This window comes from Mytilus edulis, chromosome 8 (genome assembly GCF_963676685.1).
Source record: "Mytilus edulis chromosome 8, xbMytEdul2.2, whole genome shotgun sequence".
NCBI lineage: Eukaryota > Metazoa > Mollusca > Bivalvia > Mytilida > Mytilidae > Mytilus > Mytilus edulis.
In genome coordinates this window covers 87,469-159,557 of record NC_092351.1, presented here as the reverse complement: position 1 = coordinate 159,557, position 72,089 = coordinate 87,469, and the positions used below count along the sequence as shown (strand labels likewise).

Genomic DNA, 72,089 nt, shown 5'->3' with positions numbered 1-72,089 from the left:
TTATTCTAAAAGGTTATCAATTCAACACTGTAATAAGATCATTGGATATTGTTTTTATTTGTATTAATATTGATTTTATTATCAGTCAATTAAAAACAAACTAAATATTACTATTATGTTACATAAATATACACATTCATGGATCAACAATCTGTAGATACCTGTAACTTGGCATTGCATAAGGTCATGTTTTTCTCTTGACTGTTTATGACTCTTAAATATATTGGATGTTGGATGTGTACGGATTGATAGCTAAGTCTTAGATGCATGCTTTTTTTTATTAGTTGTTATTGGGATCCCGCTAACACGTTTAACCCCGCCACATTATTTATGTATGTGCCTGACCCAAGTCAGGAGCCTGTTAATCAGTTGTTGTCGTTTGTTTATGTGTTACATATTTGTTTTTCGTTTATTTTCTCATATAAATAAGGCCTTTAGTTTTCTCGTTTGAATTGTTTTACATTGTCACATCGGGGCCTTTTATAGCTGACTATGCGGTATAGGCTTTGCTCATTGACGAAGGCCGCACTGAACCATAAAAATGAGGTCAAGGTCAGATGACACCTGCAAGCTAGACATGTTCACCTTTCAGTCATTCCATACACAAAATATAGTAGACCTATTGCTTATAGTATCTGAGATATGGACTTGACCACCAAAACTTAACCTTGTTCACTGATCCTTGAAATGAGGTCGAGGTCAAGTGAAAACTGTCTGTCGCATGAGGACCTTGCAAGGTGCGCACATACCAAATATAGTTATCCTATTACTTATAATAAGAGAGAAATTAACATTACAAAAAATCTGAACTTTTTATACAAGTAGTCACTGAATCATAAAAATGAAGCCAAGGACATTGGACATGTGACTGACGGAAACTTCGTAATATGAGGCATCCATATATACAAAGTATGAAGCATCCAGGTCTTCCACCTTCTTAAATATAAAGCTTTTAAGAAGTTAGCTAACGACGCCGCCGCCGCCGGATCACAATCCTTATGGCTCAACAAAAAGCAGGTTTTATGTATGAAAATCATATTGAAAATCCAAGTAAGAGTAACCCCGCCCACAGTTTTGAAATATTGTTTATTCATTTTATTTATAAAAAAAATCAGAAGAAATTTGTTTATTTTCTTGACTGTTTTTCTGAACACGTAAACAAACAACTTTAAAAGAAACAACAATAAATCATAAATAACTAGAGCTCACCTTGGTCTATGTGCATATTTAAGAAAGGACACAGATCAATTCATGACAAACTTGTGTTTTGGTGATGGTGATGTGTTTGTAGATCTAACTTTACTGAACATGCTTGCTGATTACAATTATCTCTATCTATTATGAACTTGGCCCAGTAGTCACAGGGGAAAATATTTTGTAAAAATTTACAAAATTTATGAAAATTGTTTAAAAATGACTATATAGGGCAATAACTCCTTAAGGGATCAATTGATCATTTTGGTCATGTTGACTTATTTGTAGGTCTTACTTTGCTGTACATTATTGCTGATTACAGTTTATTTTTATCTATAAGATTATCAAAGATAATTACCAAAAGCTGCACAATTTTCTTAAAATTACCGATTAAGGGGTAGCAAATAGTTACCCAACAACAGGTTGCCAGATTGGTCTTAAAATTTCAAGGCAGATAGATCTTGACCTATTAAATTAACAATTTTATCCTCGATCATTTTCTCTAAATGCTTTGGTTTCAGAGATATGAGCCAAAAACTGCATTTTACCCTATGTACTATTTTTAGCCATGTCCGTATCTTGGTTCGCGGGCGGGGTCATCAAACCCTAATGATGACTGTGGACAAGTTTGGTTAAATTTGTCTCAGTAGAAGATTTTTGTAAAAGATTACAAAAATTAATTTTTTTTTTTAGTCATGTTGACTTATTCGTAGATCCTACACAGGCAAAATTAGCTCACATGAATTTCACATCAATCTCACGTGAAATTCACATGAATTTCACGTGAGATTCACCTCAATCGAGCTTATACATGAAACTCATGTGAAAATTTTCATGTGAATTTCACGTGAATTGAGATTCACATGATTCTGATGTGAAATTTTTCACATGAATTTCACGTGAAATTTACAAAAAAAAAATTGATATTTTTCATGATTTTAATTAAATTTGAAAATTTATATGTTATTTGAATTACTCTATTTTAAAAATTCATGTGAATTTCACATGAAAAATTTTACGTGATTTTCATGTGAAATTCACATGAGTTTCACATGAGAATCACGTGAAACTCACAAAAATTGTTTTCACGTGAGTTTCACGTATAAGCTCGTTTGAGGTGAAATTGATGTGAATTTCACGTGAGATTCACATGAATTTAAATTCACGTGAAATTGATGTGAGTGAAATTTGCCTGTATACTTTGCTGAACATTATTACTGTTCACAGTTTATCTCTATCTATAATAATATTCAAGATAATAGCCAAAAACGGCAAAATTTCCTTAAAATTAATGCTTTGGTTTCAGAGATATAAGCCGAAATCTATATTCCCCCTTATGTTCTATTTTTAGCCATGGCAACCATTTTGGTTATTTTTGCGGGTTTAAAAAAAATCGACCAACTCTAATTCATTTATATTTCTTTTAATATTGATTTAAATCACTGAAATGAAAAATTGTAAAGAAACGCTTTTTTTCCAGTATTAGCAACTAGAATGTTCTTCTTCTTTCTATCAACGAAAATGGCAGACGGAGAAGAGAGACCTTCGTGTTTGGTGAGAAGTTCCCTGTAACTGTTTCCATCACTTGATATGGCTATAACGTTATCTGTCATTTCACCAACTACAAACACATTGCCGTCATCCACTGCTATTCCCCGCGGGTTCTGAAGAACAGAGACATCTTTAAAGGTCCAAATACGTAATCCCTCACGATCACAACAAATCACACAATCTTCGTTATTGTCAGTATAGTATATTTTGTCGGAATATACAGCTATATGGGAAGATGATGTAATGTCGCACCTTATTATTCTTGTAGTTTTGAAATCTGTCAAATTTATTTCATAAATACCCTGATTTTGAACACAGGTAAATAATGATTGGCCTTCTTTTGTTACGCCGTATGTACGACCTGGAAGTTCTATAAAAGTTTTCTTTTTCTGTAGTTGAAGGTTTAAAATGGCAAGGCCAGGTTTGAAACAATGAATCCCTGATGAAATAACCACCGTGTGTGCATCAACACATACTATTCCGTATCCCAAAGTAGGCTCAATTAACCAAGTATTCCTCAAAGCACACACTTCATTAAGCTGATATACACAACACTTAAAGCGATCTGTGAACAAAAATTGACCATTTGGAGATATGCAACAACCTCTGATACAGGTGCTATTACTTTGACTTATTGAGATCTCCTTCCGCAGACTTAATTTAATATTGTCAATTCTCTCAAACTTGAGGAATAACTTGTTTGTTATAGTGCTTGGTTCTTGTGAGACAAATCGTTTATGTGTCTTAATATCAAACGTCCCTATTGTCTTTAAATCATGTACAATATTCATGATATTAAGCAGCCCTGTATCTACAACTACTTCAACGTTGTCGATTCCCGTTTGGAGGTATTGTTCTTTTTCTGTTATTATTTCTTCAATATCTTTTAATATTACAAAAGTCTGCAAGTTAGTGCCATTTTGTTTTATATCATCGACAATGGTCCTACATTTTACTGTTTCCGTTTCTCTTTTATTCAGTTTCGATGTAATCTTTTTGATTTTCTCTCGACATTCATTTTTCTTTTCATCAATATCTTTTTCTAGCTTATCGAAAAGTTTGTTTATTTCTTTTCTTACAGTTTTTACTTCTGCTTTATGTTTCTCGATGGTGGACATATTGGACTCTCTTTCTTCCTTAATGCTTTCAATGTTTTTTAGAATGTTTCCCATACGTAATTCTAAATCGATAATTTTTGCAAAATTATCGACGTCATCGAGGGGGATAACACCACATTGTCCATGGTCCTTAATACATTTATAACATACAGTTGAGTCATGTATACTGCAATACAATTGGTATATCTCGTTATGATAGACACATAATTGGTGAATGTCGGTTATAAAGGAAGGCAGAGACTCGTATTTCGAGATGGGTATTGGTTTGTGTTTCCGGGTTATTTTCCGTTTTTTGTGATGCTCAATACAATAGCTGCATAAAGCTTCCTCACATTCCAAACACCAGTGTGTTACAGTTGATGTCTGCCGACATACATCACAAACGTTATTGTTAGTGGCCATAATTCATCTGAAAAATTCAAGAATTCATTTAAAGGTACACACTAAATCGTTAATAGTAATAGACCATCTGATGTTAAGTTATCAGTAATAAAAATGCTTAAGCAAGAATAAGGATGGACGAATTTCTATTGTTTGAAAAAAGAAAGAGATGTGCTATGATTTTCAATAAGACGACATTCCACCAAAGTTCAAATGATGTCGATGTAAGCAATTATAGGCAACCGTACGGCCTTCAACAATGAGAAAAACCCACGCAGTATGGTCAGCCACAAAGGGATCTCAACATTATCTTCATCGTCCTGAACATGCATGAAATATTGGCCACTGGACATTAAGTATTTAATAATCAATCAGTTATTTATCATACAATGATGTTTTAAATTGCTTGACTAAAGGTAATTATTCTTCGTCGCTTTATGCTGGACACAAAAATAATTTATCACCAAAATGTTGAATGATATTAAATTCAACTTTAAGTTATAAAAATAAGATGTGCCTATGAGACAACTCACCAGAGACCAAATGCATTATAGTTAACAACCATATGCCTTCAACGATGAGCAAACCCATAAAGCATAGTCGACTTTAAAAGGCCCTGAAATGACAAATTAAGAAATAATTGATGCAAGCTATACTTTATTGTAGTTTTACCATGGGTATGTATCATATTCGTGAATATCTTCGCCCGTGCGATAGTGAGGGCTAAAATAACACGAATATAATGCCTATCCATGTAAAAACTACAATAAAATATAACTTGCATCAATTATTCGATTCTGATTAGGACAATTAAGGTAATTTCTATGTCCGATGTGTATAAGGGTAAGGCGATTGTGTAGACTCTTCCATGAACCTCTCTTTTTTGTTTGTAAAGAAGCAAACAGCTGGCACTGTGTTTTTTCAGAGGGAGGAGTTTTTGAAAAGCCAGCATGAACGGTCGTCGTATCGAGGTCAAATATGTCAATTTCGGAATGCAACACATTACAGTCATAATAAATGTATAAGTCATAATAAATATATAAGTAACAACGTGTGCATCATTTAAGAGTTTGGAAGTGTTTTAAGTTAATGAAATATATATTAAATGCATACCAATTTGATAGAATCATTAATCTGCGGTAGTTAATGTACGCATGTGCAAAAATAAATATTGGATTTAGAGCATCGAGGCCTCAGAACACATTTATTCTTCCCCTTTGCTACAATGCATTTTTTAGTTAAAGTCAAATTGAATTAAAAAATTTGCTCCGCTACAAACATGAAATAAATTTAACTGCTTTATATGAACTATGTCCAGTGCACGATGTTTTGTCGATATTGTCAACATCGCAATGTCAACTTTATAGTGTCGTTATTGTGTTTACATTGTATCCTATCAATATGTTCTATACCTTTCTGTTTACATCGTTCACATCGTATACATCGGGATGTTGACAATATCGTGTCGACATCGTGTTTATATTGTATATATATAGAGTCTATAGCTTTCTGTTTACATCGTTCACATCGTATGCATCGCGATGTTGACAATAACGTGTCAACATCGTGTTTATATTGTATATATAGAGTCTATACCTTTCTGTTTACATCGTTCACATCGTATACATCGCGATGTTGACAATCGTGTTTATATTGTATTTATATATATAAAGTCTATACCTTTCTGTTTACATCGTTCACATAGTATACATCGTGATGTTGACATATTGTCAACATCGTGTTTTTATTGTATATATAGTGTCTACACCTTTCTGTTTACATCGTATACATCGTAATGTTAACAATATAGTGTCATCATCTTGTTGTTGTTGTATATACATTTTTTTCGTTCTTTTTTTTTTAAATAAGTTAACATGGTTAAGCAGTTAGTTACATAGTTAAAATTGTTTCCATTTTTCATGTCGGCGTCTTTTATTGTTAACTATGCCATATAAACATTGCTCAATGTTAAAGGCCATACGGTTATCTATAGATGTGCCAGTTAGTATGTATGTACTGGAAATTTTACTTATTTGCAATCATACCACTTCTTTTTTTATATATACCTTTCTGTGTAAATTATTCACATAACAATGCTAACAATATTGTGTCAAAATCGTGTTTATATTTTATATTGAGTCTATGGTACGTATATAAACGTTAAACTAACTGCATTTGTTTGCACCTGTCCTTAGTCAGGAATCTGTCGTTCAGTAGTTGTCGTTTGTTGAATTGTTCATACGTGTTTCTGGTTTCATGTTTTTTTACATTAGACCTTTATTTTTCCTGTTCAAATAGTTTTACACTAGTGTTTTTTGTGCCTTTCATAGCTTGCTACTCGATAAAAACCAAAACTCCGTATTAATGACAAACCTATAGGGTTTACTTATAAAAGATGTAACTTAAATAAAAAGTTGTCTCATTTGAACTTATACCGCATCTTCTTATATGTATACATCGCTATGTTAACGATGTCAACGATGTAAACAATATATAAGAGTTCAAACAATGTTATCGAAGTTGACTAGATATCGGTTTAATATTGTGTACATCGCGATGTTAACGATGTCAACGATGTAAACAATATATAAGAGTTCAAACAATGTAAACGATGTTGACACGACATCGTGTTAACATTGTAAACATCGCGATGTTAACGATGTAAACAATATATAAGGGTTCAAACAATGTAAACGATGTTGACACGACATCGTGTTAACATTGTAAACATCGCGATGTTAACGATGTCAACGATGTAAACAATATATAAGAGTTCAAACAATGTCAACGATGTTGAAACGACATCGTGTTTACATTGTATACATCGCAATGTTAACGATGTCAACGATGTAAACAATATATAAGGGTTCAAACAATGTAAACGATGTTGACACGACATCGTTTTAACATTGTATACATCGCGATGTCAACGATGTATACATAATATAAGGGTTCAAACATGTAAACAATGTTGACACTATATCGTGTTAACATTGTAGATATCGCGATGTCGACAATATTGAATAAACATCCTTCACTGGACATGATTGGAACTCTTTATATAGACCATTATTATTCTGATAAAATATGCTTGTCCCAGGACAATCCATCAGTGCTTTTTCTTTTGAGGGCTCTATTAGCATGCCAATGGTAGGATTTGAATCTTGAATAAATGACGAAGGCTAATTTCTACCCTACTTTCATTTTGGCCAAATCACTACTTTCACTTCCAACAATAATTTTTTTCCACATGTTTTACTTATTTCAATATATATGCAACTGATAGAACCACTTTAATAGTAAACATTTCAAAGAAAAAAGTAGACAGATTACTTGGGAAGAAATACCCTATATATAATAATTGGGAACTATATTCCTAGACCACGAACAAAGGGAATTAATTTGGATCTGAGGCCTACAGCTACATCAAGTGAAATTTTGGAAAGAAGTACAAATGTACAAACCTACAAATGTAAGATAAAAAAACATATTGATAAATTTAGTAAAGGTCCTCATGCTGTCTGTATCCGATGACGCTTGTTGTTAGTCCAAATAATTATGAGGTATTGAAAGGCTTTTATATTTTTTTTTGCTTTGAAGCCTTTCAGCAATGTATCACAAACTTTGTGTGACCCTCACAATGTCAGACAATAAATCATTTGGTCATACAAACCCTAAAACAGTGGGGCACATATTAATGCTTTCAGCACGGCCACCAGAAATTTCCACATTTTTCCTTCATAAGACCCTCAAAAATTATTTTACTAAATTTGTATCTATTTTAAATGTGCATGTACCAGACTCAGACATTGGGCTTGTGACTCAAGGCAGACTTTTGCAAAGCAAAATATGTATACCTTTAGAACATGTACATTGTTTGTAATTGTTTACATTTTTCTGTCAGTTAAATTTTTGGCCTTTTTAATTCAATGTAATTTATCTTTGTAAAAACAACATGTGGTATGACAGCTAGTGAGACAGATCTCATTAAAGGGTACAATCTTAGGCGGTACTGTTGGGCCAGCCCCCCCCCCTTTTTGTGAGAAAAATTTGGTTGATTATATAGGGAATCACTGAAGCATGACTGGAGTGGGCACCCCCTTTAGTTCAGTCAGTGGGCCCTCCATTATGAAAAGTTCTGGATCCGCCAGCCCACTGACAATAATACATGTATATATACAGAAATAGACCTCAACTTTCACATTAATATGATTTAAAACATAGAAAATATCATGCATTTAAAGCTTGTCAAAAGCAGAGACGGAGTTGGAGGGTTTTTCAGGTAGCCGGGCCATTCCTTATTTCCTTATGCTTGGAAAAATATAGGGAATCACTAAAGCATGACTTGAACAGCCCCTCTTGGGCAGTCGGTGCCCCCCCCTTTCCTCTTTCCTGAATTTTTTTGGAAATGCCACTGAAAATTATATAAAACAAACACTGAAACAGTATTTGGAAAAATTGTCAGTGTCTGTTTACATGTAGATGTGCACATTGGTTTTCAACCCTAAAAATTAGTTGAAAAGGCTCAACTCATCAGATGATCATCATGTATGTTTCAGTAATATTCATACATCATGTACATTGTACTTGCAAACTTTTCAAAATTTTGTGAGCTTGCATATGTAAAGTGTATCAAGAAAATTTCATCTTTTCACTGCTTGACTTGTCATGTAAAAAAAAAATCTGTAGTGAGAATCCTGATAATGGTCATCCTCCTCTAACAATGTATATTGTCACAAGTGTTTTAATCTAACAGTACTAACTATATTGTTTAAGCTTAAACATCCTTTTAAATCATTTGAATATCTGTTTTAAATATCATTGTTTATATAATAGAGTATGAAAATTCAGGTCAACAAATCTCATGAGGGAATTTGAAAGAAAGCAGGTCTTGAAATTTGTTTATATTCTATAGATCTAAAACTTGTTTTGATTAAAACATGTAAAAGACTATTTATTGACCTCACGTTGAATTTGTGTTATCCGAAATTTTGAAATCAATGTTTATAGTTGAATTGTCTTTCAGAAATGGTCTACCAGTATTTGACACGAGAGGGCCTAGGTACAGTAGCACTAGCTTTCTTGCATGTATGTCAGAGGGATGACCCTAGTAAAAAGGTCTGACATTTCATACCTGATAATGAAAGAAAACACCAGAAACTATTTACTGAGGTGATTTTAAATAAACTAAATGGGATTTCATATATGAACAGAATTAGTCCCTGATTCATAAAAATTGTACAGTATATTTAAAGTACATTTACAATAAAATTAAATCACTTAGTCTAGTGTTTTATTTATACTACTAGTACTTTTAAAATTGGTGATTATTATTAAAGAAAGACAACTCTTACTTCCCACATTTCTGGACAAAATGTGACTTGAATCAGTGATTTAAGATCACCCATTTCAGTCTAACTGATATATACAAGTATGTACAAGTATTTATATACATGTATAAACTTGTAAGGTTAAAAAAATAAGCTAGTTTTCGATTTTACCTGTATAAGAATGATTTTTTTGTGGATCGAATCAGTCAATCTAATGATTTACCTTTATTTCACTTTCAATGTTGTCATTCTTTTCTAATAACTGATTAATAGCCTAACACACATCAACCATGCATAATCCATTTCTAGCTAAGGGTTTAATTGAAGATCACATGCATAGGGATTCAGTGAGGTTGAATTATTCACTTGCAAGTATCTTAACTCATCATCAGTGTTTATTAGCTTAATCACAAGTCAGAAATATGAAATTTTAACTCTGCCAAATGATAAATCACAAGTCAGCATTTTTTTTTAATTGCTGCATTATAAATATCAGAAAATACCATGACATATAACAAGAAGATATATATATATATATACAAAATGTATAAAAACTAGAATGGGATTTTTTCCATGCCACATAAATGGACATGATGTATGCATAATTTTTTGTTTTACATACATTGTACAACAACATGTATATATATATGTACAATAATATTTACTTTTTTCTTTCAGGAACAATGATAAACAAGTGAACTGATGGTTTAAAACTACCAAGATGTGAAGTAATGAACTAAAGAGTAACGTGAAGTCAGACAATACAACTTGAGGTGTCAGAATTTGTGCAAAATTTTTTTTATTTGCAGATATATGGATGGATTTTGTCAAAATATGAACTGAAACACTGGGATAAAATTATGGGGTTTTTTTCGTATAAAAGATCCGGTTGTGTTCCATAAATGTATTTCTAATAATGAATTTAAGAATTAAAATCTATATTAATTTACTGAGTTTATTGCTGCCCAAAAAGAGGTTATTGTCTCTACTTTTCTACAACTTATTATTTCATAAATTGATTGTACATCTTCCATAATGTTTATGTGACAGTAAATATTGATTAATAGTGCCCTGTTGTTGACATTAGTCCAATATAGTAGTCTCTTGTTTGTTTGGGCAAACATAGAATGTATTTGAAGAATTAAGCAATTTATACAAAGGGTATTGTTTCAATGGGGTTTAATTCAAAGTCTTGAAATTGTGGGGTCCTTTTCTATGCTATTTTGGATTTTGGGTCCCGTTTTTACATTGGTCAACATTGAGGTCTTAAGCATGTTAAGGGTCCAAAATAAAAAATGTTTGAATTCATTAAAAAAAATATTATTTAGTCTCTTTGATTAGCCAAAACTAACAGTGTACACACTATTTCTAATTTGTATGCCCCACCTCCGATAGTAGCATTATGTTTTCTGGTCTGTGCGTTTGTTCGTTTGTTCGTCTGTCCAGTTTCAGGTTAAAGTTTTTGGTCAAGGTAGTTTTTGATGAAGTTGGAAGTCCAATCAACCTGAAACTTAGTATATATGTTCCATATGATATGATCTTTCTAATTTTAATGTCAAATTAGAGTTCTGATCCCAATTTCACGGTCCACTGAACATGGAAAATGATAGTGCGAGTGGAGCATCCATGTACTGGGGACACATTCTTGTTTAGTCCTTTTTGAATTTGGTCCATATTGGGCTAATTTTAATTTTATTTGATTACAACAAATATTGAATTTGTTTGTTTGGTTGATATGCTGGATATAACTGTGTGTTCCGAATTTTCATTTTGTGTCTTAATTTTTGAAATTGGTCCATATTAAGGTTCAAAAGGTCCAAAATGAAACTTTTTGAGTCCTTTTGGAATTTCGTCCACATTGAATGTAAAAAAGATGATGTGGTATAAATGCCGATGAAACAACTTTCCACAAGAGAAATCACAGAAATCAACAACTGTTGGTTACTGTACAGCCTTCAACAATGAATAATGCCCATACTGCATTGTCAGTTATAAAAGGCCCCGAAATGACAAAAGTCTTTTTAGGTCCAAAATATAGTTTTGTTTGGTTTCAACATAAATTGAATTTTGTTAGTTTCTTTGATATGCTGGATCTAACAGTGTACTTGGAATTTTGATTTTTGGTCTGTCATGGTTTTCAAATTGGCTCATATTAAGGTCCGTAGGGTCAAAAATAAGTTAAAAATATATATGTTTTGTTGGTGGTTTAAAATGCTAAATCTACCCAAACATTTAGATTTTGGATACTGGACCCTAATGCAAATGTAGGTATATGTCTAATTTTATTTTTTTACATGCATAGACCACATTCGTTCGGTTTCGGAAACCTTTTCTGTGTCAAATTTTAATCACAATCGAAATACAAAGCTGAATCAAGCTTGAACGTTTTATCAAATATTGTTCAGCCTTCAGGGTTCAACATCTGCACTCGTCAGGGGCGGATCCAGCCATTTTAAAAAGGGGGGGTTCCTAACCCAGGACAAAGGTGGGGGGGTCCAATTACATGTCCCCATTCAAATGCATTGATCGTCCAAAAAAAAGGGGGGGGTTTCAACCCCCGGAACCTCCCCTCTGGATCCGCGCCTGCTCGTATCAAGATATGACGTCTGGCTCATTTCAATTTTTGTTGTGTGAATTTCCATGAATATGAGTAATATGTTAACTATTTGGTATATTGGTTCCTTGCAATTTCTACATGCCTATCATATAGTATTTTATTTCCTGTATTAAGATATAGCTTCACCTTAAGTTTATATCTTTTCAACTAGTTAAGATGGCAACAGAAAAGACATTTTTTGATTGAGTTAAGTCTGCCAATTGATATTTTATCGTATGTTTTTCTTTGTTGTGATGTTATGCTATTGTTTCAGAAAAAGGGAGAAGGTTTGGATCCATTAAAACGTTTAATCCCGCTGCAAATGTTTGCACCTGTCCTAAGTCAGGAATCTGATGTACAGTAGTTGTCGTTTGTTTATGTAATATATACGTGTTTCTCGTTTCTCGTTTTGTTTATATAGATTAGACCGTTGGTTTTCCCGTTTGAATGGTTTTACACTAGTAATTTTGGGGCCCTTTATAGCTTGTTGTTCGGTGTGAGCCAAGGCTCCGTGTTGAAGGCCGTACTTTAACCTATAATGGTTTACTTTTTAAATTGTTATTTGTATGGAGAGTTGTCTCATTGGCACTCACACCACATCTTCCTATATCTATTAAGAATCAAGATAATTTATTTATGCCCGTTTACGGAACATATTGTGGTATACAGTTGCCTGTCTGTCCGTCCGTCAACATGTTGGACAGTAACTTTAAAACCCATTTACCAATTTGCATAAAACTTTGTTTATTTCTATTGACGCGAGCTCCATTTTGTTTTATTTGATAAAGATTTTACGTTTCCGAGTTGAGTTTTTTTTTCATTAAAAAGAATGCTTTCACCAACATGCAAAATTTGGGTGAATTGTTTATATCTATTGACAAGAGCTCCCTTTTGATTTTTATAAATTTTAGATTTCACGTTTCTGAGTTACGGAGTCATACATTTGTCAGAAAAAGGAATTTCTCTAGATTCTGAGAAAAACTAAAAAATGCTTTCAGCCGTTCTCGTGAATCTTTGTAGTCCGAGATTACTCTGCAAGACGCGATCCCACAACCCAAGCTTGTCTGGCAAAACAGCTGTTGGATGTCACAGTAATCTCGGACTAGAAACTTTAGTGAAACGTTTATATCTGTTGATGTTTATAATTTTATAAATTTTACATTTTACATTCTGAGTTATGGGGTTTTATTAAATTAAAAAAAGGTGGGATTTTCCAAATATTATGAAATTTTGGTGAATTGTTTATATCTATTAATGTAATCTCCTGTTTGATTTTCATAAATTTCAAATATGACATTGAGAAGTAATTTATTCTGTGAAAATGTGACGGGCTTTATCATGCGCTCGTGTCATTATTGTAAGTGTTTGTTGATTTATATTTATAGCATACAAAAAAAAATAAAGCACTTTAAAAAAATTTGGAAGTTGAAAGAATTGCATGTACTTTATAATTGTCCAGGTGGGATGCTTCAAAACAAGAATAGGCTTCATAATGAAAATTTTTTTGGAAAAAAAACCTTCAATTTTATTATACACCAGTTAAAAGGGGGACATAGATTTTTCACTTATCTTATTACTATAGGAACAGACATGGATCTATTTTGACATTTCACTTCTGTAAAAATATGAATAAAAAAAATAATCCCTAAAAGGCCATGGTCAGGGCATAATTATAGCAAAGCTGTTTTTATGTTTACCGGACAGGGATAGATAAAAGTGGGGATGTGGGATTTAAAAAAATGGAAATGGAAGGGGGGGCTTGGAATGTGTCGTTGCTTAAAGGGAGAGAGTTTTAAAATAACAGCGATTTAGCCCCCCACTCATGTATACATATCAAACAACAGCCTTATGGTGTACCACCAATAAAGTTTTTATTCATCATTTATGAGATTTATGAGGAAGGGATAGGAGGCCTTATCGATCGTATTTTTTAACCTCAGGATTTCGGGATCCCCGGGGATTTCTTTCTCCGAATTTCGGGATGTCGGAATTTTAATTTATTTAAATTCGGGACCTCGGGATTTCGTGTTTTTAAACCCGGGTTTCGGGATCAGGACCCTTTTAAGTTAACCCCCCTCATTTGTTGACCTATAGATTATATCGTCGCTCTATCGGCTATCTATGATAAGCTCGTACATTTCACGAAAATTATTGAATGAGGAAAGCAGTCGACATGTAATCTATATTTCTTTGTTGTAAAATAAAAGGCAGTTACTATATATATATTGCCGGCACTGTGTGAAATATCTTAATTCAAACTGGCAAAACAGCCTATTTCTATAGAAATGGATATTTTACCGGCGCTGGAAAAATAGAATATAAGTTAGCAGATGAACATTTTATGTATACATGATAATAATAAAATTAATTAAAAATAATAGAGACAAGTCCCGTTAGAATAGCAAGTCCCTGGTAAGCGGAAGCCAAGTTGAAACTTATTTTATTTAAGATATGGTATGCAATTCAAATAACTAACTATTATTTCAAAAGAAATCAAGTTTTTTTTAGCTATGCGATCGTCTATGTCATATTGTGTATATATATCTTTTTTAAATTTATGATGATGCAATAGATTTCTATAGAAATAGCTGAATTGTATTAATCAGAGCTGATCAAATATCATATTTGCTATTTTGCCGATGCCCGATTAAAAGCCTTTGCTTTCATGATCTTTAATATAATTATGTTTCCCCTATTATAAAATCAAGAATGAATGAGTTTGGGATGTTTCCACGAAATGATCAAGAAATTATTTCAGTCTGACGTTTAACGCCATTTCAACTGATACCGTATGTGGACGTCGTCAAACCGGGAACCGAAACGTTCAAGTTCAAGGCCATCATTAGCTCATACCGACCGTTAATATTTGTATATTCCGAAGGCATACTGAATGTTTTACGGAGGGGACCAACCTAGGAAGCATCGCACTTTAGCGTAGACCATCGCACTTTAGCGTGACCATCGTATTTAAGCGTCCCCATCGCACTTTAGAGTCCTAGGATTCTAAAGTGCGATGGTACTCTAAAGTGCAATGGTCACGCTAAAGTGCGATGGTATACGCTAAAGTACGATGGTGTCTCACGCTAAAGTGCGATGGTTGTTTGTTCGCTAAAGTGCGATGGTGTATCACGCTAAAGTGCGAGGCTGGACCAAAACGGTAAGATTCGAGGGATTAAAACATCCAGGTTAAAAAATAGTCTTTTTACAAAAAGATATTACCGTTCACACAGTCTATCACTAATGGGAACACATCCTCATACAGTCGTTATTGTAAATTACAAATACAAAATTAGATTATTGTCGGAATATGTAACATTTTTTTAAGCTTTAATCTAAACGAGAGAGAGAGGCGATGTTTGCTGACTTTCCTTCTTTTTCATAATGACCACACAAAAATGCTATATTTTCCTTCAATGTTTTAACCGACTAAATCAAATTATAATTTACGCATGCAAACAAGTACTTTTATTTTACCAACGTTACTTTCCAATAAAATCGACAACATTTTAACGGGAACTGCAAAGTAAACTGCAGCATAAACAATGATTCAAATGTATCTGTTCGCATCCAACAAAAGCAGGATACATGATATTCATGCGAATACTATTTTGTATCTATATGCTAGTAGTAAAATGGTCGACTGCAGGATACAAGTTCTTCCAGCTACAGAAAAAAAAAATTGTAAGGGTTCCGCGGAACCCAGTGTCTCGCCTTCTTTTGCTGTAAATTGCAGGATCAACAAAAATGAGGGGAAAAATCAATAAAAATATTCCGCTTGATACCATGTTTGGATTATAGGAAACTTCTGTCCAAGTTTGATAAAAAAAAATCCTGGATAGTTTATGAATCTAATAAATGTTTTAAAAACTTTAACTGCAGACTGGATGTAATGTCAACTGGAAGAAAAACTAAGTCCATTTATAAGTAAAATACAGATACACAGGTACAAAATATTAACAAAATTTCCTTCTAGATACTAGCTTTTGGTCATAAACAAGCTTCTGTCTTAGTTTGGATACAAATAAAAAAAAAGTATAAAAAAGTTATCAAAATTTTTAAAAATTTAACCACAGAGTGAATGTGTTGTTTCCTGGCAGAAAAAAAGTCCATTTAAAGTAAAATATGGAAAAAATGGATTAGTCATTTACAAAATTCACTTCTGGATAATATCTTATGATCATAAACAAGCTTCTGTCCAAGTTTGATACAAACCAAGGATAGTTTAAGAAAGTTATTAAAATTTTAAAAACTACAACCACAGAGTGATGTAATTTTTTCCCGCAGAAAAACTTAAGTGCATTTATAAGTAAAATACGGAAAAAATGGAATTTTATTTTCACAAAATTTACTTCTGGATACTATCTTATGATCATAAATAAGCTTCTGTCTAAGTTTGGTAGAAATCCAGTATGGTTTAAGAAAGTTATTAAAATTTCAAAAACTTTAACCACAGAGTGAATATTTGTGGACGCCGCCGACGACGACACCGACGACGACGGAAAGTAGGATCGCTTAGTCTCGCTTTTTCGACTAAAGTCGAAGGCTCGACAAAAACATTTGCCTCAGCCGATAAAGCACGGTCAGGTTTAAATCATTTCAGTCATTGACATTTGGTTTTAATTAAATGTGTTAATAAAATATTTGTAATTTATCTTCTAGTGTGTTCAACTTTTAGTTTGTATCGTACTCTAGCGTAGACCCTCGAATACTGCTTTAGTTTGTATAAACGACTAAACGTCATAATCAAACTACGTTTTTACGTCTATATTTTCCCGGGCCATCGCACTTTAGCGTATGGAACCATTGTACTTTAGCGTAGACTAGACCATCGCACTTTAGCGTGACCATCGTACTTTAGCGTCCCCATCGCACTTTAGAGTCCTGCATATATATTTAAGCTAAAGGTGACATAAAAATTTTTTAGCACTTCGAAATAATTTGTATAAACCCTTAGCTACATCCGATATACCGATTAAGTGAGGGACGAGCTTCCAAATGGACACGGATAAAACAGTGTGCCCGCGACATTTTGTCGACCAAAATATATAATAATATAATATATGATTACAAAGTATTTGGTGATAACATTTATTTTTGAATAAGCAGATCATAGTGAAATATAATTGAGAAATCTCAATTGTACATCATGTCCAACTGAACAACAAAACACACCCATCCCTGTACACCCAAGTGTAAATTACCTTGAACCAAAATGATGTTTAAACGTAATTTTTTTCAGTTTTTTTCTGCATTTGAAGAAAGATAGGTAAACAGACATATCTCTTTAATTGTTTATTTTTTTGTGTTCGTAGCGCTTTTCTGGATAAACCTTCATCAAAGCACCGATTATTCATTTATTGTTGGCTACTGGGTTTTATTTAATGAATCGTGTGATTGTAAATTTCAAGAAATAATTGGTTTGAATTCTCTAATTTTATTTCGTCCAAACGGGTGTGCATTAAGTGTTGGCATCCCAAAATGGCAAGCCTTTTCCTCATTCGGATGTTGCCGTCCTGTTTAAACTGCGCATATACGATTACAGTATTGGCAATCTATTTTTACAAGCTTCCGGAACCATAATTTCTGTACAGTCCAATAGTATTCCAAAACTGGTTACACTTGGAACATAAAGGGAAAGTTGTGCTTCAAAATAACCAAGTTCAAGGACAATTTTATTATTCTTCTTTGATAATTCCATTCAAAAAATGATTTTCTGCCGGATTTTCAACGACTGCTTGTACTATGTATTTTTGATAAATTATATCCCGTATTACTTTCCAATAGAATTTTATTTTTCTATTTTGCAAGCAGCGTTTTTCGGCAACAATTTTAAAACGAATTGGTTTCTTTACGAAATTGCACTAAAAATGTCACAAAAATTTCCCGTATTTTCACACATCCTGCGTTTCTATAGTTTGGATGTGTACTTAAAAAAGCAATTCATCGGGAAACGGCGAACATCAGACTTGCAAATTCAATGCAAACAGACAGCTTAACAGTCAGTGAAAAGGTTGTTGAGATTCTTAAAGCAGAAGCAACAACAATTCTATCATGTGAAAGGAAAAGACGGGGACGAGCCATAGAAAATGGACATTTGATTGATTTCTCTTAAAATTAGCATCCTATACACTATAAAATTGAGAATGGAAATGGGGAATGCGTCAAAGAGACAACAACCCGACTACAGAGCAAGCAACTAGTTTTTCATGTTTTCAGGGCGGGAGACAAGAGAAAAGGGGCGTGAGAAAGGAGAAAGGTACCCCCTGTCCGCCCCCTCATATAGGAATTCTTCATATATAAACCATTGATTTAACGTATTTGTTTTCTTTGGCCGGCCAATTTAAATTATCGTTCTATTTTAAAAAATCTTAACAGAAGTGATTTTCAAAACTTTTCCCCAATTGAATTCGCGAAAGTAACGCAACAATAAATTAGCCATAGATAGCCAAGACTTAAACTCGATCGATGAGAGACAATTTGATATTTCGCGGGATTCCCGATGTTTCTGATATCAAACTACCTGAAAATACGGAAGAAAAACTTCAATCATTTTTAATAAATGAACTTGGAATCGAAAACAATATTCCGTTTCACGTGGTACATAAGAGACGTTACGCACGGTAATGCGTTCGGATTAAAATTACGTTATTATATGATTTAAGAACAGCAACCATTTGCCTATACAAAATAAAATCACCAACATCCATATATCTACAGAAAGGCCCGGACATGTTTTTCTTATTTTAAGTTCATTCTATAAATTTTTGCACCATACATTTATTTTATTGAACACACAAATCTTACTTTTACGTTAAAAATTGCATGTCCGGCGTAACATTTCAAATTAAATTTTTCTATGTTCCGTTGTAATTTTGCACATAAAATCTGCGAAATTTAGTATATCAGCTTCCTATCAGATTTATATTATAACAGCATACCCGTTTTTTGGTATTGCCTGAAATTTGAAGCAAGCCTTCAACGAAATATTCAGCAGAGGAACCTGTCTTAATGTGTTATGAGGAAAGTTTATCAATATTTCAGTTTTATTATTATCCCGGCAGGGTTCGACACTAACGCTAGCCCGCTAGCCCGAGACTAGTAACTTTTGTGTCGGGCTAGTAAATGTCCGTGGCGCGGTAGCCCGAGGGGCTAGTAAATCTATTTGTCATTGAACATCAATCTGTTCGACAAAGTACAGCCCAAACGCCGGTCAAATTTGACAACTTCGTCGAATATTGTCTACACTGGTACAACGACCTCTTTATTTACATACAGATACTGGAGGGTAAAATTTCTACCGTAAACCAGTCGCTGTATAGAATAGAATAGAATAGAATATTTTTATTTACCAAATTAGGGCCCCAGGAGGGCATATGATACAGACAATATTATTATAGTCAACTCGGCCTAAGATTACTCGGCCCATAAAGTAAGAATGCACCACGTTTCAAGATAACCCGTTTTGAAATAAACATTCATTATACTGCATATACATTTTGGTTTTATTATATTTTATTATTAATCACATCAGAGATCCTGATAAATCGTGTTCATAGTTTAGCCTTATCTAAGTAATACATAGTCGATGCGTAAATAGTTTAAATTGGAAATGTCCTTTCGTTCTTAAAATAGAGCATTGAAAGGTTCCCTGTTGAAATTTTCCTTTACTTAGAAGGTACACGTGGTGATGAAAACTTTTCGATCTTCTCTGTCTTTATCTAATTAGCGTTTGTCATGTCGTCATAATTCTTTTCGTATTGCTCGGGATTTATCATTACAGTTGCAATGGACTGAAACGAAAGTCCGGTAATAATATTAAATGTGATTAGCTTCTTTTTGAGAGCTGAGGGGTGATGATGATAACAAGACTAAGCCATTGGTATCAGAAAGCGTCAATTGCACGTACCGGGATGTGCATATGCATGTAATAATGCATTAACGAGAACAGGGTTAAAACTCGTCATGAGACAAATCAGTCTCAGCATCAGAAACCAAAAGTAAAATAGGGGACAAGTGAACTTATTTATGTAAATAAAATTAAACAAAAACATTGTTTTTTTTTAATTTGATTATTTTAGTTGATGAGTTTTTTGTATGCCAAAAAAGTGTCCCATGAAATTGTGTCTTCTTGAACTATATTTCACAATTCATCTGTGAAATTTCGTTCACGGGACAGAATATCACATTTTTAAATTGAAATTTAAATCAGGACAACAGAGATGTAAAAAAAAATGGAAAGTGGTGAATATAAACAGCTATATGACTTTTTGTGTGATGGTCAATACCCTCCAGAGTTTGATATTATAATAATGAAAGAAGATCATTTAGAAGGAAGGCCAAGCAATTTGAAATTAAAAACAATGAAATGTTTTATATACATGTTGACAAAAAAAAACACAGGAGAAATCATTAAAACTTGTTATTCATAAAGACAAACTGAAACAGGTATTGTGCACTTTCTTTGTGGTTGGTCTATTGTTCTGTTTGCTTGATATACATGTAGTTGTCAAGTTCAGTACAACATTGTCATTAATTGCAGGATTATTTGTAAATTGAATGTGGTGTCAGTCATTAAACCACCCTATAAACATGATAAACGTAGTCCAGGTTTTGTGGTAAATATCTTTAATTTAGGAACAATTTTTTTTTTTTAAAGTAGGTCTGGAATATACAAATGTTAATGTTTGACTAAAAATGTTAACACAATAAATATTTAAGATATATCATCAATTCACTAACAGTAAAAATGCAAGTTTTGACAAATTCCTGCCGTTAGATTTCTTTGGTGTTAATTTAAAAAAAAAAAATTTATGAAGATATAAACAAGTATGAAATACTTATTTTTCGGACTGAAAACATCTTCTTAAAAGGCCTCAGAATGCAGGATTTTGCATATACCTGATGACTATATGTATTATTCTAAAATTAGAAAAAAATGTAAAAGAAAATCAGGGGGATTGTAGTTATGTATAGAAATAAATTAAAAGGTTATTTAAACTTTATAAATACAGATTGTGAATTTGTACAGTGGGTTAAGATTTCAAAACTTATTATAAACCAGAAAACTGATAGTCTACTAGGTTGTGTTTATATTCCAACATCGAATTTGAAATATTCAACAAGTGAATCATTCGTTGAGGTAGAAAATGAGATGCTTAATATAAAAAAAACATAGAGGGTCTAAATTGTATTATTTATGGTGATTTTAATGCAAAAACTGGTAGTTTACCAGACTATATTATGCCGGACGAGAATCTGGTTGATATTTTTGAATTTAACTCAGACGAGGATATACTTTCGTATATGTTTGACTACGAAAATTTACCTAGAAACAGTGTTCCATTACACAGAGTTACAAGTTGTAATTGTGCCCCAAATAATTATGGACACAAACTTTTAAATGTATGTAAAAGAAATAACATGTATATAGCAAACTCGAGAGTAGGTAATGATAGAGGTATTGGTAAAAAAAACTTGTAATGACACAAGTGTTATTGTCTATTTATTATTGTCATCTAATTTATTTCCAGTTGTTAAAGAGTTCGATATTATGGAATTTAATCCATTGGTCTCAGATGTCCATTGTCAATTACATTTAGTTATTCCAGCAGCTCCAGTGATTTTATATAATTGTAAATGACGAACTCTTACAACAATACGATATTGATACGGCAATGAATAAAATTTGTGAAATATTTAACAGCTCTTCCATCTCAGTGTTTGGAACAAAATGTAAAAACCAGAAATATGCAAAGCACAATGAAAAACCATGGTATAAAAGAGGATGCAAGAGCAAAAGAAATTTATTTCATCAGGCTAGACAAAGGTACGGAAACCTAAAGAGTAAAGAAAATAAAAAAAGCTTTAAAAGAAGCAAGTAAATCTTATAAAAAAAGAACTAAATCGGAGTTATAATGATTTCCAAATGAAACCGCAAAAGATCTTAGAAAACTGGCTAAATCTGACCCAAAACGGCTATGGCAAAAATTAAATAGTATAAATACCAACAAATCAAATAAAACTGATGCTGTTAAAATTTAAGACTTATATGAACATTTTAAACGTCTAAGCCAAGATGAAGTCATTGAAGACAACTCGGACATAGATTTAACAAAGGTACCACCAGAGAACATCAACCGAATTTTAAATTCTCCTATTACAGAAGAAGAAATTTTGAATGTCGTAAAAAAACTTAAAAACAATAAGGCTTCCTGATATGATGGTATTGTGAATGAACATATTAAACATACGGTTAAGGAAATGTTGACCATCTATCACAAGTTATTCAATATTGTTTTAAATACTGGGAAGGTACCAGATTCATGGACAATGGGAATTATTCAACCTATCTTCAAGAATAAAGGGCAATATATATGATCCAAGCTCGTACAGACCAATAACATTAGTGTCATGTCTTGGGAAAACTTTTACATCTATCTTAAATGAAAGACTTGGGGAACTGTCAACTGAGGTCAATCTGATTTCCGAGGCTCAAACAGGTTTCAGAAAAGGTTATAGTACATTGGATAACATATTTGTATTACATTCATTAATATCAATTTATCAAGCACTTGGAAAAAAACTCTTTTGCACTTTTGTTGATTTTTCGAGAGCCTTTGATACAATCTCCCATACATCTTTGTGGATTAAATTACAAAAGGCGAATATTTCTGGGAAAATTTTTAAGGTAATATATAGTATGTATAGTGATGTTAAATCTTGCGTAAGAAATGAGAACGAAGTGTCAGCCGTTTTTAACTGTAACATTGGAGTGAGGCAGGGAGAAAACTTATCCCCCTTTTTATTTGCTGTTTATCTAAACGATCTGGAGTCTTTCTTTGCTGATAATGATGTTCAGAACTTGCAAGTTATCGAAAATATTTGCCACAATCATTTACATATATATATTAAACTTTTCGTTTTTGTACGCCGACGACACTTTAATTATATCTGAAACGGCCGAATCAATGCAACACGCCTTAAATGTTTTTGAAAGATACTGTGTCCGATGGAAGTTGAACGTTAACTTATCGAAGACAAAGGTTGTTGTGTTCTGCAAACGGAAATCAAGAACATTACCAAAATTTCAAATATTAAACCAGTCTATTGAAATTCAGGATTCATATCCATATATAGGACTAACTTTTAATTATAATGGTTCATTTGCAACAGCAAGAAACGTCTTAGCGAACAAGCGCAGAAAGCTCTTTTTAGTCTCTATACAAAGATACGTAACCTCTCAATACCTGTCGACTTACAATTACAACTGTTTGATGCACTTGTACTTCCAATTCTGACATATGGATGTGAAATATGGGGATTCGGAAACAATCACATGTTGGAAAAATCCATCTACAGTTTTGCCGGAATGTGTTGAAAATTAGAACGTCGACACCAAATTTTATGACATATGGAGAACTTGGTCGTACACCAATAGATATCGTAATAAAATGTAGAATGGTGTGTTTTTGGAACAAACTTCTCACCAATGAAAATAAACTTAGCAGTATACTTTATCAAATTATGTTCAACTTAAAAGATGATCACACTTTCAAATGGATGGATTATATTAAATCGATCCTAGACAATGCCTGACTAAGCTATGTTTGGACTCAGCAATCACCATTAGATATATATATATATATATATACATAAAGTCTCTGAATGATTGTATAATAAAAACTATAAAACAAATTCCCATACGTTTCGGCCATTACGGCCTTCTTCATTGGAATAAATTACAACATGGCCATTACGGCCTTCTTCATTGGAATAAATTACAACATGTTGTAATTTATTCCAATGAAGAAGGCATTGGAATAAATTACAACATGTTGTAATTTATTCCAATGAAGAAGGCCGTAATGGCCGAAACGTATGGGAATTTGTTTTATAGTTTTTATTATATATATATATATATATTATTGTGAAACTACCCCTTTACAACGGGGGCAAGCGCCAGCGGGGTACTGACACCTGCGTCATCAAACATGCACATCATAGTATTTACAAACAACATTATATGATTGTAGTAAAAATGATATAAGATACTTGCAAATGTCTTTATAAGTCTTATAAATACATTAACGCTAAAATATCATAATAAATTGGTTATTTCGTAAAAGTACATTACAGTGACAATTGCATATGCATAAATACATAAAAATCTTTCATCCATCAAAGATTAAAAAAAATCAAACTTAAAACTAAAAACGTTCACACACAGTTCAAGATATTATACATTGGAAATCTTATCAATTTGAAAAGAACGTTCATTCATTACGTCTACAAGGTATTTTTTAACGATCTTATCTAAACTATTACCTAAATCTGGGGAATACAAGTAGCCCAGATCACCTATCATGAACTGTATTTGTGATAGGGGTGGCAACTCTGAAAAACAGATATCCATTTTTAAATTCTCGAAACATGCTTGTATGTTAGTACTTGTTCTTTTTCTGATAGCCGAGAAAAAAGGACATTCTAACATAACGTGAAAGATATTCTCAATCGCATTTGAGGAACATAGCTGACACTCATTATTTGTTGTCAGATTCATTCGTTGAAGCGTTGCATTTATAGGCAGACAATTCGTTTTTCATTTTGCCAAAAATTTTAGCCTTGTTGAGCGGAAGTCGTCAACATTTGACAGATACGGCTGCTTGCGACTAACAACCACAAAGGATTGGTACAAGTTTAGGCTACTCTTTCCTAAAATATTACATAGTTGAGTATTGGTTGTTTCGTTACCATAAAATTTAATATGAGGCAGGCATAACCTGTGAATGGGGACGACGTCTGTATGTATTATTTTTTTTTACCTCAAACATGTAAAATAAAGGAAACGGAAATACCGTAACGTTCCCGATTTCGGTTCTGTGGTCAGGGATTTAGCTGTGACGTTGTTTAAGTTATGACGTCATATTCAATGTAAACAAAAGAAACGCTTCCGTCAGGTAACGTTTTTTTCAAATCAAACAATTATTAAAAATAAAATTGTATTGAGTTCCAATCTTATATTTTACTAGACTGATACATATAATTTTCTTTTCAAAGTCTCATGCAAACAAGACAGATTTCTGCGCAAATGCGGGGAAAACCGGAACAGGAACTAGATCTGAAAAAAAAAGTTAACGATTTTGAGTTCATTAGTAGAATGAAAAATTCGGGAAATTTTCCCGATTTTTTTTTTTTTTTTTTTTTTTTTTTATTGATTTTTCTACCGTAATTGGGGACTGACTTCGTCCCCATATTAAAGGTGTTAACGTTTATGTTTCCATTTGCATAATGGTCTAGACCCGCAGTCTGTAAAATAGTTTCGATATTTTCGATATATTTCCATTCATTACATTTAACAGATATAATTTCATCTAGGATAATTTTAGACAGCCGATTATTGGGCAGATTTTTTAATCTAGCGTAGTACGCAATTCTTTGTCTATCCATAAATCTGTTTATTGACTCCCACCCAAATTCAGCTAGGAGCGCACACTTAGGAATATTCATTTTTGTGTTTAAGATTATTTTCCCCACTTTATATTGAAAACTTTCTAGTAATTCTTTACATTTCTGGGATGACGGGAACCATACTGAACATCCATACGTCAGTGATGGTCGAATAGACGATATCCACAGAGAATGTCCAAAATTTATACGGCTAAAATCCCCATGTTTACCTAAAATACGAATTCCATGATTTATTTTCCGTTGAAAATTTTCTTTCAGGTACTGTTCTATATGGTATGTAGATTTAAGGTGGTACCTAACACTACAGGGAGATAACTCTGTAAAGTCAGCTAAACGTTTTAATTACGTTGTGTTGTAAAGGGAATAATAACCTTCTGAAAGATCAAAATTAGAGTTTGTCAAACTGCTATATAACCAGTGTAATTTTTCTGACAAAACAGTTGGTCCAAATTTTTGAAATTTTTATATTTTTGTTAAAGGGTCAAAGTAAATACTTTGTCAAAATTTTATCAAAATTAAACGAGCCAAATTAATTTTAGTGAAAGTGTTAGGTACCACCTTAAGGGATCTTGAAAAATATACGCCTAAATATTTGTATTCATTTACTTCTTCAATGAGATCGTTCCCCAGATACCATTTTTTATCTGAGTCTTTCTTTTTACCTGTAACCAGAACCTTCGACTTGGATGAATTAAACTTTAAGCTCCATTTTGAAACAAATTTATGCGCTATGTTTAAGAGAATTTGTAGCTCTTCTTCAGTGTTTCCTAATAGGACAATGTCATCAGCGAAAAGAAGGCAGTTTATTTAATTCAGAAGCGATGTTAATACCTAAATTTGCCCCCTTCAGCATATCGCACAGGTCAGTCATTAAGACGGAAAAAAGTGTAGGAGATAGAACGCATCCTTGTTTAAGACCAAATTCTTGATCGAACCATTCAGACTCATAATTACCAAAAAGGACTTTATTGCTAACATTCTTACATAATGCCCGGAGGATCTTCCGATATAAAGATATAAAGATATAAATCAACTAAAAATCGTACTGACAGAAAAACTAAAAGATTCATTCATTCAACAATGGCATAGTCAAATTGACAACTTATCCAGAGGAGAATTTTATGGACTTTTTAAAACAATCTTTGGCTTAGAAAACTATCTTTTAAAATTAACACCATTCGAACGTAAGTATATTTCAAAATTAAGATGCTGCAATGTAAAAATTCCAGTAGAGCTGGGAAGATGGTATAACATTCCAAAAGAAGAGAGGACATGTAATTTGTGTTTAACTGCAATTGGCAATGAATACCATTATTTATTTGAATGCAACTCTATATTAGTAAAAAATATCAGAAATCAGCATATTCCAGAGTACTATTAGCTGCGAAAACGTAGCTCTTAAGGTCCTTTTGATGATTTTTGATATTTGCGGACTATGGCAAAAAAAAATCAAAAGGACAATAGAGCTACGTTTTCGCAGCTAGAGTACTATGTGAAATATCCGTGTGAAGCAAAAATGAAAGGACTTTCCAAATTTCAATAAAACTTTTTTAGATAATGAAAAAAACGTTGTTTTCACGTTACACTTTGTACCCGAATTTCCATAAAACTCGCCCGATTCGGACTAAGACCGGGGATAAATTCGTTATCTACGTTCATATCCGTAGATATGGATATTTTAACACCCTTCAGTACCCTGTACACCCTTCGGCTACGCCTCATGGTGTACTGGGGTACTTCAGGGTGTTAAAATATCCATATCTACGGATATGAACGTAGATAACTTATAATATTAACGTACTTAAAAATGTGTCTTTATTCATTTCAAAGTTAACTAAAATATTATAATATTAAAATACTATAATGTAAAGTAAAGTAATACTCTATATATTACATTTCTTCTAAGTTGTTTTATTTATTTCTTTAATTGTATGTGATTGTATTTTGTATTTTTTGTAATTTACCTCTTGTTCCACATGTCAATGTGACGGAGTGTTTTTGAAATAAAAGCATATTGTATTGTATATTGTACAATTTTGTAGTGAAAAATATGTCAAGTGGAGAAAAGAATTTTTAGATAATGTTAAAAGTGATCATGATTGTCAGTAGAACAAATACTGTAAGAGTTAGATAATTTAGAGGTACAACAAGGGATTAATCAAAATGAGATGAACAAAGTTGTAGAGAGAATTAGTAACTTTTTTCAATCTGTTGCTACAAAAACTTTTGGTAAATACAAGCCGTTTAAAAGTCGAAAACTAAAAAGCGACAATAAAACTTGGTTTAACAAGCAATGTTTTGATAGTAGAAAAAAAATTCATAAAGCGCGGAAAAGGTGACACTTTTATAAAAAATGATGAAAATCGAAAACATATGAAAAATGCAAGCAAAAGCTATAAAATGGAAATTTCTAAAGCATATGAACTGTACCAAAAAAAATATTGGAAATAAATTACGCCAGACCAAAAAATCAGATAGTAAAAAGTTTTGGAATATTTTGAATAGTATTGGGTCAAATAAAAAAAAGGCGTAGACCCGGAAATTTCTATTGAAGCTCCCTATGACTATTTCAAAGATATGAATAGATGTGACTCAAATACTGAGGAACCAGAAGTTAATTTTAATGTACATAATTTACCAGATGAATTGTATAGCTTATTGAATGGTGCTGTAACCGAAGATGAGATTTTAAAAAGTGTAAAAAAATTAAAAAATGATAAAGCTAGTGGATGTGACAAAATAATTAATGAATATATAAAATGAACTGTACATGATCTTATGCCAATGTATGTTAAACTTTTTAATTTAGTATTAGATACAGGAATAGTTCCAGAGTTATGGTCTTTGGTATTATGATTCCTATTTTTAAGAATAAAGGTTCCAAAGCAGACCCTGCAAATTATAGAGGTGTAACATTAAACTCTTGTTTAGGAAAAACTTTGTTATCAATAATAAATGAGAGATTAAACAGTTTCTCAGATGAAGTTGAACTTATATCAGAATCTCAGGCTGGATTTAGAAAAGGATTTTCAACTACCAATAATATTTTTGTGCTGCATTCAATTTTATCTATATTTTTTTCGATGGGCAACAAATTATTTTGCACATTTGTGGATTTTAAGAGAGCAATTGACACTGTTTGGGAACAGGGTTATGGCAAAAGTTACAAAAATCTCACATTACTGGGAAAATATTTACAGTTATTTATAATATGTATCAAAATATAAAGACATGTGTTCGATATGGTAACCAAAGTTCAACTTTCTTCAACTGTGGTGTTGGTGTTAGGCAGGGTGTAAATTCATCACCGTTTTTGTTTTCGGTGTTTTTGAATGATTTAGAAAACTTTTTTGAGGAAAATGATGTAAAAGATTTAGAATATATTTCTCAAAACTGTGAAGATTTGTTACAAGTGTTAGTTAAAATCTTTGTAATTTTGTACGCAGAGGACACTGTTATTATGTCTGATAGTAAGGAAGAACTACAACATGCACTCGATGTTTTTGAACAATATTGTAACATATGGAAACTCCAAGTTAATATAGATAAAACAAAAATTATTGTGTTTAGTAAAAAGAAGGTACGAGACAACTTTGATTTTCATGTATATGGTAATGCTATAGAAGTTGTAGATTCTTACAATTATTTAGGAATAACTTTTAATTATAACGGTAACTTTTGTACTGCTAGAAAAAGGATTTTTGATCAAGCACAAAAAGCAATGTTTGCTCTCTGCATGAAGATAAAACATATATCATTGCCTATTGATATTCAGTTACAACTCTTCGATGCTGTAATCGCACCTATATTATTATATTCATCAGAGGTTTGGGGGTTTGAAAATAAACAGAATATTGAGAAAATGCATTTGCAATTCTGTAAAAATATTCTTGGTGTTCGGAATAGTACACCAACTTTTATGGTTTACGGGTAATTAGGTCGGGTTCCGTTAAATATCTCTATAAAATTTAGGATGGCATCATTTTGGTGCAGAACTATTAAAACAGAGAGCAAACTGTCAAATAACCTTCTAAGACTTATGATTAAACTACATGAAACTAATCCTACCAAGTTTAAATGGATTCAATATGTAAAATCTATATTTGATGATACAGGTCTTAGTTTTATATGGAACGATCAATTAGTTGTAAATATTGATTGGTTAAAAAGTATGGTTAAACAGCGATTAACAGATGTTATGTATTAGGGTTGAATTCTGTTCGAGGTCGGGGCTATTCCAGGTAAGGGTGTAAGGTCAGACCCGTAATGCTGTTTTTGATGTTTTTAGTATGAGCGTGCTTATGGAGAATAAAGACGTGTTTGTAATGATGTCTTGTCCATTTATTTAGTCCCCGTAAAAGGCAAGAACATCTCACAGATCAGTACTATCAGCATTGGTTTTCGCAGATACATAATGCATCTAGGGGTGAATTCTATTCTTTATTCAAACTCGAGTTTGGTTTGGAACCGTATCTATTGCGATTATTACCCAAGGACAGATATTACATATCTAAACTTCGATGCTCGAATTTGAAGTTACCTATTGAGACGGGTAGATGGGTGGGGATCGCGAGGGAAAATCGAATATGTACATTATGTAATAAGGGAATAGGGGATGAGTTTCATATATTGTTTACCTGTAAAAATGCTGATGTTTCTGCTCTTAGATCAAAGTTTATACCAAAATAATTCTTATATCATTTGCATATCTATAAATACTTGAATTGGATTGGTCTAGTAGAGTTTTTCTCTTGGTTTACACTTCGATAAACCATGTTTCCGAAACTACTTTTGTAATCTATTCATGCGATACACATTCTTGCAGGGATACTTGGATTCTCTGCAAGTTGAGATTATAAAACAATTGCATAACAGTTGTTTATATTGTAATGCATATATAACCAAAAGAAAAGAAATAAAATAAATGCACTAAAGCTTCGAAAATGAATAAAAATAAAATTTAAATAAAATTCCGGGAAATTTCACGAATGATTTGACGAACTCACGTCATGGCAAAACACGACGTCATACGATTGAAAACTTTCAGACGGAAGATTATTTCGTTACTTGTACGCTTCAAATTCGGATAGTTTCTAATTAAAATGAAGTTTTTGAGGTAGGTGCTAGTTCATTTTAGATTCTGTTGCATTTATCAAACATTTAAGTTTTTATAGAAAGTCAAGATGGCGGCGTACTCATTAGTTACGACACGCCATTGTGCTTCTGATGGTACATGTAGTAGCCATCAAAGTAATAATGTAAATTAATAATCGCGTATGTTTGGCCGAAGAATTATAAGGATTAAACACATTTTTTCTAGAAGTTATTGATGTGTAAACCGGGTCTCTAACTCACAAACTTGACATAAATGTCCTTCGGACTTTTATTCAGTTTGTGAGCCCTCTTGATGCCAGATTTAAAAAAAACAACGTTATGACGTTACCAATAGGTAATGACATTTGGACGTCGCCAGTGCCGAATTGTTTTGACGTCGTCGTTTTCGAGGTTTTTTTTTAATTTAGAAAGTTGAGTCTTCAGCTGTATTCTTTGATAAAAGAGGTGACAATTATTACCATTAGGTGAAGAGAAATTGACTTATTTTGTTCTATATTTGTAGATGAACAAAAAAAAATCATATTTGGTTTCAGCGGAGAAGTTATTAAATACAAATAAAGAACGAAAAGAAATCAACATGTACTTCATATGCATTTTATTCTTATCAGTTTTATCAAGGATAGATCAGCTGATTAGAGTGTTTTTGTATACTAATAATAATTTTGTCATTTCTTGGAATGTGATAACATTTGAGTATTTATGACTATAAAACTGATGTCCAATTAATTGAAGTTGTTTCTTCCTTAAAACGCCCCGGTTTACACATCAATAACCTCTAGAAAAAATGTGTTTAATCCTATATTACTATGTAATATATTGTCCTCTTGTACACAAGTATGTGTCTGAGGTTATGAATAAAATCTTGATAATATGCTAATATAATTGATAGGCTCATTGCCTTTTGTGATTTGAAATAACAATCAATTTAAAGTGTTGATTTGAGATAATTATGGTTTTATTGTTTTATAATACTATTTTGATATAAACGAATGGTTGATTTTGAATATTGTCCCTCGTAGAACATATATTGGACTCGCAAGCTCGTGCAATATAAAATTCTACTCGGGACAATATTCTCCCATATTCATGCAATAACCCTTTTATTGTATAGCAATATAATATTTAAAAGTAAAAATTGGTTTAAACTAAGATTTTGTCGTTGATGACGTCATGAATTTTGAAGATTTATTGCACTAGCCAGTAGTGCAATATTATAGGGTTATTGCATGAATATTGGGGAATATTGTTCCGAGTAGAATTTTATATTGCACGAGCTTGCGAGTGCAATATATGTTCTACGAGGGACAATATTCCCAAATATTCATGCAATAACCCTTTTATTGTATAGCAATATAATATTTGAGAGTAAAAATTGGTTTAAACTAAGATTTTGTCGTTGATGACGTCATGAATTTTGAAGATTTATTGCACTAGTGCAATATTAGAATTTATTGCACCCTTACTTTTGGTTACGTTCTGTGGGAAGTATTATATTGCTATGCAATAATATCAGATTATTACATGGCATTTTTCATATCGCATGTATTATCAGCCTTAGGTTCAATATCAGCCCAAGAGCCGCATGGCTCGAGGGCTGATATTGACCGAGGGCTGATAATACATGCGATATGAAATATGACATGTTATGATCTTTTTATCATATGCTTCAACAGTAGAGAAAAATAACAGATTCATATATTGATCCTTCTACGTGGTTCCCGAAAAGATCTTGAAAGAGTAAAAAGTTCACGGACGTCGGACCCAAAATTTGATACATTCAATAAGAAATCTTTCTATCATATGCCTCAACAGAGAGAAAAAAAAACCATTTTAATATGGACGAATCGACAAAAAAATAATTCAACAATATACATAATGAAAATTGTTTGGAAAAGTCAACTTTTTTTAAAGTAACTTTCTAAATTATGTTTCAGAAAAACTTAAAAAATGCATTTATTTAATATTTTTTTTTAATTTAATTTAATTATTTTACACAATATACTTTCCAGTATTCATATAATTGTTTTGTACACTACTTTGTAATGTTTTTCACTGAAAACGTAGCATTAAGGTGTATTTTCCGGAATTTGCCGAGTATCACCGGAATGCCATGTGATAACGTTACGGAAAGGCATGTGATAACAATCGAAGCATGTGATAAACTTTTCATATCAGCCCGCTAAGCACCAATTCGAAAAATATAGAAAATACTTTAATTTAATGCTATTATCATACGGTAAAAATCATATGTTATTAAGTCTAAGTATATGATAATAGAATTTATTGCACGCTAACTTTTGGTTACGTTCTGTGGGAAATATTATAGTACATTGCACTTGTATTTATGGCAAAAATTCTTGACATTATGAAACAATGGACATTTGGCTTGTTAAAGACTGAGGTTACATCAGGGTATCCTTCTATTGGATGTTGTCCTCAATGTGGGTCTCATATATATTGGGGTCTAAGCGTGACGTGGGATTGCCGATTTTTTGAAAGCGAGAAATTATTGTGCCGTGAAAACAGGAAATAAAGTCTAGCGGGACACGGGAAATTACAAAAAATGAGAATTGCTTAAGTAGATTGTGTAAGCGGGATACGTGAATCTAACAAAACAGTAAGCGGGATCCGGGTTCAGAACCCCCCCCCCCCCCCCCCCTCAATGCATTCTCTGTGTATGTGTATTAGAATACCTTACTAGGAATATTACCAACATATGATAATTGAATCATTTGAAATCTTGCAATTAAAATCAGAAATGAAAGAAGGGGGGGGGTCAAAAGTTTTTAAGTAGTTGAAAGAGGGGGGTATTTTTTTTTTACACATTTTGAAAAGGGGTGTCAATCATATTTTATCATTTCAATTTACATTTTAGAATAAAAACTGGCTCCTTATAAGATTTTAAAAAATGTATACCAGTCCTGTTTATTCATTGTGTAGCTATATCACCCCTGCTCGGAAAGTCTACTTTTCATATTTTAGCACCTCATTTTTCTCCATTATTTATATTTTTGACCCATTTTCTCTATTCACTGTAAACCCCCATCCGCATCCTCGTTTATATTTATTATTAAATACGTGACTGACGTCAACCAGTTCCCACTGATTAATACGTAAGATTCAGATTACCGAACGTCAAGAACTCTTTTGTACATGAAGGTACGTAAGTCGTGTGACGTCGGGGCAACTATTTGTTTACATTGACGACAATGGACTCTGATTTTAAGAAAAAAAACGTCCCGGAAATCAAACAGTTCTTAATAAAACAGAGGTGTTAAAACAACGGGTTATAAAAAGAGTAAATTAGTTGAACTAGCTGAAGAAGCGGAATTACAAAAGATTCTTGCCTTTTAACCCGATAATTACATATTCGCAAATAAAATACGGCGAACTGTAGATGGTGTTGAGTTGCCGCATCCCAAGACTGTTACTGATTGGTCTGATGATTTAAATTAAATTTAAATTTCTTAACATGTTGCTAGAGAGTCTTATCTTCATGACCAAAAAAAACTTGCATGATAATTTAGAATGTAAATTATCTGGGTTTGTAATTGACAACAACAGTCCTTACTTAGGTTGCTCTCCTGATGGTTTACTAGAGTCACTGGGGTAAAGCTGATGACCGTAACTGCATTCACGGTCATCCCAAGATGTCGGATACAAAATTAGGTCAGTTTCTGTATTGTCTGTTAAAGTGTTTCTATATCATTTTTTTACAAATCAAACATTGAAACGATGTAAATTTATAAAAGAATCACTCGGAAAGCACTAATTACTTCCGAGAAATGTGCATGAAACGGGAAATTCGATTTGAAAAAATCGTTAAGATGACCGTAAATCATAATCAAAATATTTTCAAGATGACCGTAACATAAAACAAGGATGACCGTGATTGGTAAAAAGATGACCGTAACTTGTAAAGGATGACCGTAATTTGTAAAGACTGACTGTCACGGGTAGTAAGGTCGTCATATCGAGGAGCGTTTAGTACAGTGATTTTGTCATAGTTTGGATAAGTTTGACATGACGGTGTTAAGTTTTTTTTATGACAATCAATGCAAAAATGTAAACATTCGGATATTTTGTAAAAAGAACTTCTGATCAATAATTCAAGCTGGTAAGTACCTTTGTACAAAGTAAATATGTTAGTACATCACAAGTTGTATCATATAGTTAATGATTTAACACAGAACAAAGCTTGCGTATGTCAAAATTTAAAAGTTGCTTAATGGTTTAACGCGCATAAAAAAGATATTATCTTTCTGTCTGTTACATCACATATTTCTTCGTGATATAATACTACCGTCAATTATTCTGAAAAATACCTACTTTTGCACTCAATTCAAAATAACTGAAATATCTGTGTCATGGTTTGGTTCATTCGTGTCATGGTTAAGTTCATGTTGGACATGGTTCAGTTATGCAATTCTTGTCGTGTATAATGAAGAGTTAATATCAAAATTAACAACAATTGTTTCATTTGAAACACAAAAAGGGAATAAGAACGCACATACAATGTAGTAATATGTAATCAGTAGATGCAATATGATTGCCAATGAGACAACTATCCACCTAAGATCAAATCACGTAGATGTTAGCAACTATATGTCATCAAGAGGCCTTCAACAGTCAAAAATGAGCAAAACCATACTTCTTTGCAAGTTATAAAAGGCTGCGACAAAATCAATAAGAAAACCACCAGCCTAATTTCTGTTCAAAATAAATAGCAAAATATGATATACAGTTACAAACGATATTCACGGCATTACAGATACGGTATATACAAACTATTGCGGAGTTAAACATGTGTGCGGGCTCCCCAACCTCTTCTTCGACTTAACCATGGCAGACATGCAAGATTTACCAGATCGGTTTTAAACAATAAAATCAAGTTGATTTAGTGGGACCTAGTTTCAAACCAATAACAAATTATAAAAAAATCATGATTCCAAGATAGCTTCCTTTTAAATTTCAGGATGGAATTCTGCTGCCAATATTGTGAGCTGTACAATTTAGATATATTTTCAATTCTAGGACACACCATACTAAATCATTACATAAAAAGTAAAATATTTGAAATAATTAAGTGATACTATACACGATGCATTTATGCAATATTACTGCCATTGTATATAAAGTACGAATCCAGTTTGTTCATTTTCACTGTTATATGCGATTATTTCTATTGTAGAATAAAGGATGACGGGGAAAACTGCGTTTGTTTACTTTTTGAAAGTACGAAATAATTGATTTAAATGTATGTTTTAACACAATTATATAGGAATATAACTTTCTAATGTATAATCACACGAATAAAGTCCCAAAAAGTGTAATTAAAGCAGAGCTAGCTAAATTCATAATATCGTTGACTGGATGCTATTCATTTCAACTATAATTGCGATAAATTATCACTGAAAGTGCAATCATTTCTGATGTGGAATTTTTGCAGTTGCGATGATTTTTCATTATCATTTTATATGATAATTCGAAATGTAACAACTGAAAATAGTCTTAAAAAAATTACTTTAATACTGATAATATTTAAAAAGCAAGCTGGTCGTAGATGACCACTCGAATATACACGGGTATAACCAACTTATGGTTGATTTCGGACATTGTCTACTGTTCATCGATATTTTTTCTGTACTAAATTTTATGTTGGTTTTTTTTTGTCATAGTTCTGTACCGTTCGTAAGTAAAACATCGAGAACATAGTTATGAGAAATTCGAACATATATCAAAGTGAGTCGATTGTTGCTGGAACTTTCTTTACTATATAAGATGTATATAAAATGGCATTACAAAAACTAATTACGCAGCCATCCAGACGTCAAATGTAAAGCAATTGTTTGTGCGAGACGAAAACGCTACCACTCATCAAGCGTGAAATGAAAATCTTTATGTGACTTCTCTTTGATTTTCATAGATGCTTCCATTAGAGCTATTTTCATAATGCTTGTAGTTAAACGGTTTTGATGGCTTGTTTGCTTTTTTTGTAGAAATGTGTGCTCTATCTCAATTACAATGCCTAGGCAAACATGAATACATACCAAGCAAGCAAGTCTTAAGTATGTGCTGTATATTTAGACCAAAATTAATGTGTTATTGAAGACAATGAGTATAGTCTAATTTTCAAAATTTTCCTAGGGGCGGGGGGGGGGGGGGGGGGGGGGGGGGGAAGAGGACCCAAACCCTCCTAGCAGGTTTTGATCACTACGTGAAAAAAAAATGTTTTTGATTGGCCCTGGTAAAAATTACTAGTTACTTTGCCTGGAAAAAATTAAAGGTTATTTTGAATGTAAAAAAAATACATTTTACTTTGGCCCAATGTAAAAAAAATCCAAAGCCCCCTCGCTTCCCCCCACCTACCAATCTGAAAATCAAATGGTAGCTACTTTAAATGTCCAAGTTGTATGTATAAAATAATGGCGTGTCAAAGGAAAGGACATATTTAATCTTACATATAGATCTGGGTCTGAACAAATTATCAGAGAATATAGGATTGACAATATAAAAAAGAAGATGTGGTATGTATGCCAATAAGACAACTTTCCACAAGAGACCTAAATGACACAGAAATTAACAACTATAGGTAACCGTACGGTCTTCAACAATGAGCAATACATGCCATTTTTACGGCATTTATTGAAATATTACCTCAGACTTTCACACTCACAAAGTATGCATACATAATGAAATCGTTCTGACTTCATAAATTATGGTAGAGAGTCCGCTAAATTACGACTTTATATGATGACATTTTATTAAAATCCTTCTGTGAAAATGCATCGCATATACAACAGTAATGAATCCCTCTACAGTGAAAATGAAATTTATATATCATTATTCAACAGTAAACATGAATCGCATCACAAAAACAACAAAGTGGAGTTTGATTCAATATCAACAAGCTGAACAACAAACCCTATTTTAAGTTATACTACATTATTAACCATGTTAAAAGGTACATTTTTTTTCTACAAATGAAACTTGACTGCTACTTTTAAAACTCTTGTCCGCTTTGTTCGTCAAATATTCTTTATCAATCTGTGTATCAATTTTACACTTGGATGGCTGTAGGGTCCGCATGAAATACATTTATCATCAATATATGAAAACAGCACGTATTGTATATTATACCTTATTTTATTCAAAAATCGTGAATTTGTCGTCTGTTTATTTATCATTATACATAAGAAATTCATCACGGATACAGTGAAAATAGCATTTCAGGATTCGCACATTACATACACTGATTACAAAGATTTTTATTGATTCGTAATAATAATTGATAAACTTGAACGTTATGTCGGCTTAAATCCAAATCGAAATTGTGATCTTCCATATTTTAAATTCGAATTTTGAAAGTTTTTTTTTTATTGTAAATTGCATGTCACGCATAACGATTCGGTTTCATAATTCACGCTTTGACAAGTACACCCACTAAATTTGGTTAAAAAAGCCTTTTTCTTCTTAGGCAGTTATTATATAGTGTAACTTCGTTCATTAACCGGCGCTATCAAACAAATTTTCAGTATTAAAATGAAACACATATATATTTATTTCGATCTAAACCATGTCAAACTTGACCAAAACCATGACGAATTTCTAGACTATTAACCGAACCATGTCAATCGCTTAACCAAACCATAGCAATTTCGATATCTTGCTTATTCTGCATTAATTTCGTGAAACCACAATTCTAATATCGTTTGACAATCAATACAGATTCAAACATCTTATTTGCTGTTCCTCTGCTTGTGTGAATAGAACTGAGGCAATAGTTTAGAAAAGTAACATAAATTAACCATGTCAAAATTATCCAAACTATGACAAAATCACTGTACTAAACGCTCCTCGATATGACGACCTTACAACCTGTGACTGTAATTTATATAGGACGACCGTAACTTTTATAGGATGACCATCAATTCTAAAAAATATCCGTATTGTATTCAAAGCTTTTTTGTTGAGTTTGTCGATCTCAATAAGGGCTCGGTTAGCGGATATAAATATGTTTCATAAATTTCTTTTTAACCGGATTTTTGTGACAAAAATGTCGGTTATTGATTTGGGGATGTACGGCGGGCGGTCGGGCGGTCTGGCGGGCTGGCGGGCTGGCGGGCGGGCGGGCGGCAATCAACTGTTGTCCGTGCATTAACTCATGAACCGTTCAACCAAAGCTTTTAAAATTTTATTAGTTGTTACTAACAACTAAATGAAGGTCATGTTCAATAATGGCTTTTACCGTTCAGGAGTTATGGTTCTTGAAAAGATTGAAAAATGGAGTTTCCAGTCGTGTCCGTGTATTTACGCATGCACTATTCTACCTAAGCTTCCCAAATTTTAATATGTTGTTACTGATGACAAAATGGAGGTCAAGTTCAATAATGGCGATTTTGACTTTTATCGTTCAGGAGTTATGGTTCTTGAAAGATTGAAAAATGGAGTTTCCATTCGTGTCCGTGCATTTACGCATGAATTGTTCTACCTAAGCTTCCCAAATTTTAATATGTTGTTACTGATGACAAAATGGAGGTCAAGTTCAATAATGACGATTTTGACTTTTACCGTTCAGGAGTTATGGTTCTTGAAAGATTGAAAAAATGGTGTTTCCAGTCGTGTCCGTGCATTTTCTCATGAACCATTCAACCAAAGCTTTTGAAATTTTTATATGTTGTTACTGATGGCAAATTAGAGGTCAAGTTCAATAATGACGATTTTGACTTTTACCGTTCAGGAGTTATGGTTCTTGAAAGATTGTGAAATGGCGTTTCCATTCACGTTGTTTCATTTACTCATGAACCATTCAATCTAAGCTTTTCAAATTTTAAGATGTTGATACTGATGACAAAATGGAGGTCAAATTTGATATTGACGATTTTCACTTTCACCATTCATCAGTAATGGTTCTTGTGATATTGCCAGGACACAAATAAATATTAATAAATCCGGTTTGCTGTCGTTGTGACAGCCTCTTGTTTTGAACTATAATATAATTGGCCATATTTAGGATTTATAACAATGATAGTAAATTGCATATTTCTCGTAAACAATGAAATATTTATTGATATCGACGTTAAAATTTTAACACAAATTGACAGCGATACGACGAAAATTTGAAGAAACATGAATGTATCCCTAGTACACGGATGCCTCATCTACACTATCATTTTCTATGTTTAGTGGACTATGAAAATGGGATAAAACTGTAATTTGGCTTTAGAATTAAAAAGATCATACCATAGGGAAAATGTGTACTAAGTTTCAATTTTATTAAACTTAATGCTGGACAAACGGACAAACAAACAGACGAACGGACGAACGTACGCACAGACCAGAAAAACATAATGCCAATAAATAGAGCATTAAAACATTAATAATACATACGAATATTTGGTAATCGAGCCCATGTGTATGGTTCCAGAGGAAGCAGATTAAAATCTTAATTTGTCTTGATATATGCAGGCGGAAACACTTTTGAAATAGAACAAAAGAATCGAAGCTCTGTGTTTATCGAAAAAGCGATAAATGTTAACTGTAACGTTTGATATAGTAACAAAATTTTAAAAAGTTAATAGAAACAAATAAAACGACAATTTTCTTATTTTAAAAACACCATTTGCATAAGTTTTCAATGTATCTATTACATAGTAATGCAAAACAATAAGATATCAAGTCGACGACATGGTTCTTATCGGGGCCTTTTATAGCTGACTATGCGGTATGGGCTTTGTTCATTGTTGAAGGCCTTACGGTTACCTATAGTTGTTAATGATTGTGTCATTTTGGTCTTTTCTGGATAGTTGTCTCATTGGCAATAATACCACATCTTCTTTTTTATATGTAGTATCTAAAGTTGGATGTAGAAAATGCATAACCTCCGATTTTTTTTTATCACGGACGGAGAACATATCAATCTTTTAGTTCAAAAATTTTCGTGTCTGCCCTTCCATTATGTGGATCAAGAAAAAATGCCCCAAAACAGGTAACGATTGTATCGAAAAGAGAAAAATCGAGTACACCTTTTTATGTTAGGGCATGTTTGGGGTGTATATTTTGTCTTTAAAACATACAAAGCAAGAGTATTTTATATAGCATCTCGCTTCAGATTCTATCATTATTATATATCAAAGCTACAGGTTGACTTTATAACGTAAAAAAATGACAGTACGAAAAGATGAAATATATGGATCAAGTGAGATACCTATCTAATGAATCACAAAAACAGAGTAGGTGTGTTCGAATAGCTACTTTTTCTAAAAGTACTTGACGACAGTCTTTTAATTTGGATGATGAAAATGGATATCTTCGAAAAAATATGATTTTCTTGTGTGTGATAACTAGGGTTTATAATCTTCAACCACTGAACATGTTTAGTCTTCCCTTCCACGAAATATTTAATTAGAATTTTTTTAAATGCTTAAGAATTTTCAAAAATTCCATCTGACATCCGAACAGACAATATTTTTAAGTTGAATCAATGCAGACAAGATCATTAACTAATGCTCATTAGCTAGTAGATACATTTGTCTTTTAAAATATAACTGACATATAACGATCGATCGTAATGGTGCTATGTGGATAAATTTATCAGTTTTCAAGAGCAAAATTGGCAGAGCGTCATCCCTACAATGGCTTCCATTTCTACGATTGTTAGCATGAACTGGCGTAATGGAGAGATAATTTTGAAGAAGTAGAATCCTGACTGTATGAATAACATTTCTGTATATATACAAATTGACATCGTTCCGCCTTGTGATACGCTTTTCGTACAATACTATTTTAAGGATCTACTTTGCTGGAGCTCACCTTCACTAGTTTATTCGAATGATATTTTCAAAATATTTCTGTTATTTTATTTGCAAGACAAAATGAAAGACGATATAATATCAATGGGTGTACATGCAATTTTTTGGCATTTTTTAAAAATGTGTATTTATTATATGTCATTAAAAGGAATCCCAGAAACAAACAAAAATCTTCTGTCGAGCAGTTGAAGGCTGTGCACCCCATTTTTTTTTTATTATACTTGTAAGGTGTCATTTTATCGCGCTTTTGTGGCATGTTTTCCCTTCCTGTTCATTTGCATGTCTTTTGGCAATCATTTGATACAAAGATAGTTATATAATTACGGATATTTCTTAGAATTGAGGGTCATCCTTTAAAAGTTACGGTCATCATTTACAAATTACGGTCATCTTAAAAGCAGTTACGGTCAGCCTTGTTATGAATCGCTGATTCTGTTACGGTCATCTCGATTGTGATTTACGGTCATCTTGGCGATTTTTTCAAATCGAATTTCCCGTTTCATGCACATTTCTCAGAAGTAATTAGTGATTTCCGAGTGATTCTTTTATAAATTTACATCGTTTCAATGTATGATTTGTAAAGAAAATGATATAGAAACACTTTAACAGACAATACAGAAACTGACCTAATTTTTCATCCGACATCTTGGGATGACCGTGAATGCAGTTACGGTCATCAGCTTTACCCCAGTGAGAGTGTAAATGCTGTGGACAAGGTTGTTTGGAAATAAAATGTCCATATAAATTTTCAGAAGAAACACCAATCAATGCTGCTTGTTTAGACAAAACAAACTTTCACATAGAAAATGATACTCCACTTATGAAGAGAAATGACACATCTCCGTATTACTGTCAAATTCAATGTCAGCTTGCAGTTACTAAAAGAAAATGGTGTGATTTTGTATTATTTACTTTTAAAGGTGTACATCATGAGAGAATACCATTTGATAAACAATTTTGGTCTAATGTTTTTCCAAAACTTGCATCATTCTACAGTTCATATGTTCTACCAAAAATTCTGCTAGTATAGACGTCAGAATTACACATGTACCAGTTGAATACTTTGTTTGAAGTTCATTACAATTCACAATATAAAACAGTGATAAAGTTTGGTTATATAATTTAATTTGATTAAACATAACTAAAATAAACAATATTAAACATCATCTTTTATGTTAAGACAACTTATGATATATGTCGCTTTCATTATTTAAAACATTATCAGCTGATAATGTAGATAGTCTCTATTCTTCTAAATTTATAAAAGACAACGCTTTCAAATGGGAGATAACCTACTATTGTGCATAGACGTGTACATCTGTTAGTTTTGACAAAACTTTAATTTTGAATACATGATAATGCCATATTTCCACTACTTATCAGTTTTTGAAAGAAAATTTTAGAACAGAATAATTCTCTTATTAAGCTGTTGATTTTTTTTTAATCAAGGAATATAATTTGTAGTATTAACATGAATCATAAAAGAAAAAAAGAAACACTGGATAAAAAATTGCCAATCATTGCTCCTTTAATTAATATATATGTCAAATAAATTTCAAATGATTTATAAAACAAAACAAGTTTTATAACTTTTGAACTAATGGTTTCATCAGGTTACAAAAAAATCCTGCAACCTTAAGAGCCTGATTAGCAACAGAAAGTGAATTTATTGGCATAACACCACTTCAGAATTTATAAGATTTCAGTCTCTGGATTGATCTTTCTACATGTATTCTCAAAGAGGCTATGGATTTTGATTCCTTAATCTCCTTTGCCGTAAGACATCGTCCTTTTCCATGTTTACATGGTCTGGTAAATGGTGGCATATTTAAGGTGGCACCTTTTGATAATAATAAGTCTTTGATTAAAAAACCTCTGTCAGCCATTACATGATTCCCCTTTTCAATCAGATCAATGAATCCACTTCTTTCAGTAATGCTCCTATCAGAAATGTTACCAGTCCATAAGTCAGATATAAACGAAAAAGCTCCATTTGGTGTTATACCTACAAGCGTTTTAAAAGTGTTCTTTGACTTGTAATTTGACCACGTTTTTGACTGTGCTGTTGGGTTTCTTGGTCTCTGCACATAAAATTCAGTAGCATCGATGATTACACGAGTGTTAGGATATTTTCTACGAAATGATAGAGGCATGTGTTTTTTAATCTTTTCCTTAGATGGCCATTTAATAAGTGGTCCTAAACATTGTGCCATTAAAGATATCCAAGTCGTGAAAACCCTGCTAATTGTTGACTGTGAAACACCAAACAAAAGAGACAACACATATCATGTGTTTAGTCCTAGCCTCAACCTCAAAAGAGTTATAACAAATTCTTCAAAAAAAGTCAACTTCCTTGAAGCACCAGGTTTTTTCTTATTATTTACTTGCCATCGTTTACCGTCACTTGAGTCGGGACCCATCCAGTATTTCATTTTTGAAGCATGTCCTTCTAATAATTTAAAAATTCCAAAAAGCATTGAAATACTTGGCAGTCCAAGAAAACATTTAACATTACTATTTGATTTAGTCAACTTTTCAACGAGTTTGTCCTTTAGCAGTTCATCTGTATTATTAAACTTCTCATTTAAAACTTTATTTTCCTCTTTGGTAGCATGTAGTTCAACTTGTATCAATTTAACTTGCTTCCGTAGCTGGTTATTATCTGTCTCATATCTTTGACATTTTTGCTGTGAAAAAAAGTAATAATTATAAATACATAAATCAATGCAAACAATTTATGAAATTGTTTTTGTATTTTTTGTTTACTTAAGTCAAGTTGGTAACAATAAAACAATACAGTTGTATGATTGATTGATTTTTGGTTGCTTAACATTCAGTGGCAAATATTTCATGCATGTTCAGAATGAAATACAGTTATATGGTAAAATGACTGAAAAAAACCATATACATGTAATACTATATTTCAACATGTTCAAGTTGGATTACAAATTTTAAAGTAAATATATATTTAGTAAAATGTTTGAATAGATCATATTTAATATTGATGTATTAATTTGAATATAAAAGCACCTTGCTTCTTACATTATATAATTTTTGATGTATGAACTGCCATCTAATAAATTAAAACGAATCAATTTTTGATTGAAATACATATTATTTCTATAGTTCATAAGATTAAAAAATATCTTTTACATGGCTTTTGACTCTTATATCCAATGGAGGAATTTTCAATATCAAATAAAATCCCAATTAATTTCGTACCTCTAAGGTGTTGCTATTTTCAATTAATATTACACATTTTTCCTCAATGGAGACATCTTCACTAACTTCAGTGCCAGTGCAATAAGTGTGGTCCAAACTTGGCTTTTCAATGTAGGAAATTACTGAAAGTAAGTAAATATGTACCATTTAAATTAGAATAATTTGACTACAATGTACATCAGTCAGGATCATAGACTGGTTGATTTAAAAGACTTAAACGTACAAAATGTGCATGTAATTTAGAAAGTTGAAGTACAAAAATGCAGGTAATCATTATATAAATGGGAACTAGAACCATATGTTTAAGAGCCATAACTCTCAGAACACATATCTTTTCTACTGGACCTTTAAGACTGTCCACCAGTATACCGGTTGATGGTGTACATGTAGTGTGCAGACAAAATTAATCTGAGACTCATACATGTATCTATCTTTGCAAAATACTTTTTTAAATTTTGTTTTTGAAGTTAAGTTTATTTTGTGATAAAGTAATATTGGCAATTATTTTATCTTGAAATTGTGAAGATAAATTGTTTATATATATATATATATCTTTATTCTCACAAACCAAATTACAAAGGTATAGAGATAATTACATATTTCAATACAATTATTACAATTACATAAATAAATAATGTACGAAAGTAGATAGAGGCGTTCACAATTGTTCACCCAGAAAAGTTCAATTTGTTATTTATCTCCTTAATAAGTTTACATAGTTTGTTCAGTTCTGTACATTTTTTAGAATTCATTAATTCATAAAACTTCAATGAGTTTGGTCTATTTCTTTGGTTTTAAATTTGATATATGACTTTTATATTTGTATTTTAATTACAATTATATTATAATTGTTATTAAGCATTGTTTACTTATTGATTTTATGTCGTCATTGACTGATTAATCACAATATTGTTATTGTTAAATTAAATTATGAAAACCGTCCATGCATTTTAACTATTATAGTCTGGAGCTGGCATGTCAGTTAACTGCTAGTAGTCTGTTGTTATTTATGTATTATCAGAGGCGGATTTAGAGGGGGGCCCAGGGGGCCCGGGCCCCCCTTTTTGGGGAAAAAATTGGTTGCTTATATAGGGAATCACTGAAGCGTGACTGGAGCGGGCCCCCTCTTAGGTCAGTCAGTGGGCCCCCACTTATGAAAATTTCTGATTATTGTCATTTTGTTTATTTTCTTTGGTTACATCTTCTGACATCAGACTCGGATTTCTCTTGAACTGAATTTTAATGTGCGTATTGTTATGCGTTTACTTTACTACATTGGTTAGAGGTATAGGGGGAGGGTTGAGATCTCACAAACATGTTTAACCCCGCCGCATTTTTGCGCCTGTCCCAAGTCAGGAGCCTCTGGCCTTTGTTAGTCTTGTATTATTTTAATTTTAGTTTCTTGTGTACAATTTGGAAATTAGTATGGCGTTCATTATCACTGGACTAGTATATATTTGTTTAGGGGCCAGCTGAAGGACGCCTCCGGGTGCGGGAATTTCTCGCTACATTGAAGACCTGTTGGTGACCCTCTGCTGTTGTTTTTTATTTGGACGGGTTGTTGTCTCTTTGACACATTCCCCATTTCCATTCTCAATTTTAGTCATACAATAGACTGACCCCTATGTTCCTTGGTTCAGTTACATGTACATGTAGCTCCCTCTGATTTAACAGTACCATGGTGGCACACTGACTATTCAGTCATGACATCATTTTTTATTAGTTTTACTTAAAATTACCTGGAATATCTGGTATGTATTTCTTTTGTCTTGGTACTTTTGGCAGTTGTGAAACTGTAACAATGTTTGCTGGTCTGTAAAATATATTAAAAAAATAAATATATATCTTCATGTGCATACAGTCCAATATTCAAAAAACACTGTTCGTGAACATGAAAACCTTTTTTTTAAGTTGTCAAAGCTTATTATCTTGGTGCCTCGTGCACATAAGAGGGGTAATTTCCGCCTCTTATAAACAGATAAAAGGGACAAACATCTGTTTTCTACAACCCCCTCACCCCCCTCCCCCCCCCCCACCCCCAACACACACACAATTTTCTTTTACTGTTTCATCATAATAGGCAAACAAGACAAAAATATATTGAAGAATGAAAAAGGAAGAGGACACTAATTTCAACTATTTGTTACTTACTGTGTTGTCAATATCAATTGTTCAATGGGACGTAAGGTACTGTTCTTGGTGTCTCTTGGTGTTCCAGTTTTGTAGTTGTTGTAGGCAAATAGGGTTGGAACTGCATTTTCCTTCGTAGGTCTTCCTTCAATAAAATGACGGGAGCAAAGTGCATGCCAGTGACAATTTGGGTCGGGATTAAACCCTTCCCTTCTTATCTGAGACAACCAGAGCTTCCTTAGTTTAGGATTCTTTGTGACTGAAGGAAGTACATGAAAGTCGACGATACATCCATTTAAAATCATATTAGGATACTTTACAGCATTGTGTTTCTTTCGTGAATCGTTGGAGCAACCCTCCGCTATGCAGTGAAAATTCACCATGCTTCTTTTCGAAGATATTTTAATCAACGGCACATTTTGGAATTAATCATTTATATTAGAAATAATTTCTGCGATATTAATCTGTATAAAAGAAGGTCTAAATGGGGATTCTCCATTTTGTTTTTCTTTATAAATTTTGCACATTTTCTTTTCTTATAATTTATATTCTTTAATTTTGGGGGTCAATGAAAATAAACAAACTTTTAATGTTGTTTCATTTTATGAGAATATGCTACTAATAAAAATAATCTCAACTCCTTATTGAAATTGAAAAGTAATATCCTAAAATTTCCCATTTAATTTTTTTTTATTATTCAAATAAAAGTCAATAATAATTTAGGTCAGTCCTGATCGAATTATGAAAAGGACAAATGATCGAATAAAACGGACAATTCAGTTCACTTATAACAATTTTTAACAAGTTATAATTAGGGAAGCGCTTAGGCCATTTGTACCTCTAACTCTCGCTCATTTAGTCTCGTAAATAAGACAAGTCTCATTGCACGGTTTGGGTTATAATTACCGGTAGGGCGGTGCTTAGGCCATTTATACCTCTAACTTTAGCTCCTTTAGTCTCGTAAAAAATACCTCCTTGCACGGTCAGGGTCACATTAGGACGGCGCGTAGGCGATTTATACCACTAACTCTTGCTTATTTAGTCACAAATAAGACCAGTCTCCTTGCATAGTAAGGGTTATAATTAGGGCGGTGATTAGGCCATTTATACCTCTAACTTTAGCTCATTTAGTCACGTACAAAATACCAACCTCCTTGCACAGTCAGGGTTATAATTAGGGCGGTGCTTAGACCATTCATACCTACAAATTTTGCTCATTTAGTCATAAATAAGACCAGTCTCCTTGCACGGTAATAAGGGTTATAATTAGGGCGGTGCTTAGACCATTTATACTACAAATCTTGCTCATTTAGATACAAACAAGACCAGTCTCGCATGGTAAGGGTTTTAATTAGGGCGTTGCTTAGGCCATTTATACCTCTAACTCCTGCTCATTTAGTCACAAATAAGACCAGTCTCCTTGCACGGTAAGGGTTATAATTAGGGCGGTGCTTATACCATTTATACCTACAAATCTTGCTCATTTAGATACAAACAAGACCAGTCTCGCACGGTAAGGGTTTTAATTAGGGCGGTGCTAAGACCATTTATACCTACAAATCTTGCTCGTTTAGTCACAAATAAGACGAGTCGCCTTGCACGGTAAGGGTTGTAATTAGGGCGGTGCTTAGGCCATTTATACCTCTTACTCCGGCTCATTTAGTCACAAATAAGACCAGCCTCCCTGCACGATAAGGGTTATAATTAGGGCGTTGCTTTGGCCATTTATACCTCTAACACCTGCTCATTTAGTCACAAATAAGACCAGTCTCCCTGCACGGTAAGGGTTATAATTAGATCGGTGCTTAGGCCATTTATACCTACAAATCTTGCTCATTTAGTCACAAATAAGACCATGCAGTCTCCTTACACGGTAAGGGTTATAATTAGGGCGGTGCTTTGGCCATTTATACCTCTAACTCCTGCTCATTTAGTCACAAATAAGACCAGTCTCCCTGCACGGCAAGGGTTATAATTAGGGCGTATACCGTTTTGTATTGATTGAATTAAACTCCTATAAAATTATCTCTAGTAAATGTTTTCGAATAAATTTCATTAATTATTGTTGAGATTTTTTTCATAAAATATTTATTGAACAATTTTACTGATATTGAAATGAAAATATTTCAGTTTTATTTACCGTTATTGTTTTGATAATCATTTCAATGCAACTAATGTGTGAGCAGAGTGTGTATATTATTTTGTAAAGGTCACTGTATATTTCTCGGCTTGAGGTCAATTCGTTTACCTTGTAGCTATTTAGCCGCAGGTGTAAGTTCAAGCGTACAAAGGTATGAATGTTGTTATTTGGAAAGGATAACTTGACAGAAAGGATTAGAAAGAGTGCTGTATTTAATACACTAAGATTTATTACACGATGAGAATAAAGATACAATAATTAAATGTGTAAATTAATCAGTGAAAATAAAATTCAGATTCGTAATTCCGAAAGTGTATAAAAATAAAAGGAACATTTTTTTTTATTACTTTCTTAGCGGCAATTGGCGTAAAGATTCAAATATGAAGTAAAAAATAGTAGTTTTAATCTTTGATAAAAACTAAATGCAATATTACCCAATTTGATATACCATTGCACATCTGTTTGATATCATTGACTTTACCGGAATTTCTTAACTTGTATTCAAATCTGGCTGTGTTTAAATGCTCATAAAACTATCGCAATTTTAAAAGTTTTTAATTGAAAATAAATACAACATACAACATGCATGATTTTATTTTTTTTGGTTTCTTTTTAACATTTCATTCTAACATAATTAAATTCATTTGACAATCATTTACACGAACTTTTTGTGAAAAGAATGCTAAGGCATTATTTTTTTTTGAGGATTTTTGAGGATTTTTTTTTTAAAAATTCTATGATAATATTTGTGCAATGTTGAACATGATAGCCGTCATTAATCCAAATAAGTAATACAGTAGTTGTAATAAAACTTTAGTCATGAATAACTGATATTGACGAATTTAGAATAGTTCGTCCATACATCGTTTTTCTTGAAACAATCATTATTAGTTTACATGTAAGTTTCCTGACGTATAAGCGCCATTGAGGATGAGCTCCAGAGAAAGCAGACTAGTAGCGTTTCGTTAGTTTGTTTGTTGGGAAAGGAGAGGAAATGCAACCACTTGTACAGATAAACGACATAATTACCATACAAGCATTTATAGTCAACACAACCAGCAAGAGTTCCCATCGTTGGACGGGGAATATGAAGGCTTCCAAGAATGAACAAGTGACATGTCTAACTCTGAACAGTTAGAAAACGGACTATCGACATCGACCGCTTGTTCTTGATATTTGAAACTGCATGCATATATACGTATACGTTTATGATAGTGATGAGTTCTTGCGTCTGACAAAAACTAAATTCCTTCATGGTTATATCTTGCCATACGTTTATATTGGTTTGTAAGGTGATTACTCAAAATCGTTATTTGAAAATCCTGTTTGTGAGATGTAGATTCATTTCAATACAGAAATTTCGACTATATATTAAGTTTCACAAGTGTATAACACGGAGAAGCTCTGAAGGTACATTACTCCTATTTTGTTTGGGTGTGAACCATCGATGTTTACAGCAATATCAAAGATTAAGATGATGATGGTAGAAAGAACTATGGGCGTCAGGTGGCAAATATTACATGCATATCGGACCATGAGTTGTCAATCTGTATGAAAAGCTTTCCAATACAACCATATTATTGAGAATGAATGTTTATATGCATGCTATACTCTCGTACTAGTATTACAGGGTTCTTGTGGCGTTCACCTTAGACACACATCTTTTTAACGATGTTTAAAAAAAAAAGACAGAACCAATTTAATGTCATATTTCCCTATTTTTTTTTTTAAATATAACTAAAAGTCTTTTATCTGACAAAAATACCCCTATTTAGCGGGCAAGTAATTTATTCTTTTTTCTGTTATTGAATACCAAGAAAGAAAATAAATCCCGAAATTAATTTGAAACTTTGATTCTCAATAGTTTCCCAGCAAAATATTCACACCCCTTGGGGATAAACAGTGTTCGTCCAGTGGCATATATAACAATTGTGATGACGAATTCCTTCCTTTGTTCGTGAACAATCTTATTGAAATATAAATTTGTGATTTTACTATGTCCACAACTTCGATAAATGTATGCATTTTTGCGCCTGTCCCAAGTCAGGAGCCTCTGGCCTTTGTTAGTCCTGTATTATTTTAATTTTAGTTTCTTGTGTACAATTTGGAAATTAGTATGGCGTTCATTATCACTGGACTAGTATATATTTGTTTAGGGGCCAGCTGAAGGACGCCTCCGGGTGCGGGAATTTCTCGCTACATTGAAGACCTGTTGGTGACCCTCTGCTGTTGTTTTTTATTTGGTCGGGTTGTTGTCTCTTTGACACATTCCCCATTTCCATTCTCAATTTTATGTATATATTTTAAATTGCGCTACAGTTCCGTAACTTTCTACCCAGTCGTATAAACGAATCGTCGACAAGTGCGTACATTTTTTTAAATCAATATTTCTAGTATGTTCAAATCTGTCCTTCACTATTGACAATGAGTATACATTTTCCCAAATTCACCCTTGGAAAAAATATTTAAATAGAGTTTAATTTCATCAAATCTTATTTTTGGGGTATTATTTATATTTTTATGAATAAATATTCTTTACACCAGAAATGTTATTTATAAACAAGCGTATGAGTTTAGTAATGACAAGTAAGGCAGAGTTGTATATTATTACCGTATCACCGTCTGATTAGTCAGAGGCTAAACGTCAGGTTCGGGTAAATCTGTTAACGGTATTTCTGTTATTTCATTGGTTATAAATACTATCTAATGGCTGCTTCGTGGCTGTTTCCGGAATGATTATGGGGGAAATGAAGGTCATTTTAACGTACGTCTGATTGGCTTTTAATGAGTGGCAAGCATTATATGTTCAACGCGTCCGTAAGTGGGGTCGGATTGAAATCATGATACTAGGTTATAGGTACATATTGTGATAAAGTGTTCATTTGCTATAGTGATTAGTTATGATGATAACTCATCACAAACTGTCAATTTGGTACAGATTATATAATCATGTGACAATGTGATGATTTAATTTTGAAATTATGTTGCTATTTTGGTAAGAAACTGTACATTTATGTATTATTGCTATTCTCTAAAAACAGAACAGTAATGTGTATAATTTACACTTTAAACTGCGTATTAAAACGGTTAAATGATTGAGATACTTTTGTGTTAGATTTCTTCGTATAAAGCTTAGATTTTAAATAGTTAATACACAAAACGTATGCTCTATGTATAAAAATAGTAACCATTTATTTTTCATTGCTTGGACATATCGATTAGAAAATATTAAAATCACGGAATTTACCGAAGATGTAATTTCGTTTCCAGCACTTTCATCGCTTCATTGATTTCTGGTGTAAATAAACAAACCCGACGATACTGATTAGAAGAATACAAAAATAACAAGGTGAGCAATATGGTTTCTTAGGTGCAAAGAAGCCTACACCAAGCATCACGGTATTGTTATTGGCAAGGGTTTCAGTGCACTATAGTGTCAGCTGTTGCAAATTATATAATTTAGCTTTTTACAATGCACAGCTCTATATTTGACAATGACCCCCAAGGCAATCATTTTATACGATCCTTCGAAACCAAAAAAAAACTTGCAATACAGTGAACTCCCAAAAAGATGTTTGCATGTGGGGTAGACAGTTTGATGATCTTTGATGTACTTGTACATGATGATTTATTCTTTGGAGTTGTCAGGAGGCTGATTTAGAAGGGGGCCAGGGGGCTTGCCATCCTTTTCTGGGAAATTTTGTGGGCCTGCACTTATGAAAATTTCTGGATCCGCCACTGGTTGTTGGACCATAAAAGTCCCATTTTGGACACAGTGGTGATCAGCAGTCATTATAAAAAAGAAGATGTGGTATGATTGCCAATGAGACAACTGTCTACAAGAGACCAAAATGACACAGACATTTACAACTATAGGTCACCGTACAGCCTTCAACAATGATCAAAGCCTATACAACACAGTCAGCTATAAAAGGCCCTGATATGACATGTATAACAATTCAAACCAGAAAACCAAGGCCTTATTTATATACAAAAATGAAGGAAAAACAAATATGTAACACATAAACAAACGACAACAACTGAATTACAGGCTCCTGACTTGGGACAGAAACATACATAAATAATGTGGCGCGGTAAAACATGTTAGCGGGATTCCGATCCTCCCCCTAACTTTGGACAGTGGTACATGTATAACAGTACAACATAAGAACAAACTATAAAAATCAGTCAAAAAAGGCTTAACTCTTCAGATTGCCAATTGATATATATCAAAAGCACTGAAAACTTCATTTGATATGTCTGATTTCAATTTATTCACATCATGATCATCAGGTCTTACACTTAGTATATTTTTTCGTGATGAACATTACTATTTGGTTGATTATGTAGGAAATCACTGAAGCATGACTGGAGAATTCGCCATCTCCCCCAGCCCCCCATTATTGTCCCAGCTGACCTGAGAATCTGTCCGATTTTAACCATTAACGTCATACAACAATTACTTTTCCATTGTGGCATCATATATTTTGTATTAAAACATCAAAATTTTACATGGAATATATGTGATGTACATGCATGTACAGTTTGTAATGGCAGACATATACATATTGTAGCAATAAGGTGTATCCAAAGCAAAATAATTAATAATAAATCAACTCAATGGATAGAAGCATACTGGTAAGTCAATTTTTTTTTCCACACAGCATCTGCATAGAGTGATGAGATATAAATCAGGAGATCAATCACTGGTTTTAGAAGTCAAGAATTTTTATATTTTACTTATTTGGGTAGATACATGTACATGTAACACAACATTTATCTTGTCATAATACCTGTACGCTCAGTGTTCTTCATGAAAACTATCACACTGATTTTAAATCATTATAGGAAAGCACAGTGTATAAGCAAACATTTCAGGAGGCAAAGAGTCTATTATAGGCTGACTGCAATAGTCTGTATATTATCTGAAAAAGCTTAGTTCTTGTCAACTTTCTTATTATTTCAGACATTTAAATAGATGTCTCCCAAATTTGGTGTAATTTCTATTAGCTTTTTTTAAAGTCATTTTCATTTATTTTTCAAGCTGGCCCAGAAATATGTTTAATATAGCTGATTTAGAGAAAGGCGACCTGGGTCACCTCTAACAAAGGCTATATTTATTGTCACTGCAAACATTTTACCTGTTCAACACCAAATGCTATCAAGTTTGGGGCCCCTGGCCATGGCCCTTTTTTTCATAATTCATCTTACATGTACATCTCCTTTGAATTGTTTGCTTATTTGTTCTATGGTTTATCTATAAACCACATTTTCATGGTCCCACAAAAATGTTTAAAATGTATACATTTGACTTTTTTCTAGCTTCTCTCATGTGATAGCCATACCTTTTTGGTCACTATTTATGTGTTGCGTTTAAATATGAATTGTAACACTTTACAGTGACTGAACAGGTAAAACAAATACTTCTCAAGAAACAGAAAAAAGAAGACTACTTGGAACAGCACCAGACTACATGTATGTACATGTATGAATAAAAACTCAGATCGGAATAGCATGGAGGATATGATATGTCCTTGTGAATAAGCAAGGAAAACTTTTAATAATAGTGCCTTTTTTTTAATTTACTAGATTTTTCATTCATTATCTGTGCAAATTTCAACATAATTTGTCATAAATCCTTATCTATTAACTTTACTCAAACTTTCAGTGGTGGATCCAGAAATGTTCATAAGCGGGAGCCTACTGACTGCCTAAGAAGGGGCCAACTCCAGTCATGCTTCAGTGATTCCCTATAAAAACAACAAAATTCTTCCTAAAAAAGGGGTGGCCCAGGCCCCCCGAAAAACCCTCTAACTCCACCTCTGACTTTAATTTAATATGACAAGTTTTTCATTCACCAAAATACTGGTGCGTTTCTGTGATAAATATCATGCACAATTTTATAAATGAGAGGGGAAAGAAGATCCACATGTGGTGTACCTGCACATGACAATTGCAAACTGCCCCATTTTTCTAATCACAACCAATCAACTGATCATTCTGATACTGACATTACCAGAGAGTACACATCAAATGAAAAATCACAAATAACTGATACATATTATCAGATATTACAGAATTAAATATGTTTTAAATTTATTACAAAAAAATGTGTTCTCAATCTTGTAGATAGATATTACTGGATCTCATATACATGTAAGTACCAAAGACAACTGTCTATCCAAGTCACAATTTATAAAAGTAAACTATTAAAGGTTGTAGTTTGGTCTTCAACGCAAAGCTTGGTTCACACCAAACAGCAATTTTATATAGTCCATATCAATCATGACAATGGCGTTTGGGGTTAAACATGTTTTCGCTTATCTAAAACCCGCCGCAATTTTGCGCCTGTCCCAAGTCAGGAGCCTCTGGCCTTTGTTAGTCTTGTATGATTTTAAATTTTAGTTTCTTGTGTATAATTCGGAGTTTAGTATGACGTCCATTATCACTGTACTATTATGCATATTTTAGGGGCCAGCTGAAGGACACCTACGGGTGCGGAAATTCTCGCTACATTGAAGACCCATTGGTTGCCTTCGGCTGTTGTTTGCTCTATGGTCGGGTGGTTGTCGCTTTGACATATTCACCATTTCCTTTCTCAATTTTATTTCGTAGGTAAATAATATTGCCATGGAACTTTTTTCATGAGAGTGTTATAGTCTATAGAGTATTACTTCCTGTTTGGTGGAATAGTGAAATAGAAGTCAATACGTTCTTGCTCAATCCTATGTCGCTTTGAAGGTGTCATGATTGTAACCCTCAGCTTAAGCAATGTGTTACTGTAATTTGAATTTCAAAATGACTGAGCGACGTTTTTCGAAGTACTGGTCACCTCCCATAGCGAATCACATGACTTTGACAATCATTCAGTAAATTCCAGCGAAAAATATCTATAAGTAAAGACTTGTCGGATAAAAATTAAATAATAGAGTACACAGGAAATGGCAAAGTTCACATAGTCGCGTATGATTAATCATTTTAAAAAAACGAGCAAAAGGGCGGGGGGGGGGGGCGTACACACTTTACGTCCCCCTCTGGATCCGCCACTGCCTTCTGTTGTTGTCCATTTTGTCAAGTAGTAATCCTCAAAAGTATGTGTAGGTTATATGCTATTTTTATCAAGTTGATTATAGACACAGAATACATTTTATTATAATATCATTCCCATTTCCATTCTCAATTTTTTTAAGTCTCCTTCCATTATAACACGGGTCCACCAATAATACAACAAAAATGACAAATTAGTAGAAAAAAAGCTATGTTTTCATATTGCTTGAAGTGCAATATTCCAATAAAAATAAACTACTCACAAACCACTGATCTCAATATAATCAGCTAAAATACGACAAGCTTTTTATAAAAGCTATTACTTGTACATCTGATAGTTCAAAATTGAAAGTTATAAGTTATCGGCCGTGTACACTGATCAATACCTGCAGAAGTGAAACGATGCATGAACTTGCAAGCCCGACAGGAAATCGCTTGAATACCTGGACTTGTCACCTCACACCCCTCACAATACCTTTGGAAATAATACCTTTTGCCATGCTGGTGATCAGATGAGGGAAGATCAGAATTTATTTGAAAAAGTTTATTACTTTAAAACAAATTTGATTTTCGAAAACAATTTTCACGGAACACTTATTTATGATTTCAACTTTGACTTTTTACCTAATTCCAATATCAACAGTTTAAAACAAGACCATGGTAATTTTAAAAAAATAAGAATAATTTCCGTATCAAGTTAGTTAGTCGGATAAAACAACCGTACGATTGACAAGATATCGACACGCAATTACGACTACATCGGTTACTGTAGTTTTGTTCCTTTGTGGTTTATAGACATATCGTTGTTATTAATTGGGAAAGAAGACAAAATGGCCGAACGCAGAGAATTGATACTCTAAATTTAAAATCGATGGTGATCGCTTATCTAGTGGAATAAAACTTTAATATCTATGAATTTGAGCATTTTAATACAGAATGAACATAATATCAATTTTTGATTTTTTTGCGAAGTTTCCCTATAATGAAAAAGCATATTAATTTGCACAATTGATGAAAAATTTGTAACATTTTGTTTTAAAAGATACAAGTGTATTACTCATTTTTATTTCATTTGGTAAACTGTTCCATATTTGAGCCGTATTAGGTCAATAACACACTATGTAACTAATATTACCCAGGGTTTGTAATAACATGAACAACAAGACTGGTGCCACATGTAGAGCAGGATCTGCTTACCCTTCCGGAGCACTTTAGAAAAGCTATTACTTCTTTATACAACTATGTAGATCTATCAGCCATCCTTTTTGTTCGACAAAACATCGAATTTTAATAGCTCGTCTCTTTGCGTATACAAATGACGGAAAAGAACGATTATAATCTAAAATGAACCCGGGTTACCTATTTCATATCTCATAGTGTTTTACTGTAATACATCAATTTTAGTGACCATCAGTGATGTCAATTTGTATCTTGTTTTGTCTGCGTTTCCAATTCAAAACAGTAAAGTTTTTCATTGTAACTGTTTCCAAAGTACTCTAAAATACTGATTATTTTAAAGATATGAATGAAATGGTGATTAAAAATTGTTGTTTTTCATAATTCCATACGATACCTCCATTTCAAAGTAATTGGACCCCTTTTTGATCCCCTACACAAATTGACGGTGACATTGTTTACTTTTTCAACATACGTCATTAGCGTTAGCAAAATATGTGTCAGGGTCATGAATATAAAAGTAACTGTTACACATTGGAAAAGTGAAACAACAAGAACAGGTCTTTCTTGCGTTTGAAATTATACGTCTTAGAAACTTTCATTCCTACTAGAAATAATCTGACAAATTAATGATAGTCCATGGATGGACAAAAGCACAAACAATAACAATAATCTGACAAATTCATGATAGTCCATGGATGGACAAAAGCACAAACAATAACAATAGAAAATACATTGTGAAGAACATTTCTGGAGGAAGAAACATCTGAAAAAAGGAAATGAAGGTCAGTAAGTATTGTATTTAAGGGCTATGGATTTGTTTGTTTCTTTGTTTCCAGTTTTTGGAGAAAAAAATAATTTTGTTTTTGACTTTGAGAAAAAAAAATGTTTGTATCACCCTCAGCTGCCACTAATATATGTAATGCTAAAATTGAAAGAAAAAAATTGTTTTCGCATTGTCGCCAAAAAAAAGATTGTTTTTCGCAAAAGGCGAAAAAAAAGTTTGTCCGAGAAAAAGAAAAAGATCCATAGCCCCCCCCCCCCCCCCCCCAAATCAAATGGTTGCTGCCTTATATAATTATCTCTATACTAAAGTAAGCTACATTAATAAAAGCAAAAACTAGCTTAAAAAGTTAGTGGTGGAAAAGGGGGGGGATGCAATACCTTTCTATGTTGAACTGTTAACAAAGGTGAATTAAGAGCCCCCCCCCCCCCCCTTTTGGGGGAAAAATTTGGTTGCTTATATAGGGAATCACTGAAGCGTGACTGGAGCGAGCCCCCACTTATCATAATTTCTAGATCCGCCAGTGGTTAACTATTTCAACCCACTGTGTTAAGTTCTGTTATCAACGTTTTGAATTTGTTGTTAATTGTTTTTGCCCAAATCGAAGTGTTGCTAACATGTTAACGGATCCCCTAATGCCCCTCCCCCTCATAGAGATGTTTTGTAACAAACATGAATTTATTCAAATGGCAAATTCTTGGCAAATTTAATAATGCATTGATCATTATTTAAGTAAAGTGCCCAAGATTTGTCCCACCAATTGTTATGAAATATATAGAATATAAAATATAAATGATCAGTACTGTTTATTATTTTATTTTGAGAAAGATTATGCAAATTGTTTGAGAAAGGCAACAGAAGTATACCGCTGTTCGAAATACATAAATTGATTGATAACAAAATAAATCCGGGTTAAAATATGTTTTATTGCATGAAAGTAATTCTACCAGGAGCATAAATTAATCAAAGAACTGAAGTACTGAAAATCGGATAACCGCAATTTTGTATGGATGGTTAAAAACACTTGTCACTTGTCAAAGAAAAAAAATTCACAATTCTATACCTAAAACAGAGATTTTTTTTGGGGGGGACAAGTCGTGTGTGGATGATGAAAATATATTATAAATGACAGGAAATTCAACATCACCGTAATGACTATTATATTGTAGTGATATACATCAGTATACACTGATTTGTTGTTAATATAACAGTTTACTAAAACACACCCGTGAAATCGCGGGTATTTAGAGCTTGTTTGTAAGTATGCAAACTGTTGTAGGATTAATTTTGTAAAATATTTTCTAGAGAATTTCATAAAAGGTATCAAAACTGCAGAGGCGGATTAAAAGGGTTTTTCCGGGGGCCCGGGCCAACCCTTTTCTGAAAAAAAGGTTGATTATATATGGAATAATTTAAGCATGACTTTTTCAGCCCCCTCTTAGGCAGTCAGTGGGTCCCACTGATGGAAATTTCTAGATCCGCCACTGGAAAGTCATAGGTACTTCGAGACAGGACAATTGTCATAAGCCCTTCCCTTTTGTAAAAGTCCGTTTTTTTCCTATTAAATTCCATGATCTTCGCGTTTCTTTATACAGTGTAACCTGCCTAATCCGACACCTACGTATTCCAACATTCTGCTTTAACCAACACATTTCAATGGTACAAAAATAGGCCTGTCCTTGCAGAAAAACTTGGAGTATTCCTACACCCTGCTTAGTCCGAGATTAGGCAATTCCATTGTACTATGAACATACGTATATTATTAATAAAGTGTATTTGCTATTAACTATCCATTCCAAGTTGCTTCTCCACGGCAATCATTCCTATATTATATAGAGTCTCTCTATATAGTATTTATTATTATAAGGAGTATAATCATAGTATACATGCAGAATAACGCAAAAATAATTTTCCTGTCCCTAGTCCAAATAATTATGACTTCTAGCAAGGCTATTATGTTTTTTTTCTGAGACGCCTTACTCCCAGAATAAAAATTAATATATACTTGCCAGACGTCATAATTATTTGTACTGTCCTCTCTCTGAATAATTATGAAAATTATGTTTAAAAGTTAAAAACCGGAAATATTGTCTATGACTTAAAAGTCGGTCCGATGACGGAAACAATACCCGGACGCCTTTGGTGTCAGACCACCAATTACTCCCTCCAATTTAGAAATTCTGTAAAAGTAGCCCTACTCTGACACAAAATAGTGCTTTTGATGTCCTTGTTTACTTAAACTAACCAACAAATTTGCAGAAATGAAACTTTTGGTGAAAGAGAAATATATCTAGATCATTTTGAGCCAAAATTTACTTGTCTATGAGTTTGCATTAAAAATTGAGGATTAATGCGCTCCATAGTATACTAATTTTAGATTTCCAGAAAACCAGGTTTTTGTTTTGGAGTACCTCTGTTTGATGGTCAGTTATTTTGTTAGAAGGCTTTAAAGGTATGGTGAAAATTGGCATGTAGAAAGCTGATACATGTACAATTAAGGATATACCTGGTTTCTATGAAGTTAAACTTAAGGTAAACTATTTAGAAAGCTGTGAAAATTGCAAAATTTGGTTGAACAGATAGGGATTTTTAATTGGTGGTCTAACACCTTTTCAGTTTTTCTCCCAAAATAACCCAAACTGAATAATCATAAGAACGGATGACAAATGCGACTATGCATGGTACCAATAGGACACAGAGGCATGATGATCAGTTTATTGCGGAAGGAAGAGGTCTTCTCGTTTAATAGTATGGATACATGTATATATATAATTTTCATCCAATTGTATATCATTCTATTCTACCATTGTAATAATAGGGCAGTGCAACGCATGGTGGACACACTTTTGTAAAAATTTCATATTTTCTCGCAAAAACAATCTTCAACGTAGAGTATTTTCCTTGCCGGGATTGTCGAATTTCGTTTATTTTCTTTCCGGTATTTGTAAAGTAAACTCCTTTTTTTACTGGTGATATCAAGAGAAGATAATCACTTGCACAAATTGGAAAATAAACACCGCATATTGTTGAAAATAACTTGACGTTTGCGTATCCATATTTATTTTGCCTAGATATTCATATCGAGTATTAGTCTTTATGAGATACTTATTAAATTTAAATTCGGCCCATCATATTTAGTTTCGTCGAAAATATATAGAATTTTCGCTCAGGAAACTTGAAGTTTGAAGATACAATTGAGAATAAAGGACTTTGGGTTGGTGTGTAAGTTTTTACGAGGTAAAACTGAATATTCAGGATGTCTCATCCGTAGCTTCACTGGATTTTCACGGTCACCTCTATTATACATGATACACCTTGGTCCAACCGTATTCTGTATTCTGTCGGTCAGTGTCCTCTAGTTAATGTAGCTCGATAGGGAGTCAGAATAAAACGACTGGATAAGCCGCGTTGATGTAGCGATCGAAAGGCAGTCGGAATATAACGACTGGATAAGTCGGGTTAATGTAGCGATCGATAGGGAGTCGGAATATAACGACTCGATAAGTCAGATTAGCTTTACAACTGCTTAATTTTAGAAAAACTGCATGTACCACCATAGCAACAACTTCACATTAACTTTGCGTTCACATATGGAAGGCAGGTAATTGACCCAGGTTCAACCCACATTACCTCCACCTAATATGAGGCGTAATTTTAATTTGGGTTCGCCATGGGTTAAGGCGTTCACACTTCATGAATCTAACCCGTATTAACCAATTCGGGTCGACCCCGGTTTTGAAAGGCATAGTGTGAACTGTGTACGTGGTATAAGTCTAAGATGCATGGGTTTTTTTCTGAGTTGTTATTGGCTTTGAACAAGCTGTCAGTACTCTCTGCTCTGTACTTAGTGTCTTTTTATTATTGGGATGTAAAAGTACCCTCCCACGTCCACCCTGTGTTTTGTTATTTTAATTTATTTGGTATCTAACTGATGAGCCTTTTTTAACTGATGTTAACAATCTGTTCTTGTGTTGTACCGTTACATCACTGTCCCAAGTTAGGGGCGGTTTGTCGTCCGCTAAGATGTTTAACCCCGCCACATAGTATGTGTAAAATTGAGAATGGAAATGGGGAATGTGTCAAAGAGACAACAACCCGACCATAGAACAGACAACAGCAGAAGGTCACCAATAGGTCTCTAATGCAGATAGAAACTCCTGCCCCCGGAGGTGTTCTTCAGCTGGCCACAAAACAAATATTTATACTAGTTCAGTGATAATGGACGTCATACTTAACTCCAACTTATACACAAGAAACTAAAATTAAAAAGCATACACGACTAACAAAGGTCAGAGGCTCTTGACTTGTGACAGGCGCACAAGGCGGCAGGGTTTAGTTAAACATGTTTTTGAGATCTCACTTCTCCCGCTATATCTCTAGCCAATGTAAAAAAAAAGTAAACGATTTTTTAACACTACGCACAGTAAAATTCAGTTCAAGAGAAGTCCGATTCTGATGTCAGAAGAGGTTACAAAAGAAAATAAAGAAAATTACAATAATAAATAAATAACAACAAAATACTACCAGCAGTTACTGACATGCCAGCTTCAGACATCAATTAAAGTGATTGGGAGATTATGTCTTCATCATATGAATATCAGGCACAATCCCTCCCGTTAGGGGTTTAGTATTATACCATCATAAAATATATGAGAAGAACATAACCCGTGCCATGCCAACAACTGGCTAACTAAATGTGTTTAATTCCGATGCAAAGTGAATCAATATTAAAGCCAAAATATGCAATCTTTGATGACCTGACAACAGTATCGTAACTTTATCCCTTCTTAATATAAATGTTGAAAGGTTTTGATAGCTTCTGAGGTGAATTTGTGTGCATAGTAAAGAATATTACCATAAAAGATTAGATGTGAAATACCTGAACGTATAAGAAGTATGCAGGTTTTTTTGTTGTACCAAGTGTACTCGTGAGAAAAATAGATAGTTTAGTAGTGGAACAATGGCTTGAAGGCCAAATAAATACATATTTGTAAGGTGTATTGTGTAGCTTCGGAAGCCAGTAAATAGTTGGGATTTTCACTATATTTGGTTCTGCTTGTAAAGAGGTAGCTTAAAGTTTATGTTTGTTACAGCTGTCGTTTTCTGAAAATGAAGTCAGTTTGAATGTTAGTGAATTGGTGATATCTTTTTGTCAAAACCTCAAAGTGAAATTTACTTGGAACAATAATGATATTATAAGCAGCGTTATCGTCCGAGACAAAAACAAATTTCTTTGGTTTTCATCCTATCTCTCAAATAGATTGCAAGGTTAACATTGAAACAACTGAATCAGGTTACAATTAAGTAACATTTGGGATCCCATCTTTGTTATTCTTAATCTATGTAAATGATCTCCCGTTTAAAGTAGAACACACAGAGTCTGAATTATATGCAGATGACACAACTTTGCATATATCATCCAAATCTCTTTCAAACTTAAACTCTTGTTTAAATAAAGACTTTGAAATCGTAATTGAATGGTGAGCTAAAAACAATGTGATAATAAATAACAAAAAGTCTAAAATTTATGCTTATGGGATCTGAGAGAAAACTTGAGAATTTTAATGATGTCTTGTGTGTACATGTATTATCGCAAAATCAAACTGCATTTGACAATGTGAAAGTAGAAGAACTTCTTGGTATCAGACTTGGGGTAATTGTAATTGTAATCGTGAATCAGCTGTAATTGATTACAATTTCTCAAGTAATCATTGTAATCATTAATCAGCCAGAAATCTGATTACATGTAATTTAATTTAATCAATTACTGTTCAAAATAACCTGTAATCCTGATTACTTTATGATTACATTCTGATTACAATGAAAAAAATCTTAAACTCTGTTTATGGCTTTTTGTTATTCTTATTTAAGTAATTTTCAACATGTTAAGATAGTTCGATTTACTTTTTTTATAAAGCATGATAATTGGTTTGTAACCTTCAGTAAAAAATTAACTGTTACAGTATTGAAAAGCCTAAGAAAGAGACATATAATACAATTATATGTTTCTGGCCTTAATAAAAGATATTGTGCATTTATTCACAATTTAAAGATGTACATATATATATTTGAAAATAACTGTTATATTCAAGTAATACTTTTCTTTAACCCTTAATTATAATCTTTTGTTAGTGTTGTGATTTTTGTCAACTTTGAATTGACAGGTAGGAAACCAATTAACTTTTTTTTTTTTTTTGCAATTACCAATTGAGTGTAGCTGTAGGACAATATATATATAGATAAACCAGACATGTGATCACTTATCTAATTAGCACAAAATTAATTAAAAGTTAAACAAATATCTTGTTTAAAATAAGCAAACTTGTGTATGTATTTGGACTGGACAAGTAAAATGCAATGATTTTTAGCACTTGTATTTTGTTTACAATTTGATTAAACTGGTTAATTTTATAATATAGCAAACACAATACTTTCGTAAAAAATGCTATAGTTATATTTGAAACGTTTATTCATTATCATCATACAAAATGGGGTTTTTTTTAAATTCATTGTAATCAGATGTAATCATGATTACTTTGCCAATGTAATCATCAATTTAATCAAAAACTTTAAGAAATGATGTAAATTTAATCGTACAAATGACAAAGTAATTGTAATTTAATTCATTACATTGAAAGTAATCAGATCCATCTCTGCTTGGTATCCATATTGATAAAAATCTATCAAAGTCAATTCACATAGATAAAGCATGTGAAATATTTTCAAGCAGATTATACCTGCTTAATAGATTAAAACGATTCTTACCTCGCAAAGGTCTTATCCTTTTTTTATAATTGTTATATATCACCAATATTTGATTATTGTTGCACCTAGGGGGGTTTTGCCGCAAATTGCAACGTTGAGCGGATTCATAAACTACAAAAGAGCGCAGCAAGATAAATTTTGAATAAGCTATTCGACTATCCATCAATATCAATGTTTAAAGAACTTAATTGGATGACCTTTTTTACGCGGATAAAATATTTTCAAGGCATTTTAATGTTTAAATGTATGAATGGACTCGCGCCAGATTATCTTACAAGTAAATTTACTGCGTGCAGTAATCTATGTAGTTATTCTCTTAGGTCAACAACATCTGGACATCTTCATATACCAAGGCCAAAGTTGGAATACTTCAAAAAGACTTTTCAATATTCTGGTCTAATCATTTGGAATACTTTGCCAAATGATTTAAAGAATTTAAGAGATGTAGAAAGCTTTAAGGTGTTTACCATCCTTGATTTTCCCCTATTAGTCTTTGTAAATTTGCACTTTTCAAACAAATGTGTAGAATTTATCTCTGTTTCAAATAAAAAATGCTTGGAAAGAGTAAAGTGTTATCCTGTCCAGTACAATAGAAAAAACTTCACATTATGACATTTCATTGCATATAAGAAAATAACATTCACTGGAAGTTAACCAATCAAATTTCTCCTCTTATTTAATCTGTGTACAATGTTTAGTAACCATTTAACCTCAAGTTTACAAAATATTCTATAGAAATCCCTAATAAAAAAATAATGGTGCTTTGAAATACCCAAGACATATATGTTTATGACACAGAAATGTTTTACTGCAATAAAATGTTGAGTTAAGTGCCTGCAACTGTCAAATTCACGGGAATATTATTTTCGACCTAATCTATTTTCGTGTACAACCAGATGTGACGTACCATGATTTGGTGGTATTACACCTTAAAAGATGAAATGTGCTAATCTCTTGATCACAAAACAAAATGAGTAGACAAACTTTTTTTAGGACATTCTTGACATGCTAGTTCTACAGTCAGTATTCATGCTTGTGTATATATGTAGGACTCGGAGGTGCGATGGTACTCCGAACAGCAATGTAATGTAGCATATTTGTAATTGTGTACATATCTATTGATTATTGTGCTATATGCATTGATTGATATATGAATTGTTTGTTTAAATATGTGAAGGCCTTGTGTGAGATTAACAATTGTATGTTAAATGAGTTACCTTCGTTAAGTAAAAAAAATATTACTATTATTACAAGTATTATCGTTCATATGAATATACAAAGTTGATTTCCGTTGCTTTATCGATCTTATATAATTGATTTCATTTATGTTCAAGATTTATGAAAGTTAACAATAAATTATGCCGTTAGTTTTCTCGTTTGAATTGTTATACATTGTCATTTCGTGGCTTTTTATATCTGACTATACGGTATGGGCTTTGTTCATTGTTGAAGACCGTACGGTAATCTTTAATGGTAAATTTCTGTGCCATTTGGTCTCTTGTAGAGAGTTTCATTGGCAATCATACCACATCTTCTTTTTTCTAATCATTGTCATTTTGCTTAGTTTCTTTTCTATTCTGACATTGGACTCGAACTTTTTTTAAACTGAGTTCTACTGTGGGTATTGCTGTGTGTTTGTTTCTTCTACATTGGTTAGACGTATAGGAAGAGGGTTGATTTGTCACAAATAAAATTGAGAATTGAAATAGGTAATATGTTAAAGAGACAACAACCCGACTCAAAAGCAGATAACACATGTTAAAACCCGCCGCATTCTTGCGTCTGTTCCAAGTCAGGAGTCTCTTGTTTTTGTCGAGCCTGTGGCTTTTGTCGCAGAAAGCTCGACATAGGGAAAGTGATTCGGCAGCGGCGGCGTTATCTTAACTTCTTAAAAGCTTTATATTTTAGAAGGTGGAAGACCTGGATGCTTCATACTTTGTTTATAGATGCCTCATGTTACGAAGTTCCTGTTAGTCACGTGTCCAATGTCCTTGACCTCATTTTTATGGTTCAGTGACCACTTGAAAAAAAGTTAAGATGTTTTGTAATATTAAATTCTCTCTTATTTTAAGGAATATGATAAATATATTTGGTATGTGCGTACTTTGCAAACTCCTCTTGCCGGTCAGACAGTTTTCACTTGACCTGGACCTCATTTCATGGATCAGTAAACAAGGTTAAGTTTTGGTGATCAATGCCATATCTCAGATACTATAAGTAACAAGTCTAGTATATTTGGTGTATGGAAGGACTGTAAGGTGTACATGTCCTACTGGCAGGTGTCATATGACCTTGACCTCATTTTTATGGTTCAGTTGTTATAGTTACGTTTTTGTGTTTTGGTCTGATTCCTTATACTGTATTCAATAGGTCGACTATAGTTGGTATATGGAATGATTGTTAGGTGTACATGTCTAGCTGGCAGTTGTCATCTGACCTTGACCTTATTTTTATGGTTCAGTGGTCAAAGCTGAGTTTTTGAGTTTTGGACTTTTTTCTTATACTATATGCAATAAATCAACTATGTTTGGTGTATGGAAATATTTTATGATCTATATGTCAGTCGCTCATGTTTTTTTTTTACCTTGGCCTCATTTTCAAGGTTTAATGACCAGTGGTTATGTTTTGTGTTTTGGTCTGTTTTTCTTAAACTATAGGTCAACTATATTTGTTGTATGGAAGAATTGTTAGCTTCATCTGACCTTGACCTCATTTTCATGGTTCATTGGTCAATGTTTAGTTTTCTTGGTTAATGTTAAGTGTATGTGATAGTTATAGTGAAGCTTTATATTTAGGACTATCAATATAATATCAATGATAAATAAAGAATGCGAGACATTTCAGCGTGTGCACTCTTGTTGTAAGTCTTGTATGTTCTTAATCGTAAGTTCATTTTTATGTTGTTGTTTTTTTTGTTTTGTTTAGGGGCCTTCTGAAGCCCACATCCAGGTGAGGGATTTTCTCTCTTTGTTAAATACCCATTAGTGGCCTACGACTACTTTCTGCTCTTTTGTCATGTAACTATCACTTTAACACATACTACATTTCCATTCTCAATGTTTAAGAATGCTGGTTACAAATGAAAACTAAATCTTTTAATTTATGTGAAAAATCACAGAGAAATGTATTGCTTCAGTAGTACCATGTGCTGCCAGTTGTGATAGATAATACAAAATGTTTCAATCATTTTACCTTACATTTCATTTCATAGATATGTAGATACGGATAGTCTGCTTTTACATCTTAAAAATTTAATGCTCTTCAACTTCGTACTTTATTTGGCCTTTTTAACTTTTTTTGGATTCGAGCGTCACTGATGAGTCTTTTGTAGACGAATACTTAATTTAGTCCTGGTATCTATGAAATGATGAGTATATTTACACCATTCGGTTTAACGAGAGAAATGATCGTGAAAGAATATCTAACGAGGATCAAGTATTGCGAGACGATCGTGAAAGGTCTGAAAATGGATCGCGAAAGAAATTTAATCGAGAAGACATTTGAAAGGTCATTAAATAATCTAATTTGTTTAATTACACAGACAAATTTACAACAAAATAAAACTGTCTGTCAAAGTGGTTCAACATTATGATCAGTATGTGAGAAAATCCAGTTTTAAAGGTATATAGTTTTTACAAAACAACAAAAGGCAGATTGCTTCTCGACATTTCAATGACATAAAAAATGTAAACAAACATGAATTTTTCACAAATTCGAATAAAATAAACTACTTTTATCCGAATAAGAGCATTCTATTTGAATGAATCAAATGGTTCTCATAGTTATTTTGTATAAACATAATCTGAAATTTGGTAAAAAAAGAAATATTAACACAAAATTGTTTTTTTTTATCGTGAAAGATCATGTACCGCTTTTTTGAAGATCGTGAAAAGGATCGTGAAAGATCAGATGCTACGAAGACGTTCAAATTATTCTTATATGATAATTAATATTTGTTATAGGTATTGAAAAAAACTAGATAGGCCAAGATCCTCAATAAATTGAAGCATGTTATGTTTATTGCTATCCTGTAAGTTACACCCGGCACTTGAAACTTTTGTTCAAACGTAGACCTCGAAGAGGAGTCAAAAATGAACTGATACTTATAAAGACAATCCATATTATCGCTTGCTCAAGATATAAACGGGGTAACAGGAGATTTTATTTGTACAAGTACAAATAATACAAACAAATTATTATTTGTGCATTTGTGAACATGTTATTTGTCTAATAATTGGCTGATTGTAGGATGAAGGGTTTTTATTGTCATGTGAAGTATTCACTTATCACGAGTTATAGGATAACTACATTTTGTATATTATATACTGTTATCTACATGTCTGTCAGACGGGATTCACCTGACCTCGACTTTGACTCAATTCATGGATCAAGATTTAGTTTTGTGGTCAAGTCCGTATTCGTTAAGCTTTAGGATAACTCTGTTGTTATGATTGTAAAGTGTTCATTTTTTACTTCTGCAAGGTTTCAAATACCATTGACCTCATTATGCATCATTTGGCAATGATCGTTTTATGTTGTTTGGCCTTTTATACCTGTATGCTATAGCGCCACGGTGTAGTGTATGGTGTACATGTATGTCTGCATGTTTCATATATGACGTCAATTGTATTTGAGATATTGAATGCTAGTAAGATGTTTATGTCTGGCTGTCAGTCAGGGTTCGTATACTTGCGACCTTATGTTACAAATTAATTGACCAAACCTAACTTTTACATTTGTTAGTTTCTAAGGTACTGTGTGGATCGAAACCCCTATATTTGGTGTACGGGATGTTTGTAGAGATCTGTATTGCTTGGTTCATCTGACCTTGACCTCTTTTTATGAACCATTGACAATCTTAAGCATATTTGACACTTCTAGTAAAACCCTTAATATTACAGACGTTGAACAAATTTACTATCATAAGTAAAGCTGACGAGACATTTCAGCAGTTGCGCTCTGGTATTCTTTAGACTGTAGTATATAGTTATCTCATTGGAAATCAATTGACATCTGGTACGTTGTATATAAAGACAAATAGAACTTAAGAAAGTACTGTTGCACAAAATGTTGGTTATCTCGTTCAATCTCAAATTGTTCATGAAAGATGCTGTTTATTGCTGTAAGTTTTTGGTTGATGGTTAATATTTTGATTTTAACGTTGCATACACATGTTATTGGCTAAATAGTGGCGGTCTGTCTGAATTGTACTAGACCGATTCTCAGAGCTGAATTTGTCACACTGATTTAGACACGTTTTTAGTTGTTTTTGTTTTTTTAACTTTCGATGTAAAGAGTTGAATTAAAAAAAAAAACAATAGCTTTAATGTTCATTATTATCAAAATAGTTACAGGTTTTAACCAGTTGCAGGTATATAAAATGGTTAAAGAAATATTGATAACTGATTACTAGTATTAAGTCTGGTCACGCATTATCTTTCACGATCAAAATAATGCGTTGCCTGATCTTTCACGATCAAGTTTGATGAAAATTCAACAACATTCAAGGTTTTCGTAAAACATTAAAGCTTTTAAGGGAAGAACATACTTTTATTTTACTTTACTATCAGATACAACAAAGATTAAATTTTAAATTTATCATGATATATTGAAATATGACCATTATAGGTACAAATAGCGTGTTTTTTCTAAAAAAAAATTCATAGACATGAATTGCGCCTTTTGTGTTTTTTCGTAAAGTACTGCATATTTTCCTTATATTATTGCACAGTAATGTTGAGGAAGTTTAACCATTTTGACAGACATATTTTTTTGTTCGGATTTGTTCCGCGTTTTGAAAATTAAGCGATCTTTTTACAGATTCTGACCTAGAATTTACATTAAAATTCTTTCACGATCCGGTACCAGAGCTTTCAATATCGTCTCGCAATACTTGACCCCCGTTAGATATTCTTTCACGATCATTTCTCTCGTTAAACCGATTGACACCCGTGTACACACAGAAGTTATACGCATATCAATAAACTGAACTCAGTGCAAAGAACCTTTAAAGTACACTTAGACAGAGAGTTCAATCTAGTGAAACTCTTTGTTATGCTGGTCACATGAAACTTGAAATATCACTGTCTGTTACCCAACTGTACTGAGATCATGAAAAAATATATATAAGTTACTTCTATTAGAAGTAGAATTCAATAAAAGTTAAGAAATGTAGTATATGTCTAACGGCCACAGATGCCCCCGCGTGTGAATAAAACCTGAGGAATCTTCCACATACATGTATAGATGCAGGGTTCATGTAGTTTTGACCGTTTTGTGACCATAAGCATTGTGTATAAGTTTCATAACATTTGGTTGAGGTAAATTAAAGTTAGATAACGGAAACAACAGATTTTTCCTGTCAGGCCCCGTGTTGACATTTGTATCATTGGTACTCGTACCACATCTTCTTATATCTAATAACTCATCAACAGTAAAAGTGACGCCACCCAATATTGAACTTGATAGATCTGTGTTTGGGGGTAACAAACATTTGATTGAGGTAAACCTATTTAAGTGGACGGAATCGAAAATTCAGCATTTTCAATGTTTATAAAGGGGCATGATAACTCATAAACGGTAAAAGTGACGCTATCAAATTTCAAATTTGATTTTGTGTTTTGTGGTGATAAGCATTGTCCCCGGTTAGGGGAAAGGTTGGGATCACGCTAACATGTTTAATCCCGCCTTATTTTGTATGTATGTACCTCTCCCAAGCCAGGTGCTTGTAAATCAGTGGTTGTCGTTTGTTTATGTGTTACTTATTTGTTTTTCGTTCATTTTTTGTACATAAAGAAGGCCGTTAGTTTTCTCGTTTGAATTGTTTTACATTGTCATTTCGGTGGCTTTATAGCTAACTATACGGTATGAACTATGTTCATTGTTGAAGGTCCCCTCATTATATGCATGCCCTTCACAAGGAGTGTCAAATTTGACAAATTTATTGTACATATACATTTTTGTAATATTTTATAGCTTATTTTTCAACTAATCAAAGTTTACAAACTTAAATTGATCATCGCTTTCTCTTTACATGTCTTACTACATTCTGTTTTTATCAAAACGATTTGTTACATTGTACATGTACTTCTAGCAAATCTGAAATTACAAAGCCAATTGAATAAAATTCAGTCGAACTTGAAAATAAATGTTTAATCAAATTTATATGCAAGTCGTCAAGTGGCTAGATGCATATACTTTGGCCAATTGAATGACCTGTCCTAATTTGGTGTTTTTAAAACTTCTAGAAATATAAAAGAAAA

At 32.8% G+C, this 72,089-nt stretch overlaps 3 protein-coding genes and 1 long non-coding RNA gene across 4 annotated transcripts; 1 reads left to right on the top strand and 3 right to left on the bottom strand.

The window, feature by feature from the left end:
* Positions 1–2,601: 2,601 nt before the first annotated feature.
* Positions 2,602–4,895, bottom strand: LOC139484532 (uveal autoantigen with coiled-coil domains and ankyrin repeats protein-like). Its single transcript, XM_071268262.1, has 2 exons — positions 4,778–4,895; positions 2,602–4,272 (listed from the first exon to the last, which is right to left on the bottom strand). The coding sequence occupies exon 2, from the start codon at positions 4,263–4,265 to the stop codon at positions 2,634–2,636; it is 1,632 nt and encodes a 543-aa protein (XP_071124363.1). The 5' UTR covers positions 4,266–4,272; positions 4,778–4,895; the 3' UTR covers positions 2,602–2,633.
* A 2,033-nt stretch (positions 4,896–6,928) lies between these two features.
* Positions 6,929–10,523, top strand: LOC139484531 (uncharacterized). The gene is made up of 2 exons (XR_011655113.1): positions 6,929–9,416; positions 10,253–10,523. It is a non-coding gene; the product is annotated as an uncharacterized lncRNA (long non-coding RNA).
* Positions 10,524–42,666: 32,143 nt separating this feature from the next.
* On the bottom strand, positions 42,667–47,287 carry LOC139484530 (THAP domain-containing protein 1 B-like). Its single transcript, XM_071268261.1, has 4 exons — positions 46,937–47,287; positions 46,525–46,598; positions 44,786–44,907; positions 42,667–44,250 (listed from the first exon to the last, which is right to left on the bottom strand). The coding sequence occupies exons 1-4, from the start codon at positions 47,218–47,220 to the stop codon at positions 43,849–43,851; spliced, it is 882 nt and encodes a 293-aa protein (XP_071124362.1). The 5' UTR covers positions 47,221–47,287; the 3' UTR covers positions 42,667–43,848.
* Positions 43,249–43,776, bottom strand: LOC139486662 (uncharacterized). The gene has a single exon (XM_071271586.1). It carries the CDS (start codon positions 43,774–43,776, stop codon positions 43,249–43,251), a length of 528 nt encoding a protein of 175 aa, XP_071127687.1.
* Positions 47,288–72,089: the final 24,802 nt, after the last annotated feature.

Coding starts and splice junctions, on each gene's coding strand:
- LOC139484532 (XM_071268262.1), bottom strand. CDS start 4,265: ATGGCCACTAACAATAACGTTTGTGATGTATGTCGGCAGACATCAACT.
- LOC139484530 (XM_071268261.1), bottom strand. CDS start 47,220: ATGATTTTAAATGGATGTATCGTCGACTTTCATGTACTTCCTTCAGTC. Junction 46,599..46,936: donor CAATTGATATTGACAACACA/GTAAGTAACAAA, acceptor TATATTTTACAG/ACCAGCAAACATTGTTACAG. Junction 44,908..46,524: donor ATACATACCAGATATTCCAG/GTAATTTTAAGT, acceptor ACTTACTTTCAG/TAATTTCCTACATTGAAAAG.
- LOC139486662 (XM_071271586.1), bottom strand. CDS start 43,776: ATGGCACAATGTTTAGGACCACTTATTAAATGGCCATCTAAGGAAAAG.